At 40.7% G+C, this 72089-nt stretch overlaps 1 pseudogene; it reads right to left on the bottom strand.

Moving 5' to 3' along the window:
* Nucleotides 1-16744: 16744 nt before the first annotated feature.
* On the bottom strand, nucleotides 16745-53724 carry LOC116898319 (annotated as a pseudogene).
* Between the last annotated feature and the right edge of the window lie 18365 nt (nucleotides 53725-72089).

Here is a 72089-nt window from a genome sequence, read left to right as displayed (position 1 = left end):
AAGAGCTTTCTGCCTTTTCATGGGCCCTTCCTCATTTTAATTTTGTTTTTTTATTTACATGTATGTGTATGTCTCTGTGTGTATGTCTCTCTGTGTGTGCACGTACACAAGTACACACACACACACACACACACACACACACACACACACTCCTGTGGTATGGCATATGGGTTCTAAGGGCAGGGGACACTCTAGACTTTTGAGCCATCACCCCTGCCCCAGTTTACTTTCTTGGCATTTGGATGCTAGATGAGAAAATTTGTGAGTGAGGCGAGAGCTGAGTGCTGGGCTCCTGGTTTAGTTTCAAAGGAAATTAGTTTTTATTTATTTAAAATTAATGAACCATTTATGTTCTGGCCCTCTTAGTTAGATGGTTAGCATTTTATTGCTTAAAAAAAAACCCACAGTTTGATTCCTTTATTTTCTTTTCTAGATTATTTATTCCACTTTGTTCTTTGCCAAAATACTTTGCTTCTAATTGAGAGCTCACAGTCTACAATTTGTTTTTGATGTGGGGGTGGGAGTTTGGGTTGAGAGTTTGAGAGTAGAAAGAGAAAATCAATGTGTGTTTCTAAAACATACACATGTGTAACGGAACACACAAGCATGTGCTAACATGTCCCCAGAGCGTACAGTCATGCACACACATGCCTTCAGCACCTAAACCATAATGGATTAGTATAGTTTTTTTTGATATTTCCTATTTCTTCATTGACTAATGCAATTGTTAATAATCGATGTCAAGGAAGGGATAACAAAGGACTAAAATTAAATTGAGTTCTTGTGTCTTAATGGTTAAAAGTGGGGTATAGTTGTGGAAGCAAGCGTAATCAGTTCTTTTATTGTTGGCATTACTATGGATGGTATTGCCTTAGAACACAGTAGCATGTTATTTTGTACACATAAGAGGAACAAAATAATTAATTTTAATTCCTTGGTGAATAAGAGCACTTTCTATTACTCAACATACTGGAGTCCATGTTTAAGGCTGTCGGTAGTTTATCGTTGAGTATAGGAAGTGCCAGTATCTTAACTATGTGCAGCAATTGTAAAATGGGAAAAGAATGACAGTTTCCTCCTCTTTTTATGGTCAGGCAAGCTGTTGGTTAGCCTAAGTGTAAACACATCATTAAACAGCGGTGGCAGCCAAGTTTCCCTGGGAGGGAATAATGACTTCACAGCTTATAAACTTGGCACTGCCACACACTGGCCTGTCTGCAGCCTGGGCCATGTATAATGTATTCCTAAGTCCCTCTTGGTAAGGGTTTGGGGTCCAAACAAATGCCAAGTGAATGAGTGAGTCAAGCGTCGAAGGTCAGGAGAAGATACCTATTCATGTTTCCAGTATAAAAACACTCTACTTAACTATTTTACTTTCCTCATTCTTTTATATTTCATGCATGTATATAATATATTCTGGTCACACACAGCGTTTCATCATCTCTTGTCCCCTCTAATATCTGCCAGCTCCTCTCCCTTCCTCTGTGCCCCTGCCGTCTCCATGCGATTTTGTTTGGTGACCCACTGGTGCTGCCTGGATGGGCATGGGTGTGGACCTGTCTACTGGAGCATGAGTAAGTACCAATGACAACATCACTGAGGACAAGGACCTTGTTTCCTTAGCAGGCAGAGATTGCTAATAACCCCCTAGGGAAGTCCGCGTACCCGTGAGTCTTTTCTCTACATATGCAAGTTTGTGAGCTCAGTCTTACGCAGGCCTTCTGTAGGGAACCACACCTGATGTGAGTCGACGAGTACCACAGCCTTGTCTGTGCACAGCAGTGTTTTTTACAGCTTCCTTCTTAGTGTGGGTTTTACATTCTTCACACACCCTTCTCTGAAGTACTCCCTGAGCCCTAGAGCCAGTAATCTATGTGTGCGAGTAAAGGATAAAAACAGCAGTCCGCCGTTCCTACAATTCTGAGAGTCATGAATCTCTTCAGTTATTTCCATTCACCGCTATGAGAAGTTTCATTGATCGAGGTTGAGGGTAGCACTAGTCGATGGATACAACATTTTAAGAGGTTATTTGACAGAATCTCCATTGATCAAAACAAAAGTAGTAGGTTTCCTATCACTATTGCCTCCCTAGCCACGGGACTTTGACCAGGTCTCCAGTACTGAGCATGAGTTCCCTCCTGAAGAGAAGTCCTCACTCAGATCCAGTCAGAAGTCAGCTGCTCACCCCGATAACAGTCCTACCACTATTATACCAGTAGGCTCGTCTTGTCTGGCAATTGGGTATTATAGCATGAAAAATCTAAAGCTGCGAAAAATCACTGTTAACCGTTTCCCTCCAGCTTTCTGCAGAGCAACTTCTGGCGTGATGAAAGCTAGCCAGCAGGAAGGAAGCTTCTGGAAGCTAGTACCTTAAACAACAAAGATATCAAAGTGCTAAAGCTGTCACCAACATGCAGTGCACAGATCATAAGATATAGGTTAAATGATTGAACTGAGAATGGAACAAAATTAAAGGATTTCAGGTTTACAGAGGAGGGGTGCCCGTGACTAGCTTCTGACTGCTGGCTGAAGGATTCTGCATTGTAAAGTTTGATAGTCTGATGTAGAAAATGGGTTGAACAATAGAACTGAAAAAAAAAGCCCCCTAAGTCATTACTTATATAAAATTCTTTGACTTTTGTAGCTACGGTTCTCCGCTTTGAAAAAAATAGTAAAGATTCTAATGCAACCAAAACACATATTGGTCAGTGCTCCCTATCTTTAGAAGAGCCTTCCACATGTCTGTAGAGCTGCTCTCTGGGGCTGAGCACGGAGACGTACTGGGAATGATTTTCTTGGCAGGGCGTTGTTCTCCAGTCCTGGACAAGATGTGCTCAGTCTTTTGCGCCCGCCATTCACTCATAACAGCTCTTTAGATGTTGAGATCGTACAATACCGACAGATTGAGTAAAGTTTCTGAACACCACAGGACAGAGCGGAGGAGAAAAAGCACCATTTGAGAGAAGTGGGCAGTTAAGAATAAACTTGCAGCTGCGGAGTCGTGAGTCAGCCAGAAAAGAACCTAACCAATCATGGCCGGGTTACTTTTGAGGATTGTGAATTCCTTACGAAAAATAAGGGAATTTGAATGATCGGTAATTCAATTGGCATGACTGGTGCTCACATATGGGGTTTGCTGTGTTTGTTTCTCCACCGTTGAATATGTTTAAAATTATCTGTGAAAAAAAGTAAAAGGAGAAAATATAAAAGAAGGTCTATAAGCATAAAAGGTGTCGTCCTATCTCCCTTCTATTCACCCAAAGAGGTTGGGCAAACTGCTAAAGTCTCATGCATTTTGGAGTCCTTTGATAGCCTCTGTGATTCTGCAAGATTAAGCAGTATAGTTTCAAGCTGTTTGAAGGAGTGTTAGCAGCATAAAATGCCTTCCTCTGGGAGGATTTTTCAAACTAGTAACACGTTCTTGACTGTATGTATTTTGCCAAGTTATTGGAACTATTTCATGGAATATAGTGAAGGGACCCCATGTTTCCTAGTGATTTAGAGTCTTTTTGTACATAAGTCAGTGTCAGGCCTCCAGAAATAACAATGCAGTTCTTCATGAGTCTCCCTTTAAGGGACAGGAGAACTGTTTCCTCCTTGTAAAAACCTAAGTCTCTCTACCACTGTTTTTGCTGGAATCCTGTAACCAGAGTAAGCCTAAGATATGAAACAAGCAGCCATGATCAGCTTGTAAAAGGCTCTTATATAAGCCTGTCCATCAGAGACTGGGCTTCCTATGACAACATGGTTGGCAGTAGCCAGTAGTTCTGACATTCTGGGTTTATATGCAAGAAAAAAAATCACAGACTCTGAGTGAGGCTCCAGGGCAGCCCACAAGGCAGCAAAGTGATGCAGATGGATTATTGTTTTAAAAAAATGTACCAACAGTCTGATGAAAAAAAGAAAAAAAAAAAATGTACCAACAGAGAGACTGTCAAAATTTGATACTAGGATCATTTTGAAAATTCTTGCCTCCCATGAAAACCACAGAAGCTGCTTTGTCAATCTGAGTGCAACTCTTTTCCAGATGAGATGTTATTTATGAGTAGCAAGCAGGAGCTGGTCGTGACAGCTGGAATTTGGTGGCTGAGCTTAATTCCAGTATTAGATAAAAAGTGGCAGTGTGCAAGATGTAGAAATTTATTTTCACGCTAAGAATGCTACGCAGAATTTGAATTAAAAATAAATCACTTGACGTGTTGGAAGTTGCTCTCAGGCAGAGACCCGCCAGCTCTATCTGGCTTTTCCCATTAGGTCTAGGGACTGGCAATCACTACTGGTTGCGAAGAGGATATACACTGGGCATAACACCAGCAAGAAGTCTAGAGACGACTGATTCACCTCAAAGAACGAGTCCAGGTATCTGAGTTATGGTCTCACTTTCAGTGCATTTAAAAATAGTGGGCACCTATTTTTAGCTTGCTTAAAAAAAATCTTTACAAATCTTAAAGTTTTTCCATTATTTATATTTATGTGTATGAGGATTTTGCCTGCAAGTTTGCCCATGCACCACACGCATGCCTGCTGCCCATGGAGGCTGGGAGAGAACATTGAATCTCTTGGTGCTAGAATTACAGACGACTATGAGCTGTCTTGTGGGTGCTGGGAACTGAACCTGGGTCTCTGTAAGAATAGCCCATGCTCTTCACTGTGAGCGATCCCTCTAATACCTCTCCCCTATATCATCATTGGTGAGAACAGCACAGTATAAAAAAAAAGGCCAAAAGAATCTAAAAATATATGAATTCAAATCCTAGTTTCCTCATAGACTATGTTCTGCTGAGGAAGATAATTTACCTCTCCGAACCTCCGTGTCTTCATTATTAATTGGAAGCATATAGGCATATCAAACCTTACCTGTGTAAACTGAAAGTATGATATATTAATCTTTATTGTTCATCAGTAGATTTGGAATCCTGACAAACAAGGTTGATAGAAAGCAATGGAATTTTGAAGGGGAAAGTAACTTCCCAGTGAAGTATTCCTTGATCACTACTCATAGAATAGAGATGTGTTTATTTAACAGGACACCCTTTATTTATTATCTATCTGGTAAGACCAGGGTAGTGGGTTGGCTACTTGCATTCTAATGCTAATTTTGGGACCCCTAAGAGTGGTGCCCCAGAGACAGTCTGCTGAGTGACTCTGTCCCCAGTTAATTGTGATTGGTAAATAAAGATGCCAACAGCCAAGAGCTGGCCAGAAGAGGCATAGGTGAGATTGAGGCTTCACAGGCTTAGAGAGAGAGAGGACCATGAAGAGGTAGGAGAAGGGAGAGCCAGCATGGAATAGAAAAACGTGCGAGAGGGAGAAAGGGAGTCAGTCACCATGGGCTAAGGGCCAACAGGGAGCACCCAACTGGAGTTAAGAGCAGCCCAGATGGAACATAGTAAATAGTGAGTGACAACTGGGGGTTATGGTTAGGAAAGTAGATTCTAACAGCAAGGAGAACAGGCTCAGCTACTGTGCTGTGTAAGCCATGTTGTTAATACAAGGGCTGAGTGTATCTTTCATTGGGGACATGAATGGTCTAAGGTGGGGAAGAAGCCCTGTGCCGGGATTTTAATATTGTTTTACTACAGATCCCAAGAAGAACAGCTTAGGTTTGCTGTGTTGGGAACATGCTCTAGGTAAGGGGCTCCCTCCTGGAGTGCTCCTCATTCCCTCAGTGTTGCCTATTGTCTTTATTTCTTGACAGCATGGCTAGTGTGAGCTTCAGCTACACAAAGCTGATGTTCACAGGCTTCGTTGTTGGATTTCTTGTTGTTTTAAAGAAAATGTAAGTTGTAAAGAAAATATGTTGACAACTTTTCCTCCCATGTCTATAGATATTGTATGTATTAGTGTACAATGGAGTTATTTTATGTATTTGTTAAATGCTAAAAATATAAATATTATATAATATATACATGAATATAGTTGTTATATATATTTTATAACATGGCCTCAGTGTGTTGTCCAAGTTGATCTTGAACTCAAGAGGTCAAATTGATCCTATGGTTCCAGCCTCCCAGTAGCTGGTAGGACAGGTGTACACCACCATGCTATCTCAATTCTTTCATTTGAATGTGTGGACTTCTTCCTAAAATGCTTTGGATGGAGACTTCTGATACTTAGTTCACCTTCAGATCATTCCTACCTCTAGCCTGTGTTTTATTTAATCTTTTGAGAACATTTCACCTGGATTTTGTTGATAGCATTTATGTTAGGACATTTCTCTGAGGCCTAGCAATTGTTTTGACTTTTTCTGGGGACATTACAAATATTGTGACTGATGGACTTGTCCTACAAAATAAGCCATTAATGATGCTGCCCAAGAAAGTCCATTAGGTTTTTGCAATAACTCCTTAGCTCAACTCACTGTATCTGAACAGGGACGTACCATTGTTCTACTGACCACCATCACCACATGGATCAGTAACAAGGAATAAGCAAGAATCCACAGGAATGAGATGGCTACTGGTATGGCTCACATTTTCTCATCAGCCTCTTTTTCTCATTAATTTATTCCCTTTACCTCCCAGGTGCAGCCCCACTTCCCTCCTCTCCTCCCAGTCTCACTCTCACAAATTCCTCCCCCCATCACTCTCCTCCCTTTCTCTCTGAGAAGGGGAAACCCCCTTGGGTACCACCCCATCCTGGGACATCAAGTTGCAGCAAGATAAGAAGATCCTCTCCCACTGAGACCCAACCAGGCAGTGCAGCTGGGGGAAGGGGATCCAGTAGTAGGCAACAGAGTTAGAGACAGCACCCACTCCAATTGTCAGGGGACCCACATGAAGATCAAGTGGCCCATCTGCTACAAATATGTAGGGGCCCTAGGTCTAACCCCTGCTCATAATAGCCCTCCTCTCTTAATATTTTCTCATTCATCCTTGGCAAAGCTAATGGACTCTCTTTCTTTGTTTGCCACTCCTCCCTGTGTGTGTGTGTGTGTGTGTGTGTGTGTGTGTGTGTACACTCTTCTAGGGATATACAATATCCCAAATAGCACAAAAATCACAAAGAATAAGGACAAATGACAATTAAGAAGTTATATGTATAAAGGCGGGCTTAGAGAAAGCACGCTTTATTCTCTCCACTTAGTCTTATGCATTATTCATGGAGAGAGCACTTTAAGAACATCATAAAAATCTCAGGTTGTTGCTGAGGAAATTAGTCCTGATGGAAAACATGTGCTCTCTTGTTTTTGTAGCCTGGGTAGGGTAGGTTCTGTGTTCTCAGAGCTGCATGTACTGCTGGAAGCAGAAGGGGAACTATTGCTCTTAAGTACAGAAAAGTCAAATTTAGTCATACCCAGAGCTGAGGACTCAAGTGTTCTGAGCCTCTCATCGTTGGAATATGTGAACGTACCTCCAGGTTTCTGCCAAGACTGGCTCTCTGCTCAGACGTTCCCTCCACCGTATTCCAGAAGCACTTCGTGCAGAACAGACTCTCTGTCTGCGTGCTTGGAGTCACAAGACAGTGCACCATGCTTACCAAGAATGGCAGGTCCCTGCTGCTTCCATCCATATCCCATTCTAACTTTTAGGTGGTTCAAGGAATTCAGTTCTTTAGAAGCAAATTCAACTTAGAGCACAAAGCATTAAAGATGTTTTGTTCTGCACTGACTTATAGTTGGCCACCTTCTCTAAATGCACTGACTATTTTGCAGCTATGATTTAAGGAATACTGAAAGCTGTCTTCCCACCTCCACTATGTCCCCGTAGTTACTCATCAAGTTTTTATTGAATGACCAAGGGAACATTCACATCTTGGTAAGTACTTGAACAAACATATTAAAGGTTAATAAGTCTGGGGATTTGAAAGATGCCTCAGTTTTATCCAGGAAAGTACTTAGACATAGGAAGAATGGTGGTTGGTCGTTATGCAAGCGCGCGCGTGTGCACGCACACACACACACACACACACAAACACACACACACACACACGAATATGAGCAGGTGTCTTGTATTTGAATGGTATGGCTGCACTAGGGGATGCCCTTACATCTAAAAGTTTCTGGTACAGAAGAAGGAAGATGCACATACAGATTTTCATGGCTGTGGACTGAACTACTTCATGTACTGGAATAGTACTGTGGAGTGGGTGCCTCAACTCAGAGCCATGCCCCATGCTGGAGAGTGGCACAAATATTGTGAATCGCAAATTTGCTCAAATGTCACAAAATCAGCGTACCTGACAGTGTACAACTATATGATTGGTTAACCTGAGGTAGAGATACATGAGGAATGGAGCTGCAGACATTCTAAAACTTCCTAGCCCATGGAACAACAAGAGGCATCTTTAGTCACTTATCGAGTGATTACTGAATGTCTGCTGTAAGCACTGGGCAAGTTCATGGGAAACGGATATGGATGAGGCATTGTTTGACTTGATACTATACAAAAGACTGATATGTCCACAAGTAAAGATAAAGAAGTGTGACAAATCCTGCAATAGTGGTATAAAACGAACATGGCATGCACACGGAAGAGAGAAATGAAGTGCTGGTTAACAACAGTGGAGACTTTGAGGTTGGAGGGTCATATTGGCTGTGTCGTTCCCCTACCGAATGCTGAGACAGTTCATACAGCGTAGTTGGAAGATAGTTATTTAGGTTATGCTAGCCTCGTTCCTCTTAGGATGGGTATTAAAGTTTCTATTCTTTCTAAAATTATTTGAACGGTTGTTAGGTTTTGCTGTGAAACTATTGAATCTGATAATCTCATTAAACAATTTATAATTGTCTTGTGTGTTTGTGTATGTGTGTGTTTCTGGGTATACACACCGTGGTGCATATGGAAGACATGTTGCAGCAGTTTTCTTCCTCAGTCATGTGGGTCCTGATGGTGGAACTCAGGTGATTACATGCTCCATGGGCTTCACAGCAGACATTTTAACTCGCCAAGGCATCTACTGGTCCTGTTATCCTATTTAATCCTTATCTTAACAGTAAATATTTTCTACGTGTCTCTTCCTTTCAGATGAACACCTGTAGCTCACAGAAGTTAAATAGTGGCCACTTATGTGACTAGTGACCCTAACATCCAACACTCAGCTCCTCTCTAGTCATTTACATAAAGCTCTCGTGGACAGCTCAGGAAAAATACTTTTCAAACTACTCACCACTTTGGACAACCTCCATTTGTAGAAGACGTTGTTTACTGAATCAGTATGGAACAACATTCAGAAGTGATCTGTGTTCTGTGAATGAATGGGTGTGATTCCTCTAGCTGAGAAGGATTGACTGTTAGCAACACTTGGGTTACATTCTTGGCTTAGTTTGTTGTCAATGAAGCTCACAGGTCTGTTTTACATCTTTAAAGTTTTGTCTCTTAGTAGATTTATGCCTCAGTTACAGCTGTTTGGGGGAATGTGCTTAACTAACATATTTATTAATACTTTATAGGAGATGTAATCAAAATATTTTTTGAAATTTTATTAAATTTTTCATGTATGGGTATTTTTCCTGCGTATGTGTCTGTGCACTATGTGTGCGCACTGTTTGAGGAGGCCAGAAGATGTAGTTGTATCCCTTAGAATGGCTTTATAGATGGTTGTGAGGCACCATAGGTGCTAAGAATTAAACCCAGGTTCTCTGGAAGAGCAGCCAGTGCTTCTAATGATGGAGCCATCACTACAACCCCAGAGTTATCTTAATGTAGTGGTTTGGATGTTAAATGTGTCCATAGATTCATGTGTTGTAACATTTGACCCTCAGTTGCTAACACCGTTTTGGGAGAAAATGGTATCTTTAGGGGGCGGTCTTGCAGGATACACTGGTTTACTTGGGAATGGGCCTTGGGGTTTATGTTTAGGCCCTCTTTCCTATCTTCTCTCTTCTCCACAGATTATTGCATACAAGCAAACGTTTGCCTTGCGGTCATTCTATAGTAGAGCCACCTCTCACTATGTCTTCTCTGCTACTTGAAAAGAAACCACTCTTCCCTTGAGTATCATATTTTGTCACAACAGTGAGAAGAATAAACAATACCCACAGCTAGAAGCTGTAGGATTTCATCCTGGAGAGTCAGCTTTCCAAGCAGTTCCCACGGGTAGTTGTTTTGCTGAATCTTGTTGTAGTTTAGATCATGAATGCTTCCCAAAGCCCCATCTATTGATTTTAGCTTCTAGTCACATGGTGCTACTGTGAGTTATTGGAACCTTTAGGAGACGGAGCTTAGAGGAAGCCAGGAGATTGGCTGCATGCTCTTGAAGGGATATTGACACTTGGCTCTTCCCTACCCCCCTTTTCCTTCCACTTCCTTGGTGGCCACAGGTACAAAGCTTTCTCTTCCATTATCTCCCACCATGGCAGCTGGCCACTGACTGAGAAAGCTGAAACCATGAATTAAAATAAACCTTCCAATGCTACTTAAAAATGTTTACTTGCTATTGTATGTGTGTATCGGGGGAGGGGGTGATGACAGACATGTCACAGCCTATGTGTGGAAGTTAAGGGCAGCTTTGTGCGGTTGGTTTTCTCTTCCCACCTTTATGAAGATTCTGGGGACCAAGTCTGATTTTCACAGCAAACACCGCTACCTGCTGAGTCATCTCATCAGCCTGATCTCTGGTATTTTGTGATAGTAACTGTGACAATTGAAAACTACGACTGTTTTCAGTGTTTGTTTAACATCCAGGATCAAGAGGATGCCTGGTCTTAGGTTGTCTGGGTCAGCAGAGATGTTTCATTGTGTTCTAGTTTGATAGAGCTTTCCTAGACAGAGCCTTAAGGATGTTGATAGCGTGTTGCTGGCAGAAGACCTTGGTCATGTGCCATGAACGTTGCATTCCAAATATCTTTTTAGGATGGTTGCTTGTTTCCTAATTAGAGCCTTATTTGACGATATTAATAACCTTAGAACAATTTTATGCTGTGTAAATGTTTTAGAGTTTCACAATTTGACAACTTTATTACCCAGCCTAGTAAAAGCTTCAACATCATGAACCCTAAGTTCAGTCTGACAAATGTTTCAAATCATAGTCCCAAGTATCACTACAAAACTTAGAAGAAATCATTGAATTTCAAGGTTAACTTGACTTAAACATAAATGATAGGTGATTTTGATCTTTCTATAAAATTAGTTTCTTATAGTTATTTAGAGATGTATTTGAGTGTAAAATGTTTTACAAGAACACAAAGATACAGTGACTAAAAAGGCATTAGGTTTTACACTGATTAAATTTTGAGGACTAGACATATCCCAGCTCTAATGGCGGCCATGGACAATGCCTGTATTTTAAATGTGACACTTCACAGCTGCAATTAAATCATCTAGGCACCATCTTTCTGAGACATTTTGAACCTGAGCTATATGTTTAGGCTAAATATATTGCAAAATAATGCCAATAAGTTGTTTGAAAAGATTTTCAGAAGCCACGTCCTCTCTTGTTCCCAGGCTGAGGGATCATTGCAGAAGAGGAGACAGAAAAGAAAAAGCTTTAGGGTCTGGCGGACAGGAAGCAGTGCTCTGGATATGCCACAGGTCCTGGACTCAGGATCGCAGATGCTAAGGTTACTTGTACAATAACCGTACATGATTTTTTTTTATTGGATTTTTTTATTTACAATTCAAATGTTATCTCCTTTCCGGGTTTCCTGTCCATAACCTCCCTATCCCATCTCCCCTACCCCTTCTTTGAGGGTGTTCCCCCACATTTCTGCCCACCCTTTCCCACCTCCCTGCCCTGAAATTTCCCTACAATGGAGGGTCCAGCCTTGGCAGGACCAAGAGCTTCTCCCATTGATGCCCAACAAGGCCATCCTCTGGTACACACGTAACTGGAGCCATGGGTCTGTCATGTGTACTCTTTGGATGGTTGTTTAGTCCCTGGGAGCTCTGGTTGGTTGGCATTGTTGTTCTTATGGGGTTGGCAAATCCATTCAGCTCCTTCAATCCTTTCTCTAACTCTGCCATTGGTTGGCTGGGAGCATTCGCCTCTGTATTTGTCATGCTCTGGCAGAGCCTCTCAGGAGAATAACGAACTGCACATGATAACATCCTGGCAGAGGTGGAGTAAATGATTTACAGATTCTACCCCCTGCTTAGGAGTTAATATCGGTGGATAGCTGCTGGGGGAGAGAATCATTTATTGACAATATGGCCACAGGTGGATTCTTCATGCTGTAGTGTAGTGGATGGCCCTGCACTCATGAATATATGAATTGTTACAACTGGACTTAGTGGCTTACAACAACAGCAACAACACTCGCAAAGACAAATACCCAACCTCTCCCAAACAGATGTGAAGTTGGGAGGGGCATTGAGGGAGCATATGGGGAGCTTGGGAAGGTGCACTGGCTGGTTTTGTGTGTCAACTTGACACAAGCTGGAGTTATCACAGAGAAAGGAGCCTCCCTTGAGGAAATGCCTCCATGAGATCCAGCTGTAAGGCATATTCTCAATTAGTGATCAAGGGGGGGGAGGGCCCCTTGTGAGTGGTGCCATCCCTGGACTTGGGTTCTATAAGAAAGCAAGCTGAGCAAGCCAGTAAGTAACATCCCGCCATGACCTTTGCATCAGCTCCTGCTTCCTGACCTGCTTGAGTTCTAGTCCTGACTTCCTTTGGTGATGAACAGCAATGTGGATATGTAAGCTGAATAAGTCCTTTTCTCCCCAACTTGCTCCTTGGTCATGATGTTTGTGTAGGAATAGAAATCCTAGGGCAGAGGTAGAAAGAGTAGATATGATCATATTTCTTAAAAGTTCAAAAGATTTTAAGAGAGAAGTCGACTTGAATTTGGAAAGAACAGTTCTTGCTTGTGTTTGTCTCTCTTAGAACAACATGCATTTAGGTCAGTAAAGTCAGTGGGTCACACAAAAGGAGACATGAAAGTGATATGGGGAGCTGTTAGAAGAGAGGTTTAGTGGGAGAGGGAAGGAAGGGGGGATAAAAAGACTAAGATTTGTTTTATTAATATACACTACTAAAATTAATTTTTTTTAAAAAAATTGTTTAACAGTTGAAAAATGGTCAAACTTGTCAAGTACAAATACAATGTCAAGTGAGGTTCAGGTGGATTTTTTTAAGAATGGAATTGTCACTGTGTCACCTAAGGAACACACTTGCCCCAAGTATCCTGGGAGCTTCCAAGTCAAGCCTTATTTTCTGTCACTGATATCTGTAACTTAACTTGCAGGGATTGCGTGTTTGAGAGCAGCATCCAAACAAGCTGACCACTCCTGAGCCCAAAAAGCCGTCCTTGTGTATGTCTTGTTTCCAGGACAACAGGAGTCATTACTAGTGATTCGTACCGAGGTTGTGGCTCTCTGTGGTGGTAGAGAGAAGAAAATATTAGTTTTGTTTCAGAGCCAGGAACAGAGGCACAGACACAAGCATCATGAATGCCGAGACGGTACTCGAGTTAGGAATAATTCTGGTTTCCAGCCCAAAGGTGGACCGGACTCCTAAGTCAGTTTCTTCTAAAGACATTGAGACGTTGAATTGGATTTGGTAAATGAAGGAAAAGAAAAGAAAGACATGCTTTCCTAGACTAAAGCTATTCTTTAGGAAGACAATGTGAAACACACACACACACACACACACACACACACGCATGTTTTAAAGTTTTTGTTTTTGTTCGTTTGTTTTGATTTTGAGGCAGGATCTTGTTGTATGTCCAAGGATGGTCCAGAACTTACCAGCCAGGCTGACCTTAAATTCATGATCTACTTCTCTCAGATTCCAAAATGCTAGGAATACAGGTTTGCTGTACAATAATGTTGGGCTGATAAGTGTTTTTAATATATTCAAGCAATCACAATAAAAATAAGAGGAAACAGGTATTATCAATTTTAATTACATATTATTCAGTTCAGTGGATATATTAAAAGTTTTGTCATGTAATTATCACATTGTCTTCAAAGTTACAATCTACCTCAATGAGGATTAAACACAGTTCAAAAGCTCATAGCCACCGACAACTCAGTGGCCACCAAAAGGGCTACCTCATTCTACTCTCACCTTTGTACATTTACTTCCTGTACCTTCTCTTCCCTTAAAAGTACAAATGTCTTCTCAGACACCGGGCTTCTTGACTCGGGAATTGCTTGACCAGAGGTTGGTGACTACCATTTGAGCAGAATGAAGAATTTTGAATTAATGGATGTGTAGATAGGAGAGGCCTACAAATCTTTCAACCTGCAAGGCTTGTGATTCTGTGATCACCGAGGAAAGGATTTGGAATTCCCAGTTCGAAAAGACCTCTTTCCCCATTCAGTACGCTGTTCCCTCCCATTACCTTTTGATTGGAAATTGACCTGTTCACTACTTCCGGTTCGAACAAATGACCATACAAATCTTTCTCTTAAGCATGAATAAACATGAATCACGTACGTGATTTCTCAGTCTTACAGTCAGTTCCCACTGAGTTCTTACACTGAACTGGGCCCCCCATGCAAGGAGCTGAAAGGAATTAATCACAGTCACAAGGGTCCACTCAGGGCTGAGGGCTCACGCTATTCCAGTAGTTCTTCTCTCCCTTTCTTTCCCCTGCTTTCTCGAATTGTTTGTTGTGCAGCAAGAGCAACTAACAAGCCTACCAATAAGAAAACAGTCGTCTGACACTGACTCCTGTGTGAAATGCCAGTCCTTCCCTGAAGAGTTGTTTTCAGTGATGAGAAAACCAAAACCGAAGCTCTCCAAACCTGATGCGGCTGAAGCATCATGAAGAGGCACGACATCTGCTGATGCTCCCGTTGCACCACTTGGAATTGTAATTTGCATCAAAAATTCCCTAGCTGTCAGCCTGCTGCCAGGTGGACACTTAATCTCTGTCTACTCTCCCGTTTCACCGTTTTTGTGCCAGAGCTCCGGAAGAAAGGAAGCCTGGTCGGAATCATCGTTCATCAATTATAGTGCTCTGACTTTATGGAGTGAGCGGAAAATAAGTGCCTTCAAATGGTAGAAGCTTGTGTCTGACAGAAAGAGAAAGAAGAATGTTAGCATCGTGGGAAGCCATTTCTAAAACCATATTAGGGATTTGGTTCTTATGATTCTGTCTATTAAATTTAAAAACATTCCCACTCTTAGTTTGCTCCTGTACCAAAGAATTTGGAAATACAGATCCTAATATTCCTCTGCACTGAACACATCAGGAGTATCTTCCACCAGCTCCATGTTGCCACCAGAGAGCAGCAGAGATTTATAGGTAGTTAATGGGGGCCCCAAATACCAATAAGAAAGGTTATTAACTGATTAGATCTTGATCATTAAATGTGGGGGAAAAAGTAGCTGATAGGCAAAATGTTTACCCATACATAACCTCTCTCCACTCCTCTCTCTGGCGTGTGCATGCCGCTATGTAAGTTTAATGATTTATTACATTAATTGGAAAGCATTTTCTTTTATACGACCTCAAGAAACATGTGTGAAAACTCGGCCCTTCCTTCCATCCACTCCATAACCTGAATGAATGAACGGAAGACACTGATTCAAAAGTTTGAGAAAATACAACACTTCCTCTCTAGATCTGGGTGATACAATTAATGCTCATATACAAGATCAGATCTGCCGAGTGATTTTTTTCTTTTAAATAAAATCTTTCTTAAAAATGGTTTTGTTTCAAGATACAACTTTTAGAAACTTGCTTTGTTTTGCTTATACCATCAGAACTGAAACTGCTGTCTGTTATTCCCCTAAAATCGGGAAATGCCTCTAAACACACACTGGTGCTTTTTGAAAGAGAGCAATTTTAAAGGGTGGCAGCGACAGACATTTGCTATTTTTCTCCAAGAGCTTTCAGGCTGCAGGAGAAGAACGTGTGACCATAAGTGCTATGATTATCTCTCCATCTGAGATTTTCTTCAGTACCTGTTACCAATTTGAGTAACAATACAGCAAGATCCGAGGGTTAGTGGCCACAATGCACATTATCCTGAGGAATGACAAACAGGACCAATCCTCCTGCAAGTCATTGTTTCAGAGAAACCTTTAAGTATTCAAAAAGTATCTAAATAGTTCATTGGACACAGAAGCAGCTCATCCAGATTATAGCCCGTATTTGATACATATTTTCCAGAAGAGCCAATCAAAGCCTGATTTGCATTTTGGCTTTGTCTTACACAGTATCCACTACTAAAGAACAATTTATGTGAGTTTTTAATCCTGGTCGTTTGACCAGAAGACTAGTGGGTGCTCTGTCAGGGCTGGTAAGCCAGCCTCACTCGTGTGATTAAGGACCATGCGTGATATGGTATGCTTCTAATATGTCAGTGTTCCAATTTAAAGGGAAAATGCACTTTTGCTAAACCACGCTCCACTCCATCTTCCTTTCACGGAAAATGTTTTAACTTTAATTATTTACCATTAAATAATTCTATGGCTGATTGTAGATTTTATCCAATGTGAAAAAGTCAATCTTGCATTTTTTCCCAAGCCACTTCAACTAACTATGGAGATATTATCACCCCATAAGTAAGTATACAGTGTTTTATTATTAAGCAAGGGTGAGGGATCCGAATATCATGTGCAATGCTCAAGATGACGCACGCTTCGGACAGAACACACAGAATAAGCTTCTTTCTTTCTGTATCCAGGTAATATGAAGCTGGCAATTGCAGTCCTGTCTTTATGGGATGAAAAAAGTCCCTTTACAATAAGTTTCCTGAAAGGGAGAACAAATAGATAATAACTCTTCTGCTAACACTGGCCAGTGTGCTTCTGGTGATTAAACATAATCCTGTGTATCACATTAATTCACTTGCTGAGTGTTCATTTGCGGCATCCCTCTGTTGGGTCTTGGGGGCCCTCCATGACTTCATGGGGCTCCCCGTGGTCTACTCTGCCCAGAGCCTTGCTTGAAATTCTGCTGATATCCATCCCACTGGTAGCCAGAGTAGTGCTGTGACTGTGTATAACCACTGTTTGGAGTGTTCGAGAATGAAAGGCAGTAACCGTCATATCCTCCTCTAAATCCATTGGCAGTGCCCCTGTATCCATTCATCAAGCCACTGGCACCACGAGACCCTCTTCAAGATACGCCACGGCTGTTGTAATAAGGCTGACTGCTACTGGGAAAGCTAGTGCTCTCCTGGGGGATGGCTGCCGGTAGTTACCAGGCTCCTGATGAGGCTGGTCCTGGGACCCATGGTAAGGGCCAACCATTGCTCGCAGCTGGTCTTGTTGAATCTCTGTTCTGCTTGGTGAGGCTGACTGGAAAAGCTCTGGTTATAACTGGCCTGTTACCGACTCTGTTTCTGGTTCGTTAACAGGAGGAACTGGAGCATTCATATTGAACATCATTTGCATGGAATGGAATGGAGCTACATTTACATTGATTCCACTGCTATGCAAAATTTTATTTGTCCCAGCCTGGAACACTTGGGGCTGAGAAGCAGCAGGAAGGGATGATGCTGATGATGCTGTAGTCTGGATTTAAAGATATTGTTGCCTGAATCTGATTAATTGGCTCCTTTTGTGGTCACTGCCCTGTAGCATGAGATGGCTGGCACAAGGGTTGAGATGCTGTATACCCCTTGCTTGTGAATGAAACCAAAAGAACCTGTGTGGCTTCTGCTTGTACAGGACCTTGATGAGCTTGGGCAAGCCTAGATTCAGAAGGAACCTGAGGGCAAACCAGCCGAGGCACATCCAGGTTTTGGGTAGGGTTCTCAGGTTGTGCTGAGAGCAATGGCAGGATCAAGCGTCTGATTTTCAAAATCCAACATTGAGTCCTGTAGGAAATTAGGGCCCTTGCATTTGTGCCATCAGATCTTGGACACGCTGTCTTCTCACAAGTGGATCTGACCGAGCCACTGGAGTCAAAGGGTGGGGCTCTGGTACCGAAGGAGGTGCAGCCCGAGGGTTGCTGCTGGATGAGTTTACCACCTCGACTGTTTCAGCTGCCCACGGATCCACTTGCTCCTTCTCATCACTGCCGAACTGCGTTCCTGCCACGAGCTGCCTATCGACATACTCTGTCTTCTTTATTCTGAATATCTTGACCCAAGGCCATGAAACTCCTCGGTAATTCCTTTGCAAACTTCAATTTATTTGTGACTTCCTGGTACTTAGATGTGGCATCCAGCTGGTCTTGATTGAGTTTTTATTCATTCATTCCTGGTAAACATCAAGTTTATCCTTTTTCTTTTCAAGGTTCCGAAGTTTCTTGTCTGCTTCATGGCCTTGGTCAGGACCATGCTGGCGCCAGTTGCTGGATAGAGGCTGAGAAGCCTGCGCAGCTGCCCTGGCTGCAGCCACACTCCCGGAGGAACCGGATGGCGGCGGATGGCGGCGGTCCCTATGATTTGCTGTCACTTCCGCTGTGGCTGGTGGTCGAGAGGCCATCTTTAGAGAAGAGAGGAGAAAAAAAGTGGGAGGGAAGGACAAGAGCATCAGGTCAGGAGAAGGAGAGAGAGAGATGTGGGACAAAATGCGCAGCAGGCCAAAAATGTTTTTTTTTAAATTTTTATTATATATTTCTTTATTTACATTTCAAACGTTATTCCCCTTCCTGGTTTCCTGTCCATATGTCCGCATTCCCTCCCCTCCCCCTCCCTCATACGGGTATTCCCCCTATACATCCCCCTTATTGCCCTCCCCCATATTCCCCTGCTCTGGGGGTCCAACCTTGGCAAGACCAAGGGCTTCCCCTTCCACTGGTGCCCCAACAAAGTTATTTTCTGCTACATATGCAGTTGGAGCCCTGGGTCAGTCCATGTATAGTCTTTCGGTAGTGGTTTAGTCCCTGGAAGCTCTGGTTGGTTGACATTGTTGTTTTTATGGGGTTGCTTCAACTCTTTCAATTCTTCCTCTAATTCCCAAGGGGGTCCTATTCTCAGTTCGGTGGTTTGCTGCTAGCATTGACCTCTGTATTTGACATGCTCTGGATGTGTCTCTCAGGAGACATCTATATCTAGTCTCTTTCCGCATGCATTTTTTAGCTTCATCAATCTTATCTAGTTTTGAGATTATATATATATATATAATATATATATATATATATATATTATATATATATATATATTATGTCACATGTGTGTCAGGCTCTGAATGGCCATTCCTTGAGTCGCTGCTCTAAACTTTGCTTTCATATCCCCAGCTATGAATATTTTTCCCCCTTTTAAGAAGGAGTGGGAACATTTGCATTTTGGTCATCCTTCTTTTTGAGCTGTGGTCTGTGGATTGCATCTTGGGTAATTTGAGCTTTTTGGCTAATTTCCACTTATCAATGAGTACATACCAAGTGTGTTTTTCTGGGATTGGATTACCTCACTGTGGATGATATTTTCTAGTTCTTTCCATTTGCCTATGAATTGAACGTAGTCATTGTTTTTGATAGCTGAGCAGTACTCCATTATGTAGATGTACCACATTTTTTGAATCCATTCCTCTGTTGAAGGGCATCTGGGTTCTTTCCAGCTTCTGGCTATTATAAATAAGGCTGCCACGAACATAGTGGAGCACGTGTCTTTGTTGTATGTTAGAGCATCTTTTGGTTATATGTCCAGGAGAGATATAGCTGGGTCCTCAGGTAGTGCAATGTCCAATTTTCTGAGGAACCTCCAGACTGCTTTGCAGAGTGGTTGCATTTATTTCTTTGTATGTGTGAAGACCTATGTGTGTCATGGTACAATTAATGTTCACATACCGGATGAGACCTGCTGCATAATTTTATAAAGTGTTTCTTAAAAGTGGTTTTTATAATTGCATCCATTTCTTTGTGTGTGAGAAAATCTGTGTGTGTGCGCCTTGGTATGCACATGAAAGTCAGGGACAGCCTGCAGGGTTTGAGGCTTTCCTTCTGCCTTTCCTTCTGGGAATAGAACTCAGTTCATCAGCTTGTTGGCAAGCAGTTCTTCCCTCTGGGTCATCTTGCTAGCCCTACAAACAAGGCTTTACTAGAACATAACCCATTTGTTCATGTTTGTCTGTGGCTGCTTCATATAAAAATGGCAGAATCGAGTCATTTTGATTATAAGAAACCATATGGCCTGCAAAATTTAAAGGTTTTTTTTTAAAAAGTAATTTTGTCCTTACTAGAAAAATCTTAGCTCTGTCTCACACCTGTATTTGAAATTTAAGTTTTGGAAGGTATGCAGAAGTAGAATCTCAATAGGGAGTTTGATAAACTATGGCACCAGTCCCAGGCAGTGAATCGTCCTACCTCGGGCACATCTAGAGCAATAGTCCCAGCTCTGGGTGAGTTCATCTATAAACAAAAGTGTTGTGGAGTGCTTGGTGTCATTTCATGGAGCAGGACCTGTGGTCTTTTCCAGATACAAGGTTCTATGACCTTGTGATTATCCTTATTTCGACCTAGTTTACGAGTTGCCGTATGGAGGTCCCACCTTTCCAGTCTCCTTGACTTGGTTTTCATTGTTCTCGTGGCTTCTGTCTTTCACTTAGGGCCTTACAGAACTCTCTTAGGGTTTTCAATGAAGCTAGCAGATTGATTTTTGAAATCTCTTCTTCTGCTGCCTGAGTATATGCCAAAGGAAAGAAACAATCTTCTTTCAAGTTCCTTTTCCTACTTTAGGATTTAATGCTGTGGAATTGGAGAACTGTGCAAGTTGTGAAACACACCAGGGAGGTCTCCATCGAACCTACAATTCCTAGAAACGGTCATGCAAGCATTAGTCTCTCCCTTTGTGTAGACTGTGGGTGTGACCAGCTGCCTTGACTTCATTGCAGTGATGGACCATGAGCTAAAATAAACCCTTTCTAGCCTAAGCTGCTCTTTGTCAAGATAATTTCATCACAGCAGCAGAAGTGAAGCTCAAAGGCCTGGTAACCTAATTACTGTTGGGAAGACACCAGGGACAAACAATTGGTTAAATAGAAGATGCTCCCCAAGAACCTTTGAAGAGCACACCAGATATAAACAGAATCTAATGTAGTTTAAGAATTAAGACTTATGGATAATTTTTTAAATACAAGTATTTATGTAGGCATGATCTTTCACTATCACTTATAATGTTTATATTTCTTGATCTGTTTGTTCCCCTTTAATTTATAAAAAATTCATTGGTTAAAAGGCTTTTAATTCCCCCAGAAATCATTGATCAGGCTTTCACTTTCAATGTATAGGAATATTTATAATGCAGACATATACAAATGTGTCCTTGGCTGCCTTATCCTAGAGGTCTTTAAATATGTGTGGCTAAGTTGATAGTCAAAATATGTGCCAGAGAAAGAACTCAATTTCACAGTAGTTGTTATACATGATGTAGACACAAGGCCCACGATGGTTGGGGATGATGGCAATGCGTATATCTTATGTCTCTTTTGGCATAAGTGTCCAGGTAAGTCCCCTTATAGGCACAGCCCACTCTTAACTTCTTTTCAGTCTCAAAGATGGATAGGGGAATCTGTGTTCTTCTACCTTCTATCTTAATTTGGACAGACACACAGGGAGAATGCTCTGTGAAAATGAAGGCAGATTTCCAAGTGGTACATTTACAAGATAAAGAGAGCCAAGGCTGGCTGGTGAACCATCAGAAGCAGGAGAGAGGCATGAGACAGGATCGTTCTTGGCTTCTAGAAGAGTCAACTGTGCTAATCCTCAATTTTAGGTATCTACTTCTAAAATAGCGGGGCAAACAATTTTGTTGTGTGCCCTACTAGTTTATGCTATTTTATTTGTTGACCCTCACATCCAATGTGTCACATAGAAGTAGGCAAGAAATAGTCATTGGCTGATTAGGTGACAGTAGTGGGGAGTGATGTAAGAGCGAGCTGAAAGAAAGAGGTTTGACTGGAAGAGTTTACACTGTTTACATTTCTGCCTGGGCCTGGCCTGCTCAGTATTACTGCCTCATCCCATTCCTCCTCTCCCTGACCTTAGCCTGCCTCAGCCACTTTAATGATAGTACAGATGAGTGGGCAAAGCCAAAGACTAGCTAGGCATTCAAGCCTGGCCTCTCAAGTTGATCAAAGGCTAGGAGCAGATTTTCTACATGTTACTTCCTTCTTCTCTTACACGAGCATAAGCTTTTATTTGTCTCTGCTTCCCAATTGTGAATGTGACAAGACCAGCTGCTTCAGGCTCCTACTGCCCCGAGTTCCTAACCATTCTGGACATGGTCTGGAACTAAGAGTCAAAATAAACCCCTCCTTCCTTAAGTTGTCAGGATATTTTACTGCAGCAACAGGAAAATAAGATGACTTGTTTACACAGTTATTTTTTCCTATGGAATGCCATCTGCCAAAATTGAGTAAAAGGATGCTTTAAGTTTTGAGTTCACATTGGCTCAACTTCCTACACGTAATATGTTAAGAATTAATTGTATCATTTTAGAAGGCCACACATCATTATTGAAGATTAATCTTACATACCTCAGGAGGTGATACACAACTAGAAATATGTGCTGTTTTATCATGTTATGTATATCATAAGCTATTCGGAGACTTGGCTCTTTTTTTTTAATTTGGCTTCAGTATAGAACATGTTGCTGATGTCCGCTATGTCATGCTTGTGATTGTATTTTGCCTGCTATATAACCTGATGTTTCTTTTGAATTGATGAATTTCTGCCTATGGGTTTTGATAGAGTAGAGCTTTTACCTCTAAGTAATCAGAGGTGAAATGTGTTATTGATATTAGGAAAGGAATTTGGCAATGACCCTATGGACATGAATTGGAAAAAGGTGGAGCTTAAAGCTTCAAAAGACATCCTGATTTCCAGAATCATTATCTTAGTCTGTTTATAATGCTCTAACAATATACTCAAAATTGTATAATGTAAAGATAAGAGACATCTATTTCCTTACAGTTCTGAGGTCTGGAAAATCAGTAGTAATCAGTCTGGTAAAAGTGGCCCTCTGCACAAAGAGGACATTGTCCTGTGTCCTCTGAAGGACATGGTGGAGTGAGGAGAGGCAAAATGAGTCTGATGTGATGTGATGCCTCTTTTAGAAAGATTTCAATTCGATTCATGAGTGAGAGGTCTTCTATAACTTCTCACCCCTCATAGTCCCCACTTATTAATGCTGTTACAAAGTTTTCACATGAAAATTGGTGAGACTATACATGTTTATTTATTTATTTATTTATTTTGATTCTTTTTTTTCGGAGCTGGGGATCGAACCCAGGGCCTTGGGCTTCCTAGGCAAGCACTCTACCTCTGAGCTAAATCCCCAACCCCCTTGCATTCCTTTTTTTTTTTTTTTTTTTTTTTTCTTTTTTTTGGAGCTGGGGATTGAAACCAGGGCCTTGGGCTTCCTAGGCAAGCACTTTACCTCTGAGCTAAATCCCCAACCCGAGACTATACATGTTTAAACCATAGCATATATTCATATAGAAACATATCAAATAGATGTTTTATAGTAATTTTTTATTTCCTTAGAGAAATGAGCAATGGAATATTTTGAAATGCTGTCAACCAATGCTATTTTTTTTTTTTGCTTAGAATTCTAGCCACTCTGTCCATTTTAAGTCCTCCTTTCCTTTGTTTAGACATCTACATAGACAGGTGAGTGAAAGATAAGAAAAACTTCCTGAGTTTATTACTAGGTTACCAGTTGAGCAAATCTATTGATCTGATGTAGTTTCTGTCAAACTTTGTGTTTGTGCCTAAAAGAGGCTACCAAAACCTCTGGACATTATGTGAATATCAACTTTATTAAGCTGGTCAAGATGTAGGATACACTCTATAGACTTATTATAAAACAGAAAATATAATCTGTATCTTTTAAAAACACAAAACAATGCTGTATGTGGCACTCTTTGAGTACACTATTTAGAAGAGAATCTTTAGGCTCACCTCTCAAAATCTTGCTAACAATGGGCAGGTCGCTGAACTTTTTCATCTTCCAGATTCTTTGTAACAGGGCAGACAAACTTCTTGTACATTGTAGAGGTCCCTCCGACTCTAATGGTGTCCGGTACAATGTCTGGCACCCAGCATACACTCACAAGTGAGAGCGATGCTGCTGGTGATGTCATCAGTATCTAGGTTGGAAAATTAATACTGCTAGGTTAGTAGGATTGGAGGTACCTTCACAGCACTACTGTTGAGAATTCTGCTACAATCTCTTTTACTTGAGGTCTGTGCACTCAGAATATTTGGAGGAACTGGCATGAAACACAACTGTATTAAAACTATCTGTGATCCATTGGTGCCTGCTAGATTCTGTGTGGTCTCTGGGCAACTAGGGGTTAAACAGTACTGTCAGGAGAGAATTTTCAGGCTAGATAGCTGTTGGTAAATGGTATATAGTATAGTGCCTTGTAAATGCCAGAACCTGAGTTTTATTTACAGACCTCATATAGAAAACAATAACAACCTCCAAGAGTATTGGTATGCAGTAACCATCCCAGTGGTGAGAGATAGAGACAGCTCTGGGTCTCTGGGACTCATTTGCCAGCCAATTCATCCTATGTGGCATGTTCTAGACCAGTGAGAGACCCTTTTAGAAGAAAGGAGATGGCATTGAGAAATGACTCTGGTTTCCACACACACAAACATACTCATGCATGCATATCTGCATACAACATATGTATACACATGAATGTGTGTGTGTGTGTGTGTGTGTGTGTGTGTATAAGTGATAGAATTTTAGAGGAGATTGATGGATTAGCCATTGAATGAGGCCAAAGTGAAGGGCTGAGGTCTTTAGTTTGAAGGTCTTAAGTGATCTAGTTTGTCTCAAGAGAAACATCTGGGCTGAGTTCAAATTATAAGACCAGAACAAGAAGCCGGAGACAGGAAGGTTGCTTCCACTCCTAAAGCCCTAAAAGACCTTCTTGATTGACAGATTGTCATATCTTTCTAAAGAGCCAGTGTCAGGATTCAGAATCCCCTGTAGGATTCTCTAGGCAGACACTACTAGGTCATCATCACTAGAGAAATTTTTGGAGAGCTCACGAGAAATTCCAGAAGTTTTTGACACTGTTAATAAGAGAAATTAGCATCAGAAGTAGCTCAGCTTCTAAGGTATGTGCTTGAACAAGTGTTCCAGGGCTCACCATATCTTAGTCTCTTCTTCCCACAAACAATTGTTTTAATGTAGCTTTCAGATAAAAAGTAGGAAGGTAAAGCAAACAACAGAAGGTTGATACTGAGTTCCCAACATCTCTAACTTTTTGTGTGGCTCAGACTGGCTCCAAACTCCCCAGCCTCCTGTTTTAGCCCCCCTGAATTCAGGGATTATAGATATTTTTCACCATACTTCGTGAACTAGTGACAATTTCTAAAGGTTGGTGGTAATGTAGAATATAAAGCTTTGCATAATTGAGTTAAAACCCATTCAACCATTTTGCATGCTGAGTCATTTTCTACCCGGGACTGGTTTTATAACCAGTATCAGAAAATGTTGTTTCATTTAGTGGCTCGGATCCTCTGCATGTGAGCACATCTCATTCCTCCACAATGACTTGTAACTTTCACACTCCAAGCTTATCAGAAAGGTCTCTAAGGGTGAGAACCCTCTCGACTTCAACGCGGTGACACACATTTTCCGACATCCTAATTTCCATTTCAAAACTCAAATTTTTAACTTTCACAACAAAATTTATGATCCAGTTTCCTAAAAGTTACAGTGTAGTTGGTTTTGAGAAAACATCTGCTAACACCCCAAGTCTGAATAACCAGTTTTTGTCTGTTGTTCATCTTTTCAAGCCAAGATGGTGTTTATGGTAAGACAAACAATGGTTATGTCCTAGGGAACCTGTTAATATTTCCTCACACATCAAAAGGGACATGGCAGATATGCGTCAGATAAGGATTTTAAGAGCCTAATATTGTCTTGAATTATAGGGCTTGGCTGGTCCACTGTGATCATTTGGGTATTTAGAAATAAAACAAAGAGGTGGGGGAATTGAAGCTGTTAAGTCTTTCGCTTTGGCTTTGGAGACAGAGGAAGTAGCCATGAAGCAAGAAAATGCAGGAAGCCTCCTCAACATGAAACAAACAAACAAACAAACAAACAAACAAAAAAACAAAAAACAAAGGTATAAACTCCATCCAAATGTCTTGAGAGGAATACAACCCTGTTAAATTTTAGCCTAATGGGATCCATGTTGGATTTCTATTAGATATCTAAACTAACTTGTGTTGTTATAGGCCATCATGTTTGTAATTTGTTACAATATCAATAAAGCAGGATATAATATTCCTTGAAGACAGCTACTCCCATCATAACCCAGGCATAAAGTCCTTTTCCTGATAACAACATGGTACTTACTATAAGCTGCAGCACAACTGCCTTATTGTGGGCTTTATATACATTTTCTCATAGGCCAAGTTTTATAAATGTAGTCAACTAACAAGGTTAAACAAAGTTAACTGCTTTTACTGATGTATAAAGGACTTTAACCCCTCTTATAGCAGGCATCATTGTGAAGAACACTCTTATTTGTAAGTTTGGGGATAGTGCCTTGATGTGTGACCAAGCATGCTGGTTTTATTCTCTGTTGCTTTTGAAAAGCCGATACAGATGTCAGAAGACAGACTATGCCTTAAGACTTGCGACGAATAGTTTTGATGTTCAGAACTGCTGGAAAGTGTTTTGAAGATACCCAGGATGCCCCAGACTAGAGCATAAGGACTACAGTATGGTAGGGTAAATCTTCATTTTATAAACGTTGTCTCCTCAAGATAATTTCCCACTCATGAAAGGGTAGTAAAAAGCTAAATCATTCATTACAGGCTGAGTCAGACTTCTGAAAATCTCTCCTCCCAGCTGTCTTTTTGCATCAGCTGGGCAGTGGTGGCACTGAGGTAATAGCAGGGTTGGCTGGAGAGGTGCTGTGTCTTAAGGGTACAGAATGTCTTTTTTAAAAAAGTTAACTTTGAGTCTCTGAATATTTAGCTCGGAGGCTCTGGATTTTAAAGTAGAGCTTAAGAAGTTACAAGTCTTGTTGGGCACCAATGAGAGGAGAAGTCCTATGTCTTGCCAAGACTGGACCTCCCCCCCCGCCCCCCGGTAGAGGAATGTCAGGGGGAGGGGGAAAGGAGTGAGTGTATAGTTTGGGGAACACCCTTATAGAAGATGAGGGGGATGGGATAGGGGGTTTATGGACAGGAAATCGGGAAAGGGGATAACATTTGAAATGTAAATAAAAAAAAATCCAATAAAAATGTTTAAAAAAAGAAAGAAGTTACAAGTGAAGATATTGTTCTTCAAGAGAATTCCAAGGTCTCCTTTTAGCATGAGTTAAACACCATCTTGCATTGATTTGCTAGGACTGCCATAATAAAATACCATGGATAGGAAGGCTATTATTCCTTCCAGTTCTGGAGTCTGGGAGTCCATGTTTGATGTGTCAACATTTACAGGTTCTGTGAGGCCATTCTTTTTTTTTCCCCATCTTTATTAACTTGAGTATTTCTTATTTACATTTTGATTGTTATTCCCCTTCCCAGTATCCGGGCCAACATCCCCCTAACCCACCCCTCCCCTTCTATATTGGTGTTTCCCTCCCCATCCTCCCCCCATTACTGCCCTCCCCCCAACAATCACCTTCACGGGGGGTTCAGTCTTGGCGGGACCAAGGGCTTCCCCTTCCACTGGTGCTCTTACTAGGCTATTCATTGCTATCTATGAGGTTGGAGCCCAGGGTCAGTCCATGTATAGTCTTTAGGTAGTGGCTTAGTCCCTGGAAGCTCTGGTTGGTTGGCATTGTTGTTCATATGGGGTCGCGAGCCCCTTCAAACTCTTTCAGTCCTTTCTCTCATTTCTTCAACAGGGGTCCCATTCTCAGTTCAGTGGTTTGCTGCTAGCATTCGCCTATGTATTTGCTGTATTCTGGGTGTGTCTCTCAGGAAAGATCTACATCCGGTTCCTGTCGGCCTGCACTTCTTTGCTTCATCCATCTTATCTAATTGGGTGGCTGTATATGTATGGGCCACATGTGGGGCAGGCTCTGAATGGGTGTTCCTTCTGCCTCTGTTTTAATCTTTGCCACCCTATTCCCAGCCAAGGGTATTCTTGTTCCCCTTTTAAAGAAGGAATGAAGCATTCACATTTTGGTCATCCTTCTTGAGTTTCATGTGTTCTGTGCATCTAGGGTAATTCAAGCATTTGGGCTAATAGCCACTTATCAATGAGTGCATATCATGTGTGTTTTTCTGTGATTGGGTTACCTCACTCAGGATGATATTTTCCAGTTCAATCCATTTGCTGTGAGGTCATTCTTAGTTCATAGGCTGCCTTCTTCATTGTGAATATAGAGGTAGGGCCTTATGATTTCATTTAGCTTTTGTTATTTCTCTTAAAGCTCTGTATCTACATATAGTCACATCGAGTAAGAATTTCAACACACGGGGTTGGGGATTTAGCTCAGTGGTAGAGCACTTGCCTAGCAAGTGCAAGGCCCTGGGTTTGGTCCCCAGCTCCAAAAAAAAGAAAAGGAAAAAAAAAAAAAGAATTTCAACACACAAACTTGGGAGGAGACACTGTTCAAACTATGCCACACCCCAAAACTATGTTGCTTCTGTGAAAAATGGAATACTACTCAAATCATTTTTAAAAAGTTTATTTTTGATTCCTTTAGAATTTCATACATGAATATGACTCACCCTACTCTTCTTCCTCTACACCTGTAGTTTATTAATGCTGCCACATTGCCTGTGCAAATCTTGAAAGAATACATTTGATTTGAGTTTTCACTATTTACCTTCAACCCAAGTTACAGGGACCAAACATCTACTCTTAACTAAGATAGCTGTTTACTTATTTTCCATTTTAAAAACGGAATGCATAGGGGGTAGGGATTAAATGCACCGGGAGTTTGGTGTATAGCCATCAGGAAATGGAAATCACATTTAATATTTTTGTACCGATTTCCTGCGATTTAGAAATAGAATATTCCCGTTCTTTGGCCAAGATGTTTGTCTACTGATGAATTAATTTGAGAAGCAAGATGGAACTAACAGAATCACAGAACTGACAAACATGCAAGAAAAAAAAGGTTGCTTATTGGAATAAAACTTGAGATGCAGGGGACATCACACATGTGCTTAAGCTAGAGAACGCCGTGTAGAGAATGCAGGGAAATGCTGACAGCAGATCCCGGCTGTAAGAAAGGCAGTTAAAGGAAATCGGATCCCAGTAAATGCTTCTCTCAGCCTGGGAAATCGCTCTCTCTTCATTATCATGAGCAATGAGCTAGGTCTTCTTTGGCTCATGATGGACCTGCGCTCACACAACAATCAATTTTCCTGAAGCAGATTCTTATGCTGCCAGAAGCAAGGACAGTTTCCAGATGACTGCTGCTCCCAGCTTGCCAAACTTCCTCAACCTCCTCTGATGACCATATGTCCTGGAGTTTATAGACTGTACCTAACTCTGTTCATCTCAGTGGAATGGAAATTCTTTAACCAAGTTGGACACAATCGCTTTTTATTATACGCCTTCTCAATACATATCATAGAAATGAATACATTCTCAAACAGGGGAAAGCCTTCCTTGTCAGGTCAGATTTGTGTGTTGTTTACACAGGCCTCCATCATCTAATTTTTGTTAGAAGCTCCATATTGAGATTTTTGACCTCCAAACCTTTGAGCTAATCAATTCTTTTCGCTCTCAAACGTATCTAGCCCCAGACATTTTGTTATAGCGGCATGAAATAGATTAAGATATGATCCCACTTGATGTCCTTAAGACTATGGTTGATTTCCCTCTTTTGTTGGATAATTGTTTTTAAAGATGATGATATGTGATCTAAAAGTGTAGAGTGTTTTTTCTGTTAAGGGCTATATTTTTCTGATTTGTGCATCTATTTATCCGAAATGCCTTATAAATGGGACAAACATTTTTGGGACTAGATTATGTATCAACCTAATGACTCTAAGGTTTTTCTTTTGGTTCATGAGCTGGGTAAGGGAGGTCCCGTGGGCCATGTGTCTTGCGATCTTCTGCTTAGGTGACTCTTGGCTATCCACATGACTCTCCTGGGCTCTGCAGTACCGCATGCTCTGCATGGCCACCTGCTGTATCTTTGATACAGGAACACTCATGACACTGTCCCTATTGCTTTCAGTTCCAGTGGTCTCTCTTCTCCACGCAGCTCTGTTGTAGATTAGGAAGGAGGCACTCTTTCTTGTTCTCCATTCATCGGTGGCTGAAAGACTCCTTCTTACATTTACTAGGCAGAGGTAACAGTCTCCTTCCAAATGTTTTGCCCGAGGCATCGGTGGTATGTGCTTCATCTTCCCACTCTGGAACACAAACATCAAGAAGATCACTTTTTAATTCTATTTTCTGCCCTGCCAAAGGCTTTCCTTAGGTGGCCAACTGGCCTGATTCAGGGGAAAACAGCAAGCACACTGTAGCCCAGTGCCTCAGAAGTCACGCGCCACCTCGCCAGCAGCTTGAGTGAACTATCTGTTGGTCACTTAAGATTCCACTGTGTAAGTTTTTCCAAGGGTCTTTCTTCCGTCTTTAAACGTTGGAAGCTAATAACAAGTCTGTAGTCTCGATGATCATCCTTGCAAACAGAATCCATTCCGTGCTGACCCTCACGGAAAGACTCCCATGACAAGCCTTTCTTGCCATTTGTTTTCTTTAAAACCCTTTATAAGCATTCATTTATTGCACAAAGTGGGTTTAGTGCAGAGGTTTTCAGACATGGGCTTCACGCGCTTTGATCCTATTCACCAACAGTTTTCCTTTCTCATCCATTTCCCACTTCAGCGGGCCCCTTTCCTGCTTCCCAAACAGACCCTTTCTACTTTTACGCAATGTTGTCAGCATATTGTTCTTTGGTGAACCAGTTTTAAAACAATAAATAGTATGACTTCATAGTATGATCAAATTATGTAAATATACAACAAAGACAGGAGATTAAGTGGCATATTTATTAACAGTGGTTACTACTCAGTAATAGGATTATGGATGATGTAGATTTTATGTTTTGGGTTTCCCATATTTTTTTTTCCTCATGAGAACAGGGTCTTATATAATCTGGCTGGCTTGGAATTCATTGTGTAGACCAAGCTGACGTCAGATTCTCAGAGGTCACCTGTCTCAGACTCCCGAGTGCTGAGATTAAACAGGTGGGCCACCACACTTGGTTTAAGCTTCCCCATTTCTGATATTGTTCTTGAAATAGAAAGCCAGGCGAATTTCCAGTATTTGGGAAGTAGAGGCAGGAGGATTGCAAGTTCAAGGCTGGTGTGCACTGTATAATGAGTTCAAAGTCTGATTGAGATATATGGGGAGGCATTATATTGAAAAAGATACAGGATTGTTTACTGTAAAGTTCATGTTAACTTTCTAATGTGGTGTGGTTAAAAGTGTAACAGCCTTGGGCAGTTGAGACAGTGGCACTGATCTGAGATAACTTTAAACTCAGTAAATTCTATAGCACATTATTTATACAAGCAAAACTCAACCTTTCCTTGCTGGTTTTATTGTTTGGTAATTTCATACATGACTATAATGAGATTTGATCGAATTTCATTATACTTTATCTCTTCAGTTCCTCTCCTGTACTCCCCCAGCATTTCCCCTCCCAACTTCATTCGTGCTCTCGCTTTAAAGAGTTCCTTCTGACTTTTATTGATGTGTATGTGTGAACCTGTGTCAGTGTGTAGGTCTTGTGTGTGCAGGTGTCCATAGAGGCCAGAAGAGGGCACTGGATTTCCTGGAACTGGAATTGCAGCTGGTTGTGAGTTACCTTTTAACTGATGAGCCATCTGTCTAGCTCTTGTGATCTTTAAAACCCACAGAGTCCGTTTAGTGTTGCTGGTGAATGCATGCGTGTAAGGCCATCCACGAGAACTTGGGCTGCCTATTAGGAACCTCATTCAAAGAAAGCTGATACTCTACCTTCCCCATCCACCATCAACTGGAATAGCTCCTCAACTGTGGATGAGACTTCATGAGTCACCCACCCATCTGTGCTGGAATCATTGTTGACTTGATCTTGTGTAGGTCCTATACATGCAGTCGCAGCCACTGTGAGTTCATGCATTTATTGTCTCTGCGATGGCACAGTTAACTGGGCATGAGTGCCAAAATCTGGAGTGGGAGCAATTGGTTTCTCCCCAAACATTTGTGCCACTATTGTACCAAGGGATATATCTCAATAAGGTAGATCACTACTGTAGCTTTCATGGTTCATAGCTGGCTGAGATTGTGTATAGCTTTTTCTTCCCAGTCGTGTGCATAGAACTATTTCCAACACTGTGAAAACTAGTTGGGAGAGACAAAGCTTTCGCTTTTTCCTTGCTTACATTTTCTCTAGAAAAAAATTCTATTACCCCCTTTAATTTATTTACTCTACATCCCAATTGCAGCCCCCCTCCTCCAAGTGCCTCCCACACTGCCCTTTCCCCCATACTCCCTCCCCTGAAAAGAGGGAGGTCCCTTCTAGGGAACCAATCCACTCTGGCACCTTAAGTAAATTCTACCTTTTAATAATAAAAGAAACATAATGTAAAGATATTGCACTATCCATAAAATGTTGGCTTTAAGAACATTGATGATTTTACTTGTTTAGCTAGCTAGCTTTTAGCTGGGCAACGCTGAGGCTCTCTAGATCTATTCCATAATACCTGAATTATAGGTAGATCTCCATGCCTGCCTAGTGGAGGCTAGGGGTCTGAGATCCAGTCTTTGCTCTCTTGTGGCAAGTGCTTTACCACTGGGTCATTTCCTATCCCTTCCTAGCTATTTTGTTGATATGTTCACCTATAAAAAGGGAGAAATTATTGTATATTCAAATCAATAAAAATATACATTTATTTTATCCCAGCATGTAAGTATGCATTCATTCTTTAGTTCTGCAGCAAAATGTAGGAAGACCTTCTAAAGCCACAAAAAAAGTTCAGGTACATAGTTTGAACCTCATGGGTAAAAGCTATCTCTTATTTTAATATGATATAAAGAATAAGGTTGAAAGATCAACCTGCATGCTCGACTTGTTGCTCTGTTTTCTTCTGGAAGGAAAGACTGTTTTCATTCTAAAATAGGAGAATACACTTAGGTTTATTGTAGGCAGGGAGAATTGAATCACTGAATCAAATAAGAAATTGGAAGGGGTGTGATATTCTGAATACTTTTGTCTCCCCCAATTCATGTATTGATGCCAGATTTCTAATACAATAGTATTAAAAGGTGGGTTCTTTAGGAGGTGACAAGGTCATGCAGATGGAGCCCTCATGAATGGGATTAGTGTCATTATTAAAAGCACAGAAGGCAGTTATAGGGCTATGCAATGAAAATGTAATCATTTTGAGAGGCTGAGGCAGGAGGATCACTAGAGTCCATCTTGATACCCTGTCTCAAAACACACATAAGCAACAAGAAATAATAATTTTAGAACTAAAGGGTCCTACAAGAGCTGGTGTGTCTTTCCACCATCTGAAGTTTCTCATCTATAGAACACAATCCCTGGTCAGACCCAAAATCTACTGAAGCTTGTTTCTTCTATTTCCCAGTTCCAAAGACCTGGACATTGAATTTTTGTTTTGGTAAATTATTCAGTCTGAGTTTTGTTATAGTAGCCCAAACAAGTCAAGTTACAGTTGTTTTTTGGAAATTTTGATTTTAAATGCTTCAAAGGTAGATTCCAAATAATAATCTTGGATTTGGTTTAAATGTAAAGAACTTAGATCAGTGGGTCATTGTGGATGGCCAATGGTCGATTTGGAAGACTTGGGTACAAGGAAGGAAGGAATCGTTGTCTTCAGTCTTTCTCATTTTTATGTTTTATATTTTGTATATGTCTTTCTTCTTTTTCAGATGGAAGCAGATGGCTGGTTTGTAGAGCTTTGTTTTAACATCTGGCATTCACTATAATCCTGGGTAATTTATTAGTTTTTATTTTCATCTGCTCTCAAGTTTAGTGTGTTTCCACTTAAGGCCAACAATTTATGGCATTTTGCAACAGAATAAAAATATTCTTTCCTTAATCTTTTACTTCTGTCAATAATATTGCCCTCTTAGGCTTTCTTTTACTCCCAGCACCCCCAGTCTCTCACACACACCCCTAAAGGCAATTTTAGTGGTTTGGATTAGTTACAGTCTTGTCTAGAAATTCAAATTATAAGTCCTCTCCTCAATTCTTCATCAGCAACTATCGTTCTTCAGGTCAAGATTGAGACAGAGACAGAGAGAGAGAGAGAGAGAGAGAGAGAGAGAGAGAGAGAGAGAGAGAGGAGAGAGACAGGGAGAGACAGGGGAGAGACAGAGAGACAGGAGAGATGGAGACGGAGAGATGGATGGAGAGACAGAGAGATACAGAGGGAGAGACAGAGGGAGAGACAGAGGGAGAGATGGAGACAGGACACACACACAGAAAGACACACAGAGAGATACACAGAGAGAGACAGAGGGGGACAGAGAGGGAGAGACAGAGGGAGGGAGACAGAGGGAGGGAGACAGAGAGAGACACAGATAGAGAGAGACAGAGAGATACACACAGAGAGACTCAGAGAGAGACACAGAGACACACAGAGACACAGAGACACACACAGAGACACAGAGAGACACACACAGAGACACAGAGAAAGGCAGCAGCAAAGATTTCCCCTGTCTACTTTCAGTTGGTTTTGTTTCCAGTGAAACTAACTTCCCTGTCTTGGTTGATATGTCAGCCTCACCCATTTTCTTCTCATAGATTGGTCCAGGAAACAAGAGCACAGAACTATACTATGATGGGATAGGGGAACACTGATATGTGTGTGTGTGTGTGTGTGTGTGCGCGCGCTTACATGCTTTTTCATTCCCTGTAGACTTTTCAGGACCTGAGAGGAGGTAAGCAGCTTTGCTGTGTATGAGTTCAGAATGCTGGCCTTGAGGCTCCATGACTGTTGGGCTCCTTTGTCTTACTGTCATGATCATTGCCCAAGCAGATGGACACTGGCTATCTGGGAACTCCATGTTAGGGACCTTTACCCTGCCATCCTGCCATTCTCAACTTTCTATTCGTTGTTATAGAGCATGCTCTGTGGACTGTAATTGTTTAGAATTCAGACAAGAGACTTGGCTTGGCCTGTTGCAGTCTTTTTTATTTTTTCTTGGTGAGTTGTGTTTTTTATGCTTTTACCACTGATGTCTGCTTTAGTAATCTTATCTCTACTTTTTCCAGTTGATTTTCCAGGGACAGTGATCAAGTTTGTGGTCACATTCATGAAGTAGGGCTGCCAGATTTAGCAAATAAAAATACAGTACACTCAGTTAAATTAGAATTCCAGACAAGCAGCAAGAAAGGTTTAGTATAAGTATTTACCATGCAATATCAGAGACCTATGTGGACTCTAAGGTTATCATTGTTTATCTAAATTCAGGTTTAACTGGGGTGTTTGACAATTCTACATACATCTGGGTTTGTGTCCTCAATTTACTCAATTAACATTGTCTTAAAAAACACAGGAGATCAAGGATTGAGGCAGTTAGTCTTTCAGCTCTTCATGACCACAGTGCTGGTGTAGAAGCTAACACTTCTGAGGCCAATGTTTATCGTGGAATTAATTGTTAGCCCTGCCTATCCCCCAGGCTTTCATTATGTGCCTATTTGCCCATTCCTCCAGCCCACTCTCCCTCTTGCCCTGGCTTTCTAGCAAAATCCTCAACTTCTCTATAGGGAGCCTTCTCATTGCCCTTGCTCCATGCCAAGAGGCCTGTCTTGGTTTAGGACGTTTTGTTGTCTCAGTATCTAGCACTGTTCCTGAACAAATGAGGGAATAAACTTTGAAACCCAGAGACCATGTGAATAGGTGAATTTTGAGTCTCCAAAAATACTCTTCATCAGAGAAAATGCATAAAATATGCTTGGTTCTGGGAGACCTCACCAGAAGGGAGAAGATGATAGAAGGGATGATTTTTATGAAGCACAAATGCTTTTCAGATGTGCTCTTAGGTTTAGACTCAAAGCACTTTCAGGTAAGGGCTCTCCAAGAGAAATGGTCTCCAAGAAATAGCCACCCTTCTCTGGGGATGTGGACTCTGTGTCATCGTCCATGTTATAGAGACTGCCTTTGGGACCCGGACCCATCTAAAGATGGTGATGGAACAGCCTCCAGCTTGGATTCTGATGCAACACGCACTTTTTCATCTGTACTCTGGAGCCACAGAGGCAAACACAGGCAAAGGTCCCGACCATTAGAGGCTCAGAAAATTCTCTAAGTATATCTAAGGGTAGTGGGGTTCTGGTAGAGAGGGTTGGGAAGGAGACCAGCAAATTCTGCCTGTGATATACTAGCCCTGTTTTTACCCTTTTGTTCATGTGCCCAGGCAGACCTTGGCTTTAACCCTGTTTGCCAGCCTCTCTGTCTAGAACACTCATAAATAAAGATGATGGCTAATTCTTCCTCCTGCACTCTGCTGGATAGTTTATAGTTTCTGTAATTAAACCACAGGCTCTGAAGGAGGGAACATTTTATGAGGCAGAGGAAAATCTGATAAAATGGTCTTGTCCTCACTTGGAGCTGGGTTATGACAATGTGTTGAATAAGGGTGTCATTTGCTAATAATTTTTAGAAGACATGCTATACTTATTTCTTTTAATAGAAAAAGAAAACCTTTTAGCCTATATGTTTTTATAGTTATAATAGCTCGAAGCTACACAAAGTTAGCAAGCTAGGATACTTACTTTTAAAAAAGAGAATGAATTAGGGATAAGGTTATGGTGACCACACCCTGACGTTCACAGGGTGGTAACTTTTTCTTTCCCATTGACTGCATCATCCTTCATCTACCCACTGAGCAGTAAATGGAGAAAAACCATGCTGTTTATCACAAAAGGTTTTGGTGTATTTTGCGTTGAAGTTGAAAGGTAAATAATTATAATAGGTGAACAGAATTGAGGACAAGATAGTGAATAATTAGTGTCTCAAATTCTTCCCTAATCCACTTGGAAATAGGGGTTTACACAGGGCTGTGCTGTGTGAGGGGGGAACAGCCCCCTCCCTTCCTTCCAGGTTATCTCACTCTACGCCCCAGTTTGTAGTACTTGTGGGACTTAACTCCCCAGACTATTAAACCAGAATCTTGGGAGAGTGGGGTGGGAAGGGGGTTCTGGAGCGTCAGCTTTGAAGCAAAAGTCCCCAAGTGTTTTGCAATTTGTGAGTTACTATTTTGAAATGTGCAAAACTATTTGCAGACCTGGAATGTTGGCAGTAGAGACTAAAAAACAAACAAAAACAAACAAAACAAACAGCAATAGTAACAACAAGAACAAGCCTGTTAGTCTTTGAGAGATGGCTTGGCAGAAGGCTTGGGATATTTACTGAGATGGTACTGGTAAGGAACCCCTGTATCCAATCATCTTACCAACTGGTTGCACTGGTTGACCCTGAGGTGCAACAGTATGGCTTTGTACCAGTACATCTACACACAAAAAGGCTAGCACTCTGTCTTGGTTTCCCCCTCTATCCTAGGAAAGGTTTTTTAATGCTTGATAACTTAATGAGTGTTAATCTGTCTCCTAAACACAGACAATGTGAGTTTGTGCATACTCGTGTCCATGGGAGAAAGAATAGAGGGGTCTTTTGAGGCTGACTTTTGGTGAACTATGTGGAATAAGAACAAGTTCACTTTGCAGAAGGGATGCTCTGGGGGAGTGACATAAAGTGGGGTCCTGTGCCTTTCTTTAGCTTCACTAGTTATTGTAGGTGGGAAGAAGGCAGTTGGGGCGTGTGTGTAGGGTGTGTGTGTGTGTGTGTGTGTGTGTGTGTGTGTGTGTGTAGCTTTGGAGTAGAACCCTTGCTTAGCTAGTCTTCATGGTAAATAGAAGAGTGTCCCCACTCACCTCTATCACGACTTAGTGTCCATTGACTTTTCAGGATTCCAGGATAACTTAGAGGAAGCAGTGATTCACTGGCTTGAAGAATCTTAAGAGATTTTATTTCCCATAGGAAGTAGATACTGGGGCAAGAACAACTGGGGGTGTGTGTGTAAATGTCCATGAAGACTTTTGTGTTTCAGTAGCATGTCTAATGTGTCTTCTATAATATCCTCCCAATCCCACATATTTAGTCATAGTACAACTCATGTTCAATACATGTATAATACATGACTACATGTATGTAAATAATATTTATCTAAAGCCACTGGTTAGAATGAAAGAAGAAAAGGAAAGGGAATTTACAAATATCTATTCAAGGTCACTCAACTCTGAGAAAAGACTTCATGTAAAAATGACTTATATTTTTTCTTAAGGCTATTTTCATTTATCATTAGGTCTCTCTTTAGTAAACCCTAAGGCAGTATCACAGTTACTGAAACATTTATATAGTGGGAGTTTCCTGAGGTTGCCTTCTATTTCATAACTGTAACGACAGTAAACGTTTTGAGGTTTCAGCCTTGAATAGCACCTCAGAGGAATGAGGCGGGACCTTGTTTATTCTGCTATAATTGATGAACTGTGAGACCCTGGGAGTGAGCTTGCTGCAAGATCATCCACATTAGTACTTGGTGTGGGTGTTACCTCCATTCTGTGAAGTCTCTAGGGTTTCTAATGTTCTACAGGACACAAGTAGTGGGAGAGGAGAGTTCACAATGTATTTCAGGATGAGCTGATAAGAGAGTAGGTAGCTAGGGTCAACTGTGGAAACTTAGTTGGCAGGAAAGTACTGTTCTGTAGTTGTATAATGGAGATGGAGAATTTGGCCTCTCAGGGTTGGGAGCACCAGCAGATAAATGGGTGCTTTGGAAACAGCAGAAACAAGAGCTGCTCCTAGGAACCTGAAAAGTAGACTTAAGGGGGACTTGGAGTCAGTATAGCCAACTCCAAGAGCAAACAAGTTCAGTAGTCACTGAGGTCTACCATTGCTGTTCTGAGTCAGCGAATGTCACATTGTGTCCCTCCTCATGCCTGCTTCTTCTGCCTAGAAGCTTTTGTGTACTTATTTTGTCTTTCCATCTAGGTTGTTATCTTGAAAATGATGGTTGTGTTTTATCTTTTTATTCTTTTAGCACAACTCATACTTAGTTCTTGCTTCCTAGAGAGAACTTCTGTTCCAACAAGCTATGTCACTTGCCTCATTCTTTTCAGTACTAAAACAAAGAAACAAACTTGATGATGCTTTGGCTATAAAGAGGAAGGACAATCCTCGGTCTTCCTATTGGTTCATAACCACCTGAGTGTAGCCTACTTCCTATAAAGAGGAATGTTGGCTTGGTGGAGTCAGGAGAAGGGGGAGGAAGGTGAATTTTGAGATGATCAAAATACACTCTGCAAAGGTTGTCACCCAGATGCATTTCTAGCCACTCAAAGCCATGTGGAGTGGAGTACAGAAATGTGTATGTAGGGACCGCAGAGATGCTTCAGTCATTAGGGGTATGTATTGCCCATTCAGAGGACCTGAGTCCTGTTCCCGGTACCTACAATGGGCAGCTTACAAACCCCTATAACTCCAGTTCCTGGGGATCTGAATCCCTCTTCTGTTTTCCCAAGACAACTACACTCAAGTGCAAAGGCATAACTCCAGGTCCTTTGACATAAAATGAAAGGAAATCTTAAAAAAGTTCATATGATGTGACTGTAAATTTATAGGACTTGAAACTCATGGTGTTCTTTACCATTTAGCATTAATTTAACAATTAGCATTTAATGATTTTACTTGGGAAAAATGTAAATTGTAATTCTTTTTGAAAATCTAAAAATATACATCTCTTTTGGCAAAAGGATAAATTTCATGTTATAATAGAGAAATAATACAAATAGTCTTTTCAGAATAAGTATGAAAATTGTGGATGTAAATTGCATCAGCTTTGTGTTTAATATTAGCCCTATAGAGCAGCACAGTTAATTATGGTTGAACACAATTAATTGTATAATTTCAGATTGCTAGCAGAACATTTGAATGGTCTCAACATTAAAAAAAAAAAACGATGCCTGTGGCCAGGTATATGTCAATTTCCCTCCCCTCATTGAATACATCTATGTGAGTATTGGGTTCATATAGAAATGCACAATTGCTGTGTGTGTGTGTGTGTCAATTAAAATACATTTACATTTTATTTTAATTCTGACTATTTTGAAATTAAAATATAATCATATGAAGTGATCATGTGATGCTTAGCACCAATTTATTTTTTAAGAGTTATTTATTCTTATTTTATGTGTGTGTTTTCCCTGCTTGTATGCAAGTGTACCACAGTCAATGCCCACAGAGATCAGAAGAGGGCTTTGGTTCCCTGGAACTGGAGTTACCGGCAGCTGTGAGCCACTACTGTGTAGCTAGGCATGGTAGAGACCAACTGTGTGTGGTAGGAACCAAACCTGGGTTCTCTGCAAGAGCAGCAAGTGCTTTTCACTGTGGAGCCATCTCTCCGCCTTATTAGAAATAATATATATGTATATTTCTTTATTGTTTGTTTTCATTTTTTGAGGCAGGGTCTCTCTGTGTAGCATTGACTGTCCTGGAACTTGTTCTATAGATGGGCTGGCCTCAAACTCACAGAGATTGTCATGCCTCTGCCTCCCAAGTGCTGGGGTTAAAGGCATGAACCACCACCACCTGGCATTATATTCCATACATATTTATAGGAATAAATGAATACAATAAAAAGATCAGTCAAAAGAAGCCACTGCAGAGAACCCCAGATCTGAGAGTTTGCCCCTTCGGCCAGTGATCCCGCTATGGGAAGAACATTACCCCTTTGGCAGACAGTGATTCAAGCACATAGCGGCACCTTCTGTCTCCCCTACATTTTGAGTCAATGACACCTGTTTAGACTTATCATGAATCTGGGAGGAAATTGCAGTGTGGAAGCCAAACACAGTATGGTAATGTCAAAATGTGTTAAGGATAGTGTTTTCTTTGTTTTTGTCTTTTACATAAACAAACAAACACCCTAAACGAACACCAAAATCTAAAAATAAAAACAAGAACAGATTTTATTAAACACTAGCCTTTTGGCTTTACAGCTCTTGCAATACAATCTAAACTTTTTTGTGTGGGGAGATGATAATAGTAGCAGTTTATAATCACTGTCATCCCATGAATGAAGAATATGCACACATACTAAATAAGTGTAACAAAAACTCTTTAAAAATATTACAACGAGTCCATTGCAGAAAGCTCACTGCCTTTAAGCACACAGCTCAATGGCCTCATTGTTGTGTATGAGGCTGACTTCTAAAATTTCTCATTTACTTGGTTGTGTTTTTCCTTTGAAATACAAATTTACTCACGGTCCCTGCGTATTCAGCTTAAGACAGTTGAATATTCTTGTAGACAGAACGCCAGTATCAACAACATAATTCAGACTGATTTAATTCACCACATTTACTGTTTGTCAGGTAGGCGGTGTGAAGTCAGCCTTTTGGAAAAGGATATTCTAAGTCCTAGGGATCTGTTATAAGCAACGTCAATGGAAAATTCTTCCTTTGAGAGTGCCTTGATTCTAGTACACCGTTTAATCCACTTGGCTTGTCTGTGTCATACTCGTTGAATTCTTTTACTAAATCTGGGCAGACATGGCTATATACTCCTCATGCTCTGGAGGAGGTCCCACTGGTCAGCAGCTGCTGAGAGAAGCATATGCTGGCTGGCCCCATGAGGAGTACTCACTGACAGCCTGCAAGCATCCTTCAGTCATAACTGGGGATGGAGTGACACCTCCTCAAGTCTCTGATCTCACCAGAGCCAGTGGCTGTATTCCTGTTTGGTTTGATGCTCAGGAGGCTGTGACCGTAAGGGTAGACAGAGCAGGGCTGTGTGAAAGCCTGCAATATTGGTGATTTACTTTTATTAGGAAGATAAATTCTGTTTTCTTGTTCATTTAGGGGAGACTTTTGTCAAAGGCAAGAATTGACCTTGAGGTTCTGCTTTAATTATTTATAGGTCACTTTTTATGACTTTCCATGGACAGTCTTCATTGAAACTACCAAGAACTGGCCATCTTTATGAAGCAGTTTCTAATATTTAATACTGAAGAAGTCTGGGCTTTTGCCCTTTCATCGCCCAACCCTGCTTGAACTCAATTGCCCACTTTTGCAGACTCCTTGATAGCATAAAATGACAAAAAGGGTCTGCATGAAAAAGCAATATTAAATGGTGTAGCATGTTTTGGCTATGTACAGCTTGAACCACAATCTTCCACACTTGCTGGCTTCTGGGCCACATCTCTTTCCTACTTTGTTGTTGGTTTGGTTCTGAGGTTGATGTCAGGAGATGGGGACTATCCAATGTCTATGGCTGTGTTTCTCTCTCACACAACCTTATTCTTACCTTGATTTTCCCCAAGAAGCTAAAGTGCCCCATTTCTCTTCCTGCCCATCAGCGTGCCAGGCTATGCCTGCACCCAGAATATTCCCAAACACATTTTAAATGAAGGCTGTAAGGACAGAGGAATAATACTTAACAATATTATTCTTTGCTATCCACAATAATAATTTTAAATGACATAAATGCCAAGTCTAATCTAGGCATGGGTGTTACCCTTAATTTTGGCATGACCCTGATAGAAAAAAGATTGAAAACAAAGCATGAAAAAAGTCAAATAAAAACACTACCAAGGCACAGGTCCCTTGAGAATGTAAAGAGGGTGGTACTACGGAAAATTTTGGTGCCGCAGATATAAATGTTTAGGCTAATAAAAGATTAGAAGGTGGTGTGCCCGAATGGAGGATGGAATGCCAGATATGTGGGAAAGAAAGGTGAACTAGAGTGGTTCTTCTCCAAGTACTTTCATAGGCTGATGATCTGTACAAAGCCAGTCAAGTCCAGATGCCTATCTGGATGATCCCTTTCTTAGAAAAGGGTACAGCTCTCTGGGACCCACCTGAGAGTGGATCAGAAGCTCCGAGGATGATATTTGTGTTTTCAGAAACCCTTTAAAGAGGTGGGTGGAGGGAAGAATATTTGAAGTATAGGAATTATTATGCAATGTACCAGAAACTTGTTTCTACTAATAAACAGTGGGAGGTGGCCTGAAGAGCAAATAGTCCCAGCCACCAAAGGACTTGTTTTTCTACAGGGCAAATGTAGTGAATTGAACAAGATTGCCCTGCTCTGCCTCATATGTTTAAGAACGTGCAAGTCAAAGTTGTTGGGGAATGAGGTAGCAAAGGAAGAAAGCTTTGAGGATGCTCCATGGATCAGATGTGGTTGATGATTCTCTGCCACAGACCTGTCAGATGGAGGTTCTCTTCAGAGGAAGGTAGGACTGGGGACTGGCAATTCTAGAGACACAAAGTACAGAGTGAAACAGAATGAGGCCCAAACAGGTGGAGGGATCAATGTTAAATCTTTTCTAATGTGGCTGGAGATGCTGCCTTCTTGTCTGAATCCTTAGGAAGGGGAGCTGTATAATGCTATCCTCTGAGAGCATTGCCATTTTTTATTTTAATTTTTTAATTCATCCTTACTGCAGTTTCTTCTTCCTCCACTCCTTCTATTCCCCTCCACCCCATGTCCCCTTTCCCCTAGATCCACTCCTCCTCCTCTTCCCTTTAGGAAAGACCACACCTCCTTGGGATATCCACCAGATACTCTATAACAAGATACAATAAGAGTAGATACAAACCCTCATATTGAGGCTGGGTGAGGCAACCAGGTTGGTGGAAAGGGGCCATAAGAGCAAAGGAAAGAATCAGAGACAACCCCCTGTCTCTTGTTAGGAGTCCCACAAAACACCAAGCTGTACAACCATAACATATACAGAGAGGACTAGTGCAGACATGTGGGTGCTCTGTGACTGTCAGTGATGAAGCTTGAAAGGTTGTGCTTTCTTGCATCCTGTACCCCCTCTGGCTCCTGCCTGCTTCTCCTGTCTTCCATGGGGTTCTCCAGGCTCCCAAGGGAAGGACCTGATGGAAATTTTCTATTTGGGCTCTCCCTCTGCCTGCTTTTGGGCTGTGCGTCTCTGCTGACAGCAGTAGCCTCTTTGATGATGACTGGGCTAGGCACCTATCTATGAGTATATAACAATATCATCAGAAATCATTTTATTGACTTTTTTCTACAATAGGTCTCTGGGCTATCTAGCCTTTAATTCCTGGTCACCCAGGCATTATAGGCTTCCTCTTATAGTATGGGCCTTATCTTAGATTCTTTGTTGGTTGGTCACTCCCACATGTTCTGGTGCCTCCATTGCCCCAGTCCACCTTGAAGGCTGTGCAGTTTGTGCATTGAAGGTTTTGTGGCTAGGTGGGTTTCCTAGTCACACCTCTGGAAACCTTACCTGATTACAGAGGTTGGCTGGTTCAGGCTCCAAATCCACTGTCACTAGGAGTCCTTGATGAGGTTGTCCTTGTAGAATCCTAAAAGTTTCTACTGGGTTAGGTTTCCATATTGCCCCTCCCCACAATGCCCTCCAATTCCAATCTTGTCACCCAGTACTCTTTCTCCCCATTTCTCTCATCCCCACCTGACCCTAGTCCACCTGCTAAATCTATTCTACTTCCCTTTCCCAGAGATCCATGTGTCTCCCTTAGAGTGCTCCTTGTGAAGCTGTGACTGCTTGCAAGCAATCCTGAAGATTAAGTTTATTGATGTTCCTGTTTAGAAGCTAGGGTGGGGCAGGGCAGTAGACCCTGACCGGATAGTCCAGTCGTTCTCATCTACACTTTTCCTCCCAACCTTTCAGCCCAGATGCATGTGATTTTATGGTCTTGGGGGTAATAGAGGTGTGGAGGTTATCAGAAGTGGGAGCTCTATTCATGTAGCTATGGGGAAGTCACCATCCATGCGAGATGGGCTTTTTTTGTGTGTGTGGCTATTTTCTTTTCCCGTATGGGAGACCCTCACTCTGCCCTGTAAGTAAACTGAAGATAAACTCAATGGTTTGTCAGGGCAAAATTTGGTAGAAGTTTGGTCTATGTTGGTCCCTATCTAGGTAAGAGGCATTTCAAGAAGAGTTCATACATCAAGTTGAGATGCAAAATGAGGCTTATAGAATATATGTGTTTTTTTTGATTTGTAAATACATACAAACCTGTTTAGAAATAGCTCTTTGGGGGCGAGTCCAATTTTCATTGTCAGATATCTTCAGTTCAGTCCAGTAGCAACCACCAAATATGAATCAGCAGCTACAGTCCAGTCCACTTGGTAGTCACCACACATGAAACAGCAAGGGTGGTTCAATCCAGAAGAAACCACAGGGGTTGCCAACTGGCCCAAGGCTGCAGAGGTGGCAAGAAGTTCTTTGGTGCACTTCTCTCTATGGAGTCACCACAAGCAAAGCTCAGCAATGTAATGTAAGGTGAACGAATACATGTATGTCATCAGTGAAGAGTAGCGAGGTGGAGCAAATGCTCTAGCTCCCACTGACTGTGGGGTCACATTTCTATTCCTTCATCACACATCCTTTCATGTGTCTGCTATTGCAAAACGTCCTTTCACCAGTCTCTGCTTCATCACAACATTCTTTCACATGTCTGCTTTAGCAAAAACATTCCTTCACCTGTGTTCCACAGCAAAACACCATTTGGCATAACTGACTTTCCAAAGAAATCGGCAGTTACCCCTTCAGACTTCGAACGTTTCTTCAAGTGCTTCTTGGCCAATTGAGAATTCCCTTTTCAGCTCTATATCCCATGTTTTAGTTGGGTTATTTGGGTTGTTCGTGTCTAACTTCTCGAGTTCTTTATAAATTTTGGATATTAGCCCTCTTTCAGATGTAGGGTTGGTGAAGATACTTTCCCAATCTGTAGGCTGCTGTTTTGTCTTATTGACAGTGTCCTTTGCCTTACATAATATTTCAGTTTCGTGAGGTCCCACTTATCAGTTGTTCCTTTTAGGGCCTGAGCAACTGGTGTCCTGTTCAAGGAACAGTTGTCTCCTGCACCAATGAGTTCAAGGCTATTCCCCACATTCTGTTCTGTTAGATTTAGTGTATCTGGTTTTATGTTGAGGATGTTGATCCTCTTGGACTTGAGTTTTGTTCAGGATGATAAATCTGGATCTATTTTCAAAAATTCTTCTACATGTGCACACCTAGTTAGACTCGCACCATTTAGTGAAGATGCTTTCTTTTTTTCCATTGTATGGTTTTGTCTTCTTTATCAAAAATCAAGTGTTTATAGGTGTGTGGGTTTATTTCTGGGTCTTCAACTTGATTTCATTGATCCACTTGTTTGTTCATATGCCAACACCATGCAGCTTTGTATCACTGTTGCTCTGAAGTACAGCTCAAGATCAGAGAGGGTGACACCTTTGGAAGTTCTTCTATTGTACAGGATTGTTTTTTTTCCCATATGAAGTTGAGAATTGTTCTTTCAACATCTGTAATATACATTTCTTTCTTGCTTTCTTTCTTTCTTTCTTTCTTTTGTATAGAATAGAGTTTATTTAGGACATAGAAAGGGGAGTTGAGAAGGGAGTAGAGACAGAGAAGGAGAGGGAGAGAGAAGAGGGGGAAAGGGGGAGGCAGCCAGGAACACGTGGTGAGGAGAGAGGGAGAAAAAGGTGTCAGAGAGGGATGAGAGTCAGAGAGAATAAGAACAGTGATACACATTCCTTGATGTTTGAGTTTGCACTTAGTTGGTTTTCTTGTTACTTGCTCAACTTTTTGAGGGGATATGTGGTGTCTTTATTCTTTTCTTTACAAAGAAAACCAATTTTCAGATGCCTTTTTAATAGCAAGTGTAAATCAAATGAAATCCTCTATGGCAGTTGTATGTCCTTGAGAATTTCATTTTAAAAATGAAGGGACCGGATCTTATTCAATTTCAAAAATGAAGAGACTAGATCTTATTATGGAATTTGGGTCATTATTTTAATAATGGGAGAGAGTTTTGTGTCTCTCTCTCTGTGTTAGACTATTTGTGGTTGTTGTTTACATTTTTACCAACATTAAAATTTTAGAGGTATATAGTAGTGCAAAGTGACTTCATTACTCAGAACTTTAATAGAAAAATGGGCTGAGACAGGTAGAACTTGGTATTTTGCTTCTTGTTTCTTTGTGTTTTGTTGTTTTGAAGTGGCAAAGGATGGCTCCCCTCTTGTTTATCTTTGAGGGAAGGGTATGTTTCATGTGTTAACAGTTGCTTGCTTTGCACATGGATGGGTCATGCCGATAGTAATATTTTATACCACCTTTCACATTTGATTTCGGAGTGGCTAACCTGGGTGCTACTCCACAATCACCTAGATGCTTGACTACAGGAGAGGTCAACCTTAAGTTCCAAATATTCCACAAACCACTCACAACTCTGGTGGCCACACACAGAAAATCATCACTAACAGACAACCAGCCAGGAATAGGAGAGACATAATCACCAATAATGCAATAGATCTGGCAAGAACATACATTGTCCTTTCCAACTTTGAGGGTTTGTCTTGTGTCCAGAGCCCACATCAGATACATGGCTATGATTAGATTCATGGCCACAGTAGGGTTCATGGAATGTTTCCTTCCACTTTCTGCATAGAAATGAAATGAAAATACATTTGCTTGAAATGTAAAGATTATTTTTAAAATGGACATCATTATAATGTAATAGCTCTTGAAAATGGTCCGTTGTTAGAGTCAAATAATTTCCATATGAATGACTTGTGTAGCACGACTTTTTTTTGAAGACATCACCAGGCTTTCTCTGCTCTTTATAGTTGTGACATTAGCTTCCTACTCCCCTTATGAATTGAAAAATTAGTAGCAATACTTTGTATGCTATGAACTACCATTCTGTTGCAACTCAGCTATGGGGCTGGCTGGATAGATATAAGGCTAGGAACTAGTAATATTCCCGCAGAGTATTCAAGTGCCGTTTCAGCAACCATGTGGGGCAGCTTACCACAATGCTCTTTTCTGGCCCTCGGACACTCACATGTGTATATTGCCTCTCCACAATACACATAATTACACATAAGAAATTAAAACCTTTAAACTTAGCTATGATTTTTTTCCAAGTTATCCTTCCACAGTGGAATCATGTGGGCTACCATGCACTTTTGCACTCCTGTCTTTTTTGATGCAGCACACTTTAAGACTCATCCAGATTGTAGTGGCTCAGCTGACGCTCTGAAGGACTTTGCTCTGTGCTTTCTCTCTTATCATTTTCAGCCAGTTTCTTGGGGGAAGTAGATAAGGCAGTCAGTGGCTTGTTGCATAATTTAGAACTATATTACTGTATTCAATCAAAACATTTAAGGAGCAATGATAAGCTCACATAACTTCTTTGTGTTCTCTATTAGCCTTGAGAATCTACTGCTCTGCTAATTGCTCTTTTGCTATGATTCACCCACTGGATAGCTGAAAGATCTATTTGTTTGACATATTTGCCCGTGAGTGTTGGTAATTGAGCACAGAGTGGTTAAGCTTATCACTGCTGTATTAAAGTTACCAGTTACTTATGCCATCATTGTCTTAAAAGTTGATTCATGTCCTGGACGTCTCCTTTGCTTATTTATTTACGTATTATTTTTGTTAATAGTTAAAGTATTTTTTTATACTCACTTTGGATAATTAGATCTTGCCTGCTTCTGTTTATTGCTGAAGCCTAAACATTCAGGCCACAATTGGCACCACAGAGAGGGAAGGGCAGCCAGGGGCTGCTTTCTCTCCAGATTGTTGATAAAGCTGTCAGCCAGGTTGTGGGGGTGGAATTCTGGCGTGACTAGTATTTCAGAATTCCGTAAGCTTAGCCAGCTGGCAAGCCATGACACGAAAGGATTGAATCTGATATTCTGACTCCCTGGTACATAAACACACACACACACACACACACACACACACACACACGTACACTCACACACACATGCACACACACGTATACATACACACATATACATACACACTTGTATACACACATGCACATGCATGCATGCACACATACCTGCACATGATTATACAACCCTCCCCCATTACATTATATTGTAGTCGTATAAATCTCTAAATAGGATCAGTGATAAAAACTGAATGCAGGCTTATATCATTTAGCATATCATTAGTTTAAAAATAGATATTGGTAAGGCCTTGGGTTTGTTTTTCTGGCACATTATATAAGTAGCCGGCTTGGTAAAGCAAAGACAATGTTATGGGAAATATTACTTTAAATTCCTTATTTGGGGAGCTAGGCTATTGTTGAAGTAGGTGTTTCATGGATGCTAGAGGTACAGTGGTTTGTCTGCTACTGACAATCAAGACCTGGTCATAATGGTGTGGTTCATAATCAGTGCCATCCCATTATCTTGGAACTTGTTCAAATGGAAAATCTAGAATTTTAAGAATAATTAATACTTTATAGGGTGTTTCAGTGATTTATAGGCACACTTAAAGCTTGAGAGATGCTTGTCAGAGAATTTCTATTTATATGTGGAGGAAAACATACTTTGAATCATTACCCATTGTTTATTATGTATTTTCTGGTACATATATGTAGAGAGATTTATTTCGAGGGTCTCCCATGATTGTATTGAGTTGGTAAAATCCAAATCTGTAGGCTAGAATGGCGGGCTGGAGCAAGTCAAGGAGATTTGCTGTTGAAGTTCAGAGGTGGCACAAATGGAAGCACATACTGAACTCATTATCCTTGTATCATCTGGCTGGTTGAGAGAATACCCCCAAAGTGAGCCTGAAGATAGTCTTTCTTCATTAGTTTTTAATTAAAAATTAGAGGTATCAGTAGTATTTCCATGGGCCTTCAAAGTTGTCCATAGTTTATTATGTCAGTTATAACTCTAGAGTAGGTGTTCAGATATATGGACCATTGATGAACCAGAGTAGATAATTAGTTGGTACATGTTCTGGATTTTAACTTGGAAATATGTGTGAGATGTGCTCAGAGTCTGTATGGTTATTGATCCAGTCCGTTTTCTTCTACTATTTGTTTCATTTTGTTTTGTTGTTGTTGTTTTGTGTTTTCTTAAAGAAATAATCATGACAAGGTGGAATGGCACTGGACAGAAGGATGTTTTGTTTCACTGTTGGTTTATATTTGTGTGTGTACATGCATACTTGTGAAAGATGCCCTAGAGGCCAAAGAGTGTCCAATTTCCTGTAGCTAGAGTTACAGGAAATTGCCCCTCCACATGGTGCTGTGAACAGAACTTGGATCCTCTGGAAAAGGTACTCTTAACTGCAGGGCTATCTCTCCAGTCCCAATATAAGGATGTTAAATGCAATGTTGTTCTTAAACATAAAACAAGCAACACTAGTTTAATGGTTAATGTTTCTGTCACAATAGCCTTGACACAAGCAATTTAGAGAATGAAGAATTTGCTTTTGCTCGCCTTTGAGGGCATAGCTGTCTCGGTGGAGAGAGGAGAAGCAGCAAGGGCATGAGTTAGTAGCTCAGTCAAAAAGGGAGAGAGACAAAGGCTGGAGCTCAACTTGGTTTCTCTCATTCATTCATTCATTCATTCATTCATTCACTCACTCACTCACTCATTCACTTTGGATCTCACTGTGGTCTGCCCATATACAACACGAGTTTTTTTCACCTCAGTCAAATAACCCCAGAAATGCCCTCATGGATGTTCTCTGAGGTTTGTTTAAGTGATATCAAATCTCAACATGTTGATGAAGAAGAGTAATGACTAAATCATCTATAAAATAAGATACCACACTATTATTTAAGATCATAAGGTAATAGTTAATGGCAGAAAAACATCTATAACATGCTAATTAAAACGGCTTTGAAATCAAATATATGATATCTTTATAGAAAAACCAGCGGAAGTGACATTTCATAGTGTTGAGATGGATATCTAAGTGTTGAAGTTATGGTTGGTTTTTCTCATTAGCTGCTCTTAAAATTTGCGTGACTTGTAAAGTGTATTAACAACATACCCAAGTGTTTAACTGTAGCTCTTTGAAACTCAAGTTAATTTGCTGCTAAACTGTTGCCAGCTGCTCACAGGTAGAGCTTTTCATTTTGAAAGCTGCCTTAGCAAATGAAAACACAACAAAAAGCTGCCTTCATTACGTGTTTATAACCACCAAAGGTTGTTTAAGAGCTTTGATTACCGTGCCATTCGGAGCAAGAGGAAAAGGAACATGTTAAAAGTCTCAAGTGAAGGGGGTGGAAGAAGAACAAAGAATTAAAGTTTTGTTGAATTTCCAATTGTTTTTGAATCAATCTGGAAAAAGTCCCAGCTGCTATGGTGAGCTTGTCATTCTCAGTGTAAGGCACGTCAGAATAAGAATTTAAAAATATTTCTAGACAGAGTTTGTTTTAAGCTCTGTTTCCTTTATGTACTCATGTTTCTGGTATTATAACTTTTCAGGTTTGGATCTGCCTTGTTGGTAAATGGTATAAAATGTCATACTCCCAAGTAACATTTATATGACCTTAAAGCTAGTACAGGTATATGGAGCATTGATGAACCAGAGTAGATAATTAGTTGGCACATGTTCTGGATTTTAACTTGGAAATATGTATGAGATGTGCTCAGAGTCTGTATAGATATTGATCCAGCCCATTTTCTTCTACTACTTGTTTGTTTCATTTTGTTGTTGTTGTTGTTTTGTGTTTTCTTAAAGAAATAATCGTGGCAAGGTGGATGGCACAGGACAGAAGGATGTTTTGTTTCATTATTTATTTATATTTGTGTGTGTACATGCATACTTGTGAAATATTTTACATTAATTTTAATTTTTAGGACTTGTGGTGTGTGTGTGTGTGTGTGTGTGTGTGTGTGTGTTGCATGGGTGTGGAGGTTAGTAGACAGTTTATATAGGTTTTTTCTCCTTCCACCTTGTGGATCCAGGGGATATTGCTCAGGTTGCCAGTTTTGGTGGCAAGTGTATTTTCCAGTGGAGTTATCTGTCTTGTTCCTGTTTTCTTTTAATTAGCTCCTCTGGCCTTGCAAATTTGTAATATGCAATTAACAGGTGAAACATGGAATTTCAGAAGTCCCTTCTGCAGTGCTGTGCCTGCTGGATTATTGAAAGCCGTGCTGCCTGGTGAGTTACTACAGGGATTGCTAACTTGACTTTGTCCCTTTATAGGCTGCAAGGTTGCTGGTTGAGTTGGGATTGCTCATAGCAGCAAATCTTAGCAATTCTAAAGAATCTAGAAATATTATAGATTCTGAGGTTGACTCTATGACTCCTGGTTCGGGGATATTTCTGGATTATTCTCCTTTGCTTTCTGCCTTTGCCTGAGTCTGAACTTTCCTGTAGAGAGGCCATGGACAGTGTCATAGTCAGTGTTCATTGTTGTGAAGAGACACTATGACCAAGGCAACTTATATAAAAGAAAGCATTTAATTGGTGCTAGCTTATAGTTTTAGAGGTTTAGTCCAACATCATTGTGGTGGAGAACATGGTACCACATAGGTAGATATGGTGTTGGTGAGGTAGCCCAGAGCTCCATATCTGATCCACAGGTGGCCAGAAAAGAGAATCTCAAAGCACAACCACCAGTAACATATTTCTTTCAATTTTTCCTCCTAATTTTTTCAAAGAGTGCCACTTCATGGTGCTCAAGCTTTCAAATCTATGAGCATATGGGGGCCATTCTTATTCAAGCTACCACATTTTACTCCCTGGCCTCTATAGGCTTGTAATCACATCATAGTTCAAAAATGAATTCAGTCCAACTTCATAGTCTATCAATCATAGTCTCAATGCTGTTTAAAACTGCAAAGTCCAAAGTCTTTTCTATAACTCAAGGTGATCTCTTAACTATAACTTCTGTAAAACCAAAATCAAGAAGCCGATCACCATACTTCCAACATAAGAGAACACATGGAGCAACCCATGGCTCCAGTCGCATGTATAGCAGAGGATGGCCTTGTTGGGCATCAATGGGAGGAGAGGCCCTTGGTCCTGTGAATATTCGATGCCCCAATGTAGGGGAATGCCAGGGTGGGGAGGTGGGAGGGAGTGGGTGGGTGGGTGGGTGAGCACCCTAATAGAAGAAGGGGGAGGGGGTGGACTAGGGGTTTTCCGGAGGGGAAACTGGGAAAGGGGATTGCATTTAAAATGTAAATAAAGAAAATATCCAATAAAAATTAAAAAAAAGAACGGTGCAGAATATGTGTTACCATTGCAAGAGGGAGGAAAGGGAGAACTGAGGAAATGCTGGATCAAAGCACGACCCAAACCCAGCAGGGCAAGTTCTGAACTCTGTGTCTCCATGTCTCATGTAAACACATTTTTTTTCAGATCGCCAACTTGTTTCAGCTTTGGTGACTGTAACCTACTTCCCTCTCTTGGGCTGGTTCCATGCCCTGTTAACAACTTTCCTTACCTGATGTCTCATGACTCTGGAATCTTCAACAGCTTGGGGTTTCTCAGGCAATCCAGGCTTCACCTTCACAGCTTTATGCAATGGCCTCTCTTGAGCTTCCATGCAGGGACAGCCGTGACGCATGCCTGGGCTCAGCAGCTCTCCTTAGAGATAGAGGGATAAAGCCAAACCATGTGGCAGGGGCTGCCAAGTTCTTCTGCTTGCTGGGGCTGGAACTTGCCCCCTCTTTTAATTACATTTCTATCAGCTTTCTGTTATTGGTTTTCTTCATTGCTTAAGTTTTTCTTTAATTCATTTTTATAATTTGGAAGCTTAGCTGGGTGAGGTCTTGCCTGGAGGCTACCACTCCCTTTATTACATTTAGCATCTAGTTTTTCTTTAAACCTTTTTTTTATCTGAGCATTGGACTTAGCTCCATTATACTTTCTAGTGCTCTTTTTCTCCTCAAATTGTAATTCTGTATTTTCCTTGCTTAGCTTTCTATTTTTAATTATAGATCTGCATAAGAGTGACCACTAATAACCACAGGGCAGCATCAATACTAGGCAGTCTTGAAATCCCCTTTGCCAACATCATTAATCCAAAATTCTCCAGTTTAGATTCAGGCAGATTGTTTGGAGAAAGGCAGAAAACAGCCACATTCTTTGCCAAAATAGTACAAGCCTGGTCTCTAGGTCACTTACTAATATTCTTCTCTTCTGAAACTTCTTGAGATGAGCTGTCATAATCTACATTGCTCTCAGTACCACTGTCTTCCATACTCCTACCCCATTAAGCCCCATATAAAGCATTCAAGAGCTTTTCTAGTTCAAACTCTATGTTCCACCAACAAGTAGTGTGTTCAGTGTGGCCTATAATGGTGATACCCCACTTCTGGTACCAACTTTTTTTTTCTTAGTTACTGTTCTATTGCAGTGAAGAGACACCATGACTGTGGCAGCTCTTCTAAGACTTTTTACTGGTGCTACTGCTTACACTTTCAGAGGTTTAGTTCATTGTCATCAAGGTGGGAGAATAGCAGCATACAGGCAGACTTGGTGCTGGAAAGCAGTTGAGATTTCTAGATCCAGATCCATAAACAGCAGGAAGAGAGAGTGTTTGGGCTCTTGAAGCCTCAAAGCCCACCCCCAGTAACATGCTTCTTCCAACAAGGCCACATTTCCTGATCCTTTCAAATAGTACCACTGCCTGGTGACCAGGCATTCAAAAATCTATGAGCCTATGGAAACCATACTTAGTCAGACCACCACAGACAGTTGTGAGACTTGTTATCAGGTTATCAAAAGGTCTGCTTTCCGATTTGGTTTCACTGGTATAAGAAATTTAGTTGTTTTATTTTGGGGTTTTATTACACTTTAAGTTTATTCTTTGTATTTAAACCAATTATTTACAAAAATTTATTATGAGCTAAAAATTTTTCCTGAAAGATGTTTTCAGATAAAAAATTGGTACCTATTCTAGGTTGTTTTTATAATTTGATATAATCTTGGTAAGGGAAAAACAGCAAATTCATTGAGGACAAAATTATTTTATTTGTTTTATCTATCACCCTGTAATGCTGTGTTTTATGGAGCTGTGTTGAATTGTTATGTTAATATGTGTGGTCACATATTAACACACACACACACACACACACACACACACACACACACACACACACACCAAGAAAGGTACTTGTAATATGTTGCTTTAAATTGCTGATGGAAAATTTTATTCTGTAACATTTAGAGCTTTTATTCTTAGGTATATATTATGTATAGGTTGTACATGGCTTATTACATATACAGTGTAGGCTATGCTTCATTTTAATTCTGAAGCTTTAATAGATACCTCTGTCATTAGAGAAAAAGTACTGAAGTCTTTACGTCTAGCAATAGGGGGGCTTGACTTTTCTAATAGTTTTTCCTATTAGTGTCTGAAGCTGTTGAGTTATTGAAATAGTCTTAGTTCTTCATTTTGGAAAGTTTCACAGTATGCTTTGTAGCACTGTTGCTATTTCTTGAGAGTCTTTCAGCTTGTGAGGGAACATAAAGTACTAATAGAGGAGCTTTACCCTTTAACAAGGCCTACAGCATTGAGACAGTTTTGTGTTCTCCTTGTTATATTTTAGTAACTGAGCTTTACATTTTACCAAAAGTAAGAAGTCTCAGACTATGTCATGTGATGACTGGTCTGTTTTGTGCCTCTGGACACATTTATACATGTATATCCTGTCCTAGAACAGCAAGAGGCTACAAGGTCATTTCTGATGAACATTCAGATCACTGAAGTTTGGCTGACAAAAGTTAAGACAGCAAAGTCATTTACCTACTAAATGATTGCAGTTGGGTGCGAACTGTCCCCTTCTAAGGAGGTATTCACCGAAACTAAGTTGTACTCATATGAGAATATCTTTTATTATTTTGTGCAATGAACCAAGGAGAGGTCTATATGATATAATTTTGTGTTGATAGAGGGAGGGTTCATAACATTCTCAAAGTAAAGCATCGAGCTTTTATTAGTTCTTACAATCTTTCTTAATATCTCCCTTCACACAAAATAAAGCACACAAACAACTCATACTTATGGTTTTGCATATTAGACACAAAACGAATTCATGAGCTTGAGTTCTCACTGTTTTTAGCTATATGATCTTTTCATACTTAAACTCTTGGAATCTGACCTCTTTGAAGGTAGTGAGGCTCATGTAGTAAGTGTAAGAAAGCCCAGAATACAAATATGGTTAGCCAATGGCATTGTCTTGGTTAACTAGAAATGGAAGTCTAATACTTCTGCCCACTTCATCCTGGTATTTGAGTCACTGACAAAAACAACAGTCAAGAGCTAGATGGAATGATGTTTTACTCACACAGAGCATGACTGGATTTAATAGAGGGTGTTGGCCAACCATGGCCAGTAGGTCCTTTCTGGCATATGATTATGGCCACCATTCTGCTCACACCACTGTTATGGGACGGAATAAATATATAGAGTACAAATAAACAAGGTGTTGTCCAGATACCACATGACACGAGTTTGGGTTGGACAAAATATTATATATTTAGGGAGAAAGAGAAAGCAATGAGCCCATGACAGGCTGCAAGATCACTCATAATAAGTCAGTGCTTCAAAGCACAGTGGCTATTCAGTGGGAGATGAAATAGTACAATAGCAGAGAAATAAAGAAAATGCATGTGCTGCTACATACCTCAATACTTATGAAGATGAAACAGAATTAACACACACCTAAGCAATAATGACATCACTGAACACTATTTTCTTGACTCTTCACATTCCAGTGTGTCTTAGTCAAGGTGGGTATTCCTGTACAAAACATCAAGACCAAAAGGCAAGTTGGGGAGGAAATGATTTATTCAGCTCACACTTCCACATTGCTGTTGAACACCAAAGAAAGTCAGGACTGGAACTCACACAGGGTAGGAACTTGGAGGCAGGAGCTGATGCAGAAGCCATGGAGGGATGCTGCTTACTGGATTGCTTCCCCTGGCTTGCTCAGCCTGCTTTCTTATAGAACCCAGAACAACTAAATCAGGGATGACACCACCCACAATGGGCTGGGCCCTTTCCCCTTGATCACTAATTGAGAAAATGCCTTACAGCTTGTCTCATGGAGGCATTTCCTCAAGGGAAGTTCCTTTCTCTGTGATATATAATAAAAATATATTATAAAAAATTAAAAATAAATTAAAACACTTCTATATACATATATAAACATTTCAAAGAATTAATTTTTAAAAAATAATAGAAATATTGGATTTCATGTATTTTTTTCCTAAAGATGGTTTTCCATCTGTAATTCGCAATGCAAAGATATTACCACCGCACCAAATTTGTGTATGCCTCCAAACAGATTGATTCTACTGTCCACTTCACTGCCGAGTTCATGAGTCCAAGATGTGTAGAGAATCAGCAGGCATTCTTGACTGTATTCTAAAATTTTAAGAAGAGATCTATTTGTGATATGAATTTTAAAAATAGGAAAACAACAATGTTGACGTATGCACACATCACAGTATACACTTTGTTTCTTTAAGACACAAAAACTGTCCCCTCATGCCCAACTCTTAAAGTTAGTGTATTTAAAAAAATTGAATTTGGGGAAGGATGAGGTGAGGGAGGGAGGAAGAGAGAGGGATGGAGGGGAGCGGGGCAAGTGTGGACAGGAAAATGAAGCAGAGGAAACATTTCCAAGAAGGACGGTCACACTCTGTATTTCAGAGTCACAGCTGGGATTTCATTTACTGTTGTCTTCTGGGTAATAAAATTTATTCTAAAGCCGTCTTCCAATATCACTGCAAAAGCCAGACTGCCTTTTTTCTCCTTTTCTAGAAATCAAATGACTTCTTATAATATTATTTTGTGAAGCATCCTGATTATTTTACCATCTGGTCCTAGAGATTTAATTTCTAGAACTAACTACTCCAAATTCAGATCACTTTCTCTTATGATGCTAAAAAATAGAAGTCGAAACCCACCTTCATTTTTTTAAAGTCCGTGCACACTTTTGAAGGTCATGGTGCTTACGTAGCAGTCTATATGGTGTTTAGTTTGAAGCATTTGTCTTTAGTCTCAATCTGCCACAGTCTGCCTTTCTCTTCTACTTTAGCATTACTTTACCAATGACCCCTGTCTAATGGAGGGGAATGGGCCAGGCCAACAGCTGGCTCCATATTAAGCCACATAAAGTTTGATTGTGAAAAGGGTTAAAATATTAGGCTAATTAACTTTGAATTCTCCTTCATGGTGAGGAGAAATATTATATCTTAACTTTCAAGAGCAAAGGCATCTGAGACTTATTTTAGAATAGACGACTGCTGATCTGAACTTTATTAATCCTTTTGATTCTTCATAATTATATATCAGATGTTCCTAAAGAAAATATAAATGATGTTGTCTTTATCTGGTTGGTTTTAGTTGGTCATGTCTTTTATGTCTTTGTAATGATTAAAACTGCAGTAATGCTGATGAGAAAAACTAATATTTATTGTTTACTTTAGCAAGTAGTTATATCATCTATCTATCTATCTATCTATCTATCTATCTATCTATCTATCACCTACCTACCTATCATCTATCCATCCATCATATATCTTCACATCTACCTATCTAAACTTAGCATCTTAGGTGAGGGACACATGATCAAATCACATGTACATATATTTTCTTTATACACATCTTTATATATGCCTGCCTGCTTAGCTATCTACTTAATCACTCTCTCTCTCTCTCTCTCTCTCTCTCTCTCTCTCTCTCTCTCTCAGAGAAAGATATTTGAAGTAGTGAGGAAATTCACTGTAGACATTATTATTATTTACATATAAAACCTGAAGAAACTTAGGTATAGATAGGTTGAGTAATTTTCACAAATAATTAAGACTTATAGAAAGCATCTCAATGTATACTCTCCCTTTATTATATTTCTATCTATATCCCTTTCATTCCCAAACATTTCTCATTCTGGCCTAGTTTGGCTATCTCGCTAGTGGATTAAAGTGGTTCAGTTCACAGTGGGTGTTGGAAGAGGGATGTTCATTAATAGACTAAGTTCCCTTAGTGATACTATTGGAATGAGTGTGGCGAGAAATTGTAAGAATCATCTCATGGTGACTTCCACCCCCCCCCACCTTTTACTGGTCTGCAGATGTGTCATAGGTAGGTACCCCCAAGCCTCCTCCAGAGAGAACTCTTTACAGATCCCTCTCTTTCTTGTGTCCCCAGATTTCTATTCAAGGTCCAAGACAGTATATCTGATTAATGGATGAAAGCAGCTCTCTTATCCTCATCAGTATGCTGTAACAGACTATCTGAGTAATTTATGTGAAACAGAGATCTGTTTCCCACAGGTCTTGACGGGAGATGATGAACGTCTTAGGTGAAGGACACATGATCAAACCACAGGTACATACATTTTCTTCATGTGTCTTAGGAGTGACCATCAGCTGGTATGCAGAGCCTAGAGAAATGTAGTAGGAATGAAGGCTATGAGGAAATCTTGAAAACATTTTACAGAAACATAAAATTGAAACTCAGCTATTAGTACTTTGGTGAACAATGGCAAGTCACTGAAACAACGTAAGGCATGATTATAAGCTATTTAAGTGTTGGAAAAGAAACCCAGGGTGAACCTTGATCCAGTTTGTAACCTTATAGAATATACCAAGCAGAAGACTGACTCTAAGAGTTAAATTGCAGTAGGGAGAGGAGACAGATACAAGTGACCCACTGACAGGCTCAGCAGAAGGATTTTAGCAGTCCCAAGGGTGTGGGTTCAAGAGCGCTCTTACTGCAGGGCATTAGGACCACTGATTCTGAAGATGCTTCTGCTTCTGCTGGGAAAAAGCATCAGCAAACCACAGTGTGTTGTTCTACATTGAATTTTGCCCGTGAAGAGTTTGAAGTCCAGAGAACCCATAGCTGGTATTCTGAGAAGGGGGATATCATGGGTTATAGTTTGAAAGACCTTTATTGTTCTAAATCAGAGTGCCTAGATTATTTTTTTAACTTGAGACATTGTGAACATTACAAAGAGTTTCTAAACAAGTAGTAAAAGTTTTATGGTACAACGTGACACTCGATATTTTCCTTGATTCTTTTGTTCCATGTCATCTAGATCTTTGCCTCTTTTTGCTCCTTGAAGGACATTGAGGAAAGGAATGCTTTTCTTTCCAAGGTCTCTGCCCAATTTGATGAACTCCAAAGGCACAAGATGTGAAGGACAGTTTGAAAAGCTTTGCTCTGTCTTGGACTCAAAGGCTGAATCCACGTGTCTCTTAGGTGTGCCTCACCTGTGGTGCCGATTGACTGTGTTTACTGCTCTTTAACATGGGCATGGCTGCAGCTTCGTGGTTGGATGGCCAGATGGCATTGCACAATGAGCTCTCCACAGAAGCAAGTTTTGAGTATAAAACCCTCATATTGAAAACAGTCCTAACCACTGGCCCACCACTGCAGTGTCTGCTCCCTTTCATGTCTGTCCTGTTCCCAATTATTTGGGGTTTTGCATTCTGGTTTTGACCTCACTGAAGCATTTTTGATTTATTAACACTTTGGTCTCTTTTTAATGTAGGAAACAGATACTTTCATTGCACATTTACAAAACCTGCACAATTGTATCAAGTGTTTCCTTCCCTCCAGGATTCTTCCCTTTTAATTTTTCTGTTTTGAGTCAGGGTCACATATATCCCAGGATGACCTTAAACTTACCAGATAGGGGATGACTTTGGACACCTGATCCTTCTGACTCAATCTCTAAGAGCTAGGGTTATAGGCGTGTGCTATGGTACTGCAACTAGATTTTTCTCTTAATCTTTAAATGTTGGTTAGCTCCCGATTATGTGTTCTTTAAAATGTCTTTCTTAATTCATTTGTATATAATATATATATATATGTGTGTGTAATATATATAGAGAGATACAAACACTTATCATTTTGCATTTATATCTATCTATCTATCTATCTATCTATCTATCTATCTATCTATCTATCTATCTATCTATCTATCTATCTATCCCATTTATCTATTGAGGCAAGGTCTTTCTACAGAGTCCTGGTTGTCCTGGAACTTATATAGGCCAGGTTGGCTTCAAATTCAGAGATCTACCTGGCTCTGCTTCCAAGTTCTGGAACTAAAGATGCATGCCACTGTGGCTGGCTCCATTTATTGTTATTTTATGTGTGTAGGTATTCTGCTTGCATACATGTCTGTGTACCATGGAGGTCAGAGAAGGCATTGGATCCCAGCTGCCATATGGGTGCTGGGAATGGGACTAGGGTCATCTGGAAAAGCTACCAGTGATTTTAACTGCTGAGCCATTTCTCCAGATTCCAGTACTTTATTAAATTAAAAAAACCAGTTTGTGTTAGTTAGTGTGTGTGTGTATGAGAGAGAAGGGGGGTGACGGGAGAGGAAGAGGAAGAGAGGGAAAGGAAGAGAGAGGAAGTGAGAGGGAGAGAGAGAGAGAGAGGAAGAGAAAGAGGAAGAGAGGGAGGGAGAGACAGAGAGAAGAGAGAGAGAGGAAGAAAGAGAGGAAGAGAGGGAGAGAGAGAGGAAGAAAGAGAGAAAGAGAGGGAGAGAGAGAGAAGAGGGAGAGGGAAAGAGAGGGAGGGGAAGAGAGAGAGGAAGAGAGAGGAAGAGAGAGGGAGAAAAAGAGGGAGAGGAAGAGGGAGAGAGGGAGGGGAGAAGGATATATATGCATGTGCATACTCCAGCACTTTCATAGAGGTCAGAGGACAACTTTGTAGAGTTGGTTCTTGTTTCCCACTTTAACGTGGATTCCAGGGATCAACCCTGAGTAATTAGGCTTGAGGCATTCTGAAGGAAACACTTTTACTGAGCAGTCTTGGCAACCACAGCATCTCTTCATTTTCAGAAATATGAATGGATAGGCTAGAGTCTCAATGCAGTATAGGTTGACATAGCGGTGATACCTAGTACAGGCTGGCTTCGAACTCATAACAGTCCCCCTGCCTCAGTATCCTAAGTGCTGAGATTACAAATGTGAGCCACCTTGCTTGGATTATAATTAACCGTATAAATTATATATAATACAATGCTTACTGTATGAACTGGTTCAGTGGGGCTAGGTGTAATGCATCCAGAAACAAAGTCTCTCTGACCATCTTCTCTCCTGTCTCATCGCTTACTCTTAAGGCAAGCCACAGGAACTAGAATTCTTGTTTGTTAAGGGAGGACTTAGAAACTATAGCCCCATTCCTTACAAGCTAGTCTGAAGGCTCCCTTGTCACATAAACTATGGTCGAATAAATTTGCCATGGCTTCACTTTTCCCATGTTCATCTGTCAACTGTTAGTTTGTTCTGGCAGAGTAAACTGTCTAACCTTTGCAGAGAAAGTGTGGACTTTTCTACAGTGTATAGTTTTCATATCTGAAAATGTACATCTGAAAATGGTACCCTCACACTATCCCATTTCCCCTTCACGCAGGCCTTCATGGCCACAGTTCTACTATATGTCTCCTTGAAGTAGGTACTCTGGGTACCTCGTAAAAGTACAGTCACAACAGTTATCTTTTTGCTTTCTCCTGGTTTTGATCCATCTTCTTGGGTGGGATTTAAACTCACCTTAGGCATTGTCCCTTTGTATATTGTTTGATGGAACCTCAGAGTCTTGCTGATATCATGCTGTGTCTTTGCTTCCCCCAGCCAGGGGACAGATGTAACGAGAGAGTGTTGTAACCACACGGAACTTTCCATATCATGGAACTCGAAGAATCCTGCTTCTCAGAGGTTCAGGGTCTTGTCTAAGAGTAAAACGTGCTGTTATTTCTCTTTCCTTAGATATAAATAGGTAGATCCCCAAATTCTGCACACCAAAAGATCACGAGGAAGGTAACTCAAAGAGTGAAAATACAGACAAGGGAAAACAACCACCCCAGCATTTTGGCTTTTATAGTTTACTCTGAAAGCAATAGTATATTTGTTGGATATCACTAAGAGGAGAGACAAGTCCTTAGGAAAAGTTTCAGTCTGGCCAGTTAGTCACCCCTGAGACATTAGGGAGACATCTTACTGGATGGCCCTGAGTTATTTAAGAACCAAAGCTGTGATCTTGAAATGTCGGCTGGTACCTTGGACAGTGAGACGGGTTCTGTCTCAAAGGCATTTCCTTACAACACGGCCATATTGTGGGTCTAGGTTCACTTCAGAGTCAGCATTGTCCAGAATGCAATGTTAGTGGTTTTCCTCAGCTCTAGCCCACAGCAGGAGCAGTGAAACACAAGCTGATCTAGAGACATGTGGGCAGGAGCTTGTTGGCCACTTATGAATGTCACACCCTAAGTGCTGGTATGCAACTGGCACGTAGCACGATGTCCACCACTCAGGAAATTCAAGCACCCACTGAATGAGTGTAAAAGAAAACCAGAGAGATCCTTCTTGCCCTTAAATCCCCAAATCTCTCGGTTTTTTTTAGCTTATAGTTTGAATCAATTTCTGTGGTTAACATAGGAAAACAGCTTAGTGTATTGAAAAAAACATCCTTAGGACCCCAAGGGAGATTGAACAGGTACAAGCAGGTTTGGGATATATACCTCTTATTCAAAAAGCCATTTTGTTTTGTTTTGTTTTAATTTCTTTGGTGATCTGCTAATTTAACATTTTGTTCCTGGTGCTTCAGCAACATAATTTTGGAAAAGCTAGAATGAAGCATTAGAGTTTCGAGGAGAGAAAAATAAACTTGGCAACAAGTCTCTTTTCCTTCTGGTAGAAACACGAGGGACTAGAAATCTGCAGCAGATAGAACCACACAGCATTCAGGCAACTGGAAAATGTGGATACAGTGTCTGCAGGGAGCCAGACCCTGCTTCACTTCCAATTGTCCGTACACCCTCATCCTCTGCATGTGACGCTGCAGCAAATAAGAGCTTTAAAAAGAAAATAAGAAGACCTCTGGGTTTCTACTCCAATGGATGATTTGCTGGTGGGGTATACTATTTATACACTCATCTAATAATGGTATTTAGGGGTTAGAGCAGGCTGTATGTTATTAACTTTCTGGCCATAGTCAGATTCACTTTCCCGAAGCGTGTTTGGAAAACACTTGTCTGTGTCCACGACTGGCATTTATCTTGTTAATTTTTTGTTATGTTTTTAACATGCTATGTCAAGACATAGGGAGAAGACATAGGTGGTGATGGCTAAATCTCAAACCTGATTTCATTTTAGGTTAATGTTTTAAAATGTGATTTTTGCTCACTGTAACCAGATCTGGGCTGTTATGTTTTTAAGGAGCTATGACCACACCCATGACGCTCTCAGATGGTGACAATACAAGGCCAGTGACTCGTCAAATACCACTGAGAGTAACACATGTCTTTGCCCAGCGTGTTTACAGAGATGGAACAGGCAGACACACACCACCTAATGGGTAAATGTCATGATCTGAACTAATCATTCGGTGAGTTTTGTTAATAATTTGAACCCAAACTCACTTGTCTTGCAACTATTTGGGGGGAGGAAACACATTCCTGGACCCCCCCTGAAAATGCACAGGTGTGGTGAACATCGTGATTATTCTGCCCCCAACATTCTCTGTCTCTTATAATGGAAACATTCCGAATTTTCTCTGCAGAAGAAACTGCCTTCTTATTACTTTTAGTTCTTTCTGATGAAGCTAAGTATAATTTTTGCTTGAAGCATTAGAGTTTCGGAGAGAGAAAAATAAGCTTGGCAACAAGTCTCTTTTCCTTCTGGTAGAAACACTAGGGGCTAGAAATCTGCAGCAGATAGAACCACACAGCAAATACTAAGCCATTGGTGAATCTATTCTGGTCTCATTTTGTTGAGGCAGTGGCCTGTTATTAATTTTAAATAAGTGTTTATTGCAGTTTTCCTCTTAATTTAGCTAGCCTCCAAATAATTGAGACCGGACTATTATATTTATTTATCAAGTTTAAGAGTACAACTGAGCGGAGTTGGGGATTTGGCTCAGTGGTAGAGTGCTTGCTTAGCAAGCGCAAGGCCCTGGGTTCGGTCCCCAGCTCCGAAAAAAAGGAAAAAAAAAAAGAGTACAACTGAGCAGTATTACTCTGTTTTAATCTTCTGCAATAACCTGGCTACTTTCCAGTCAAAATCTCGGTGATGCTTGCATTTTAGTTCTGATCTGGCTCTCTGGGCTCCAGGTGTTTTCTTATGCTGTCTCCTGTACTCTCGCCCCATGGCTGATCCCCATTTCCTCTTTTCCTGCCCCCCACACCCCTGTCTAGAAGAAAAGTCCTATTCTGTTTCCTGTTTTGTCACTGGTTGATCAGCCTTTTATTGAACCATCAGTGAATAATTGGGGAGCAATGTTTACAAGCAGATATGGAGTCATAGAAATCGACATTTGAATAGATGAGTAATCTTCACATAGTGCACAATAACATCATGCCTCCAGTGGCCTCACTAAGGTATCATGGATAAATCCTATAATTCAGTGGTTCTCAACTTGAGGATCACGATCCCTTTGAGGGACACATATCAGATACCTTACATATCAGATATTTATAGTATAATTAAAGTATCAAAATTATAGTTATGAAGTAGCAATGAAATAGTTTTCGAATGTGTTATAGTTTTCCTTGTATGTAGTAAAGGACCGAAGCATTAGGAAGGTTGAGAACCACCTTCCTAAGTAAGAGCAGCCATTTACATTGTTGAGGGGTCACATGAATGCGAATGGTCTAAGATTAGTTTGGGGAAGAACTGAAAGCAGATATTGGATCTGGAATCATCATGTGAGCTGCGGTACCCAGCTTTGGCTGAAGATAGCATCACTCTGGACACTTCTGTAGCAATGCATTCTTATTCTTACCTGAGACATCCTTGGGTCTCCAGTACCTGTGATCCAGAGATCAGCTTGTGAAGCTGGTCCAGCAGAGGGAGAAAGAATCATTCTGTTAAGAGGATGCTTTGAGTGAGTTTGATGAGAAACAGAGAACTGTGACAATACTTACCCAGCAGCAAGGAGACCTTAATGGCTGGCGCGAAGGATGAGGCTTGGAAATGCTCTCAGACAGTTAAAGTAGGATGGAGTCCTAAAGACTCTAGGAAGTCTGGCAAAGCAGTTTAGATAAGGAGACAGTGTTGTGGAATTCTATTTCTGGTTGGCACAGTTTCATTTTCAACGCTTTGGGATGAAACATGGATGGGCACTCCTCTTAGGCTTACAGCACTCACTATGATATGATAAAACCAAAATAATGTTTAAACCAGGAAAGTCTTTGGTTTCTACCCCCTGATCTTGTATGAGCGCTTGGCCTGGTTTACCATATATGCATATTTTTGCTATCAGTAGAAGTTCTTACTCTCATGGCATCTGCTTTTTGGAATTTCCTGCTTTGAGCTGTTTTGTTCTCCAACTACAGGGTTCCAGCAGCAACATTATGGCTTCTGGTGGTGATGTTGTGTATTTATCCATAATCCTTTTCACTTACACAGACTTTTGTGGATAACATGAATCGAAACTGTTTGCTTACTCTTCTGTCAACTCGATTTCCCTCTGCCCTCCCAGGACGTCCCTTCCTTCTGGCATGATGCTCTAATGAGTGGATTGTTGCACACTACCAACATGTCTTTAAACCAGGTGTAAAGTGTGGCTTAATCTTTTCCTAGGATTGTAGCGTTGGCTTAATCCCAGACACAACCCAATATTTTGTGTCTAATCACTTCATGGGAAGTCTTAGCTAAGTTTTAGAGTTGCTGTATAGGTTGTCCAGTGTGATATGTGTGTCGTTCTTACCAGCCTGTGTTGAGAGGAAGAAGTTTAAGCAGTCTCATGGAACTTCTGGACAAACCATGGAGAAGGCTGGAGTGTTGTTCTGTGGGTCTAACTTTCCTGTCTGAAGTTAGTCTGGAGTTGACGCCCTTTTCATCAGTTTTCCTTAATGAAACAGAATTAAGTGTGTGTACATTTATAACTATATCATATACAAATTTGGCTTATGCAATCAATTATCATGGTTGAGGAGTTTTATAATCTGCCATGGTGAGTTAGGAAAGCCAGTGGTGTAGTCTGAGACCAGAGGGGAACTCCAAATTCAATTCAAAGGCAGAAAATTGCTGCCCTGGTTGAAGCAGTCAGCAGAAGAGAATCTTCCTTTCCTCAACTTTTCTTCTATTTATATCTCCCTAGAGTAGTCGATACACCATAGAGGGCATTCTCATTTTCTGAGCACACTAGTTTAAATAAAAATCTCCCATGAAATCTCAACAAACATATGCAAAACTAGTGTTTAATCTGGGCATCCCATACCTCAGTCAAATGATCACATAAGATTAGCCATCATGATTCCCAAAAGCTAAGTTAATGACTGTTTCTGAAATTTATTACTTGTTAATTATCACCTGGCAGACTGACTTTGGCCTTTCCAAGACTCACCAGGAAGAAGACAGGAATGAAAAAGGGGAAGAAAATAGACTACAAGATAAACTCTTATCCCCTTAGTTTCCAGCAGGGGTGTGGTGGTGTGGCTTTTGTATACAGGGTTATCTCCAGTAAGAGAAGGATATCACGATGGGCTTGATACATGAAAGACACAATTGGTAACACACACATACACACTCTCACACACTCTATATTGTATATAATGTTTTTTATTCCACCCATTTTGAACTATTAGCATTAGTAGTAGCTCTGAGTGTTAGTTTTAAGTACAGATGTCACTTTATGAATTCTGTACGTTTGGGTTTGATCAAAAGTGTAAACAAAGCATACTACAAAAAGGTCAGCATCTGTACTCAAAAATATATGAGTTTTCCTCTGGCATTATTCATCAAATGACTCAGTATTACAATTATCAAAAAATACATCATATCAGTCATAAGCAACCCAGAGTTGATTTGGAAAATATGTGAGATGATGTGTGTAAGTTATTTGCAAACACTCAGCCATCTTATTCAAGAGACTTGATTGCTCACAGATTTTGATATTCATAGGGTCTCTGGGATCAGTCACCCATGAGTACCAAGGAATAACTGCACTACAATTCTTCCTTTTAAAGACAGACTCCCATTCTCTTACAACCATACTTTTAATAATGCTCTTTCTGAAGCCAAAGCCTAGAAGTACAGGAATCAGTTTTGGACTAGTGATGTCTCCTTCCCTTCACCTTTCTAGGACTCAGCTGCATAGTGAGGAGAGTATGATGTTTGTAGAAATTCTGGTATAACCTGGGCTATAGACATGATTTTGTTTACCTGTAACATTAACTTCTTATGCTCTAGAGGTCAGTCTGACTTCTAATGGAAGAAGGCAACAATTATTTCTTATATGTTTCCAAGATGGATGGATGCGTCTGTCTTAGTCTAGTATTTTCTTTTAGCAGAATCAATTCTTTAGGAACACCTGGACAGCATATTAACATGCATGTACACAGAAGAGCTGGGACGAAGCTCTGTCGGTAATTGCTGTTCCTCCAGAGATGAAGAGGAATGTGTTCTTTCAGGCACTTTGGATCCAGTTTGCCTGGATGGCTTGAGATCTCTACTTGTTTAAGGAAATGGTTTGATGGCCCCGAGATGAAGGCTGGCCTGACCTAATTGTGATGGGTGAAGCGAGCGAGTCCTTTTCCTCAGAACTGCCTGATGCGGGCAATTTTAATGACTCTCTGCAATACTCCATACAGATTCAGGAAACCACTTCAAATCTACATGCTCCAGGACTGTTTGAGTCATCACTGGACATCCTGACTTTTCCAGGAACCTTGCTGGCATAGCACATCAGTCAGGAAACAGGTAAGCAACCTGCCTTCCCAAGCTGGCAAACACACATGTTTTAATAAAGCTATTGGCATGTTCTGTAGGCTCTAACTGCCCACACTCCAATTTATTTTCTGGGGCTTCAAAAATTCTTTTTGGAATGGCAAAAAATTTTCTTTTCTTGCTTTGAATAGTCTGATTACAAGATATAAGGAAGACAGCCACTCCAGAGGGAATTGAGTTTCTACCTCAGAGGAGCTATTCGGATGTCCTTAATATGAATTTTCTTACTAGAATTAGATTTTAAATGTAGACAGCAATTTAGAGAACAAATGCTGAATATCACAAGGAACAATAAATATATTTCATAAAAAACTGTGAGATATGAAATGGTTTTGGATATAAAAAGGTACAATTAACTAAATATGAGATACATGGGTTCGGTTTGGAGAGATGGCTCGGTCGTTAAAGGCTAGGCTCACAACCAAAAATATAAGAGATACATGGGTTCTTCAAGGAGGATGTGTACCTGGCATACAATAGGCACATACAGATGACTGTAGTTGAAAATATGAAATTTGAAGGACCTGAAGGAGCTGCAAAAGAGCACTGTGTCCAGATCAGTAGAAGGAGCCTCTTTATCCACTGATGTTTCTGATATAAAATGTTTCCACTTATAAATCTTGTATTTTTGTAAAGTGTTTCTTGCCAGTGTTTTAGTAATAAGCAATGTATGCTTGTCAGATGAGCCATATTAAATACAACACATTTTCTTTTGTTGTAATAACTGAAGACAGGAAATAGAAGTGTTGCCTGGGCTCCACTCCATAATTAAAACAAGGACATATGGGGGAGTGTGGGATCTGTGGTTTTAGGAAGTTGCAATGATAGGCACAATAAATTAATTATAATTGTTTTTCTGCAAAGCTGTATTTGAGGCAATCCCAGTGCTTGGACCAAGCTTGCTATATATTCTGCGCTAGCATCCAACTTGCTTTTCTCCCAAACATTGATATTTTCTTCTTTTGAAAACATTCATATTTTCATCGTTTCACTTTTTTTGTGTAGTGTAAAAATATCACCCTCCCCCAAATTCGAACGGTAGTTATCAGGAGCTAGGGAACAGGGTAGATGGTAAGGCCTTGGTAAAAATTCATAAAATAGAAAGAATGAGTTCAGGAAATCTGTTACACAGCATGGTGACTATGGAAAACAATGCGCTGAATATTTAAAATTCATAGAGCATCCTGTCTGGAAGTTCTTGTGAACCATAAACGGAGGTCCTTCCTATGGTCTTGGTGCTTTTTGGAGAAGACATGTTGCTTGGTCTTTTTTTCTTTCCCTTCCCTCATTCCTCAGATTTTTAAAAAAATTTTCTCCTTGGAGGTATTTGTAATCTTCAGAAAATGACTAAATCATAGCAGGATCAGGGTGCCATTTTCTTCTGTACAAATAATGTCCCCAGTCTGTAATAATAGTTAAAGGGTCACCACAACCATGCCTATCACCTGCCTCTGTCATTAGGTGCTGTCCCCTTGCACCTGGGAGCCCTAATCCAGGTTAGCTTCATACTGTCACGAGCTTTGTCACATGTTGTGACTCTCTGTGCACCCAGGTATCCTACTGTGAGTCAGTGTTTGCTTAGTCACAACCTCTGCCATCTCTGACCACAGAGTGTGTTGTTCAAGAGTATATTTTACATGTTCTCATCAGAAAAAAAATGTATGCGACGTGATGGGCATATCATCTTCATCAGCTGTCTACAATGTATATTTTGACACATGACATATTCAATTTTTATTTGTCAACTATAAGAATAAGGCAAGCGAGAAGGAGGGAAGGAAAGAGAAGAAAAGTGGGGGGGGAGAGAGAGAAATTAATGTATATAACTTCAAGTTTTTCTAAAAATAAACATTTTCACAAGTACACGAAAATAATACTCAAGACAGTTGTCTGGCTTTATATATTCACCATGTCTGTTTTATTGTGCTTTCTGCATTATTCATCTCCTTTTTAGTTGTAGTTGTTCTTTATTTTTAGAGTTTCACACTTGTTTACAATGAAATAGGATCACATCCACCCCACTTTACCCATTCAGCTCCCCTGTCAACACTGCTTTCATGAGAGGAAGTAGAGCTTAACATATCATGAGCTTAACTAAGAGTAAAAGTGTGTGTTGTCATTGTGAGTTAAAACTATTCTCCAGTAACTGTGGTCAAAATGACCTGCTGTTGACTGTGAAGTCAGTATCAGATCACAGACAGCTTCAGTCTTTGTAAACAGCCCTGGGGTCAATCAGGCCAAGAAGTACCCGTGTTTTTCTTTAGCTAGTTTTTATTTAAGTTGTATACTTAAAAGAAATGAGATACCCCCACATCCTGTCACACTGCAAAGCAATCGTGACCCGAAGGGGAAAGGTAAGAATGAGAACAGGCTATTTGAATAGGGCTGACTCCTCCTCCTCCTCCTCCTCCCCTCCTCCTCCCCCCTCCTCCTCCTCCCCTCCCTCCTCCTCCTCCCCCTCCCTCTCCTCCTTCCCCCCCTCCTCCCCTCCCCCCTCTCCTCCTCCTCCTCCTCCTCTTCCTCCTCCTCCTCCTCCTCCTCCTCCCCTCCTCTCCTCCTCCTCCTCCTCCTCCTCCTCCTCCTCCTCATCCTCCTCCTCCTCCTCCTCCTCCTCCTCCCCTTCCTCCTCCTCCTCCCCTTCTTCATCTTCTTCCTCTTCCTCCTCTTCCTCCCCTCTCCTCCTCCCCCTCTTCCTCCTCCTCCTCCTTCCTCCTCTTCCTCCTCTTCCTCCTCTTCCTCCTCTTCCTCCTCTTCCTCCCCCTCCTCCTCCTCCTCTTCCTCTTCCCCCTCTCCTTCCTCCTCCTCTCCTTCTTCCTCCTCCTCCTCCTTCCTCCTTTTTCTTCCCTTCTCCTCCTTCTTCGTCTCTGAAAATTTTCTTTATTCTTCTTTCATACAATACTTCCTGACTGCAGCCTCCCCTCCCTCCATTTCTCCCACTCCCCTATTCATCTCCCCTCTCTGCCAGACCCTCTGCTCCTCCATCTCCCTTGAGTAAAAAGCAGTTCTCCCAATGACATCAACCAAACATGGCATAACAAGACACAATAAGACTAGGCCCAAAGCATCATATTAAGGCTGGATGAGGCTCCCTAGTAGGAGGAAAAGGGTCCCAAGAACAGTTGGAAGAGTCAGGGACACCCCCACTCCTACTGTTAGGAATATCACAAAAACACCAAGCTAAGAACCATAACATATATAGATAGGACCTAGTGTAGACCCATGGAAGCTCTGTAATTGCAGCTTCAGTCACCATGAGCTCCTATGAATGAGTCCTGTTGAGTTGATTCTCTGGGTCATAATCTCCTACTGTCTTTCACCCATCTACCTTCCTCCCCCTCTTCCACAGGGTCCACCTAATTGAACAAGATATTCTTCATTGTCAAGAGAGGATGTACAATGCATGGAAGAGGTTAAGTTTGCCTATTTATTGTATACATATGCCATGCAAATGACAGCCTCCATAATACGGAGTACAGTGAACTTCAGAAACTTAAAGGAAATTCTTTTTCTACCACTGTAGTCACCCCCTCTGCAAGCTCCGTCTCCTATTAATCAAAGCAGAGTACATTATTCTCCTCAGTCTTTCTTAGTGCATAAGAGAGTTTTGTGATGGATAAGAACCACATAGAAGGGATAGGGTAATGCCTGGGAATTTGAGATTATAGTATATCCTTCCCCACATGGAAATTTTGTGAAAAGTAAACTAGAAATGAAAGTAATGGATCTTAGGAATAAAACCACTATGTCAAATTAAAGCACAAGATAGAACATTAGAGTCTATAAAAGCTGAGTACAGTATAATCATGCATATTATGATTGTTACTAAAATTGTACCAAATTTATGTATAAAATTCAGAATGATTTATA

This window comes from Rattus rattus, chromosome 4, assembly GCF_011064425.1.
Source record: "Rattus rattus isolate New Zealand chromosome 4, Rrattus_CSIRO_v1, whole genome shotgun sequence".
Lineage (NCBI taxonomy): Eukaryota > Metazoa > Chordata > Mammalia > Rodentia > Muridae > Rattus > Rattus rattus.
Note: the sequence above shows the minus strand (reverse complement) of the source record. Positions and strands in the feature narration are given on the sequence as shown.